General features: G+C 40.4%; 1 long non-coding RNA gene across 1 annotated transcript; it reads left to right on the top strand.

Moving 5' to 3' along the window:
* Nucleotides 1–7526: 7526 nt before the first annotated feature.
* LOC123369261 lies at nt 7527–21365 on the top strand. Its single transcript, XR_006578971.1, has 3 exons — nt 7527–7640; nt 8536–8614; nt 21261–21365. It is a non-coding gene; the product is annotated as an uncharacterized LOC123369261 (long non-coding RNA).
* The last annotated feature ends 50724 nt before the right edge of the window (nt 21366–72089 follow it).

Here is a 72089-nt window from a genome sequence, read left to right on the forward strand (position 1 = left end):
CTGCCACTGGTAGAGTTCACAAGTTTGTTCTTTTGCCTGACCAATATTGAGCTTATAATGGACAGCTAGTTACAACCTAAACTATGGAAAGGTTAAGTATCAGGGGGTAGCCACGTTAGTCTGTATCCACAAAAACAACAACGAGTCCAGTGGCACCTTAAAGACTAACAGATTTATTTGGGCATAAGCTTTTGTGGGTAAAAACATCTGAAGAAGTGAGGTTTTTTACCCACGAAAGCTTATGCCCAAATAAATCTGTTAGTCTTTAAGGCGCCACCGGACTCCTTGTTGTTTTTATGGAAGCAGTGCAAAGACATTGGATCGTACAGGAGAAACTGTCCCTAATAATGACAGGTTTCAGAGTAGCAGCTGTGTTAGTCTGTATCCGCAAAAAGAACAGGAGTACTTGTGGCACCTTAGAGACTAACAAATTTATTTGAGAATAAGCTTTTGTGGGCTACATACATCCGATGAAGTGGGCTGTAGCCCACGAAAGCTTATGCTTAAATAAATTTGTTAGTCTCTAAGGTGCCACAAGTACTCCTGTCCCTAATAGTAGTTTCACTATTTTCTGTACGATTATACATGCTCTTGCAGGCCTCACAGAGAGTGAATACCTGATCATGCCTCTGACCTCTTTAAAAAAGTTAGAGCATAGCTGCCTATGCTGAAGGGTTCCTGGTGGCTGATTCATCCCCATTATTCACATGCTAGCATGCTGTACAGTAAATCACAAGCCAACCTAGTTTTGCATATGAACAGTATTGAAGTAGTTTCATGAAAGTAATGACATGAAATACCAATGTCGTAACATGCCTTTCTTTGGTGGGTGAGTGGGTGGATGTGAAAATGTTTCCTAACTTCTGCTGTGTGTGTGTGTGTGTGTGTGTTTGTGTGTGTGTGTGTGTGTGTGTGTGTGTGTGTGATTCTAGCCTCTGCATAATGGCTGTCTATTTCAATGTTGCCAGCCTCCTCTATATACGTGTTTAGTTTTTCCCCATCCCTTCTTCCCTTAGTGGTGCAAAAGATGATAAAACTGTAGGAGGATTTGACCTGGATGATTAGCCAAAATTTAGGATCCTGTGGGTTGTTTCCACAAAGAGAAGAAATTTATGATAAAGGCAGGCATCTTCTTTTGTGCATTATTGTTTATTTATAAGCAACATACAAAAACCCTGTTCCCTTGAACACTGGAGGAATCAAACAAACAGGAGGCAGTTTCTTTGGTCACAGTTTCAAGTCTTTTTCAGCCACCATTCAATCCTGTAGCTTTTTGATTAATTTGGCTGCAAATTGCACAAGTTACTAACCACAGGTTCTTTGCTCAGGTGGCTATGTCAAATTTATTATAGAGAGTGAGATTGATGAATCACACAAATGGAGACATAAAGACTTATTATACCAACAAGCAGTGATTACAGTTGTAGAAAAATCAGTATGAGAATACGTACAGTAAAATTGTTTTCTGCTTTATGCATTACTTACAACCCTATGGAGACCATCGGAAACAAAGGTAGAAAAACAGTAGTGGAGGAAGCCCCATAAGTAGGCATAACGATCTGGTTGCCACCATCATGTATTTCTGATTTCCCCACAAGGGATTGGTCTGACCATGTTTAACACCTTTCTTTCTTTACATCCCCCCACACATCTGGGACCATATTTGATTTCAGTTTCAGCTCTTTGCTCATATTTCATTTCATGGGACCATAGAAAGGTTCTAGCTGCTAGCATAAGCTATTTGCTTCATGTATTTCTCAATGGTTTTGATTAGGGTTGTCGATTAATCGCAGTTAACTCACACGATTAACTCAAAAAATTAACAGTGATTAAAAAAATTAATCATGATTAATCGCCCTATTAAACAATAGAATACCAATTGAAATGTATTAAATGTATTAAATATTTGGACATTTTTCTACATTTTCAAATATATTGATTTCTGTTACAACACAGAATACAAAGTGTACAGTGCTCACTTTATATTATTTTTATTACAAATATTTGCACTGTAAAAATGATAAAAGAAATAGTATTTTTTCAATTTACCTCATACAAGTACTGTAGTGCAATCTCTATTGTGAAAGTGTGACTTACAAATGTAGATTTTTTTTGTTACATAACACCACTCAAAAACAAAACAATGTAAAATTTTAGAGCCTACAAGTCCACTCAGTCCTACTTCTTGTTCAGCCAATCGCTAAGACAAACAAGTTTGTTTACATTTGTGGCAGATACTGCTGCCTGCTTCTAATTTACATCACCTGAACAGGCATTCACATGGCACTTTTGTAGCTGGCGTTGCAAGGTATTTACATGCCAGATATGCTAAACATTCGTATGCCTCGTCATGCTTCAGCCACCATTCTGGAGGACATGTTTCCATGATGATAATGTTCGTTAAAAAAATAGTATGTTAATTAAATTTGTGACTGAACTTCTTGGGGAAGAATTGTATGTCCCCTGCTCTGTTTTACCTGCATTCTGCCATATATTTCATGTTATAGCAGTCTTGGATGATGACCCAGCATATGTTGTTTGATTTACTGACACTGTCACTGTAGATTTGACAAAATGCAAAGGTACCAATGTGAGATTTCTAAAACAGCTATAGCACTCGACCAAAGGTTTAAGAATCTGAATTGCCGTCCAAAATCTGAGAGGGACAAGGTGTGGAGCATGCTTTCAGAAGTCTTAAAAGAGCAACACTCCAATGCAGAAACTACAGAACCTGAACCACCAAAAAATAAAATCAACATTCTGTTGGTGGCATCTGACTCAGATGATGAAAAGGAACATGCATCAATCCATTCTGCTTTGGATCATTATCGATCAGGACCTGTCATCAGCATGGATACATATCCTCTGGAATGGTGGTTGAAGCATGAAGGGACATATGAATGTTTAGTGCATCTGACACATAAATATCTTGTGACACCGGTTACAACAGTGCCATGAGAAAACCTGTTCTCACTTTCAGGTGACATTGTAAACAAGAAGTGGGTACCATTATCGCCTGCAAATGTAAACAAACTTGTTTGTCTGAGTGACTGGCTGAAGTAGGACTGAGTGGACTTATAGGCGCTAAAGTTTTACATTGTTTTATTTTTGAATGCAGTTTTTTTGTGTGCCTAATTCAACATTTGTAAGTTCATCTTTCATGATAAAGAGATTGCATTACAGTACTTATATTAGGTGAATTGAAAATACTATTTCTTTTTGGTTTTTTTACAGTGCATATATTTGTAATAAAAAATAAATATAAAGTGAGCACTGTACACTTTGTATTCTGTGTTATAATTGAAATTAATGTATTTGAAAATGTAGAAAACATCCAAAAATATTTAAATAAATGGCATTCTATTATTAACAGTGTGATTAATCGCTTGACAGCCCTAGTTTTGATATGTAAATGTGGTTTTGCTCCATGGTTATACATAGATGCATATTGCTCAATTTTATAATCCCATCTCAAGCGCTCATACTAACTACTAGGCCCTATAGGCCTGAAGCTTATTGCAAAGCCTATTTCAAATCCTTTAATACTGTAGGTTTCCTTGCTTCCATTCAAGTTTTAGTTGTTTTGACTATCACTTTCTTAAGCATTTTTGTGTTCTCTAAACATGTAGATTACAGTTTGAGCTTAGATATGGACCTTCCAAGATCAGGTCTGGGGTCAACAACCCAAAAGTACTCAACTTTTTCTCAGGATCATGCTAGCAGGGCTTCTGTGGCTGTGGTGGTGCTTCATTGGTGTCTTCTGTCCTCGGTGGTGTTTATCCTGCTTTTCTCTCTCTCTCTCACCCCCTCCCCACCTCTATTAATACATTATCAACAAATCCCCTCTACCCACACAGTTCAAAAGTGGCTTCATATGTGCCTGTGTTTTGGTTGGAGCCCTTATTGTTTCATCTACCTGGTTCCGTAAAGAATTTTAATGGCTTCTTACAACTATCTTAAAATGAAGGACAGTGGTTACACCCTCACTGCTCCCCTTCCCCACCCCCACTGCCCGCCCCCAGTTTCAATGAATTTTAACCTTCCTATAACACAAATTTCCATCACTGATGAAAAAGTACAGCAGCAACTAATCACATCTCACAACTTACACATAACAAAATACTTTACATAAGAAGCAGGAGCTGGACATCAAGAAAATGACATGGTCTTTGTGATATTAAATACAAAACCTGAAAACTGTACTAAAAGAGCCAAACACAAAAGTCTATCTATTAAATATGAATGACAAGGAATAAAATGAGTACAAGAAGAGTCAGAAGACAATATTAAAGGAAGAGAAGCTGTGGTAACTTATCACTAATTTATACATAAGGGATTGTGTAGATTTATAGGCATAAAACGAAGATGGAATTGAGATTTTTATATTGGTACAACTTTGAAAACCAAAAACATTTGATTTGTCACAGCTGGAAGATTCTGAATCTTGGACAGCATTGATAGGGACTATTAAATGTCATTGTAAGGGAATGTCGAGGAAAAGCAGTTAAAGAAATAAATACTTTGTGGACACTGCAACGTAAAATATTTACCAAATAGAAACAAAGCAAACCTTTTCTTTCCCTGAATATCTTTAAAAAGAAACCGCAGGGTAAGGAATTGGTTTAACAATAAGGCACAGTAATTGAAATCTTCCCTATGATTCAACATGGAACATTAGCCAACAATTGCTGCACATATGTATTCTTTAAAAAAATCAATATTATGTATACTATTTTCCTCTTCTTTGTGACTCTAGCAGAGATAAAAAATAAAATAAAATCCCATTAGAAAAGAACAGCAGTGCATTGTGGATCTGAGTATAAAATAAAAAAGTATGTACATAAAAGCAAAGTACTCCGTTTGTGTCAATTCATTGATGACTTTATTGAAGATTATCGCTGTAAACATGTCATCAGGTGTCCAAGTACAGCCACATTTTTCAGCAATCCTTTATCTAGAACAGATTTCCCTATTCCTCCCCAGCTTAACTACCTATGGTCAAGACTGGAACTTACCATTTCACTCTGAGTAAAATGAGGCACAAAACTGTGCCATCTTAGGAGCAGCCCTGGGAAGAGTTTTGAATGTTAGAGTTCCTTCCCCGGTTCTCCCCTTGCTCTAAGAATAAGTACACATACCAGAGACAGACTGCTTCCCCCCCATGCTGGCTGGTACATTTGAGTGAGTCAAGGCTCTGTGCTTTAACTGCCTGTCTCCACCCACCTGGGTGGATGGGGAAATAGCAGATCTGTTGAGCCCTTGGTACAAGCCATTGATTCAGACAGACTGTGCAGAAGAGTAAAAGGGCACCCAACGCCTCTTTACTTCTCTATACAGCCATGTTCTCTCACAATCTTGTCCTGAGAAAGTAACTAACTATTTGTCAAGCAATGCAGGAATGGAGTTTCAACTTTTGCTTTAAATAAGTATATGAAAGTCTGTATCTGTGCCACAGGCTTGACTGGAAGATCTTCCTTTTGTAGGGCAACTGTAAGTTATATGTCTGCAAGCACAGGTATAAAACTATACTTAACCACAGTCTGGCAATTAAGAAATAAACCATACAACCATGGTACCTGAAAAGCCAACAAATATGGTCTTCTAACCAGTTCAAAGAACGTACTGCTTGATTTTCAGCACCTTCAGCTCTCCTTGACTCCATTTGGGGCTTTGGGTGCTTAGTCCTCCTGAAAATCAGGTCCCTTTTTGTTTACAGTGCCAAATAAATCAAGAACTATTGAAACGAAAGTGGATCAAAATTAACCTAAAACGAAACACTGCTAAGAGCCTAACAAGCCTCAGTGCAATGAGGTGCTCAGATTAGCTCAAACAAACTGAAGGTGTAAACAGACACTGGAGCACGATAATTCAATATTTCATCCTCAAATGGTAAACTGGAAAAGGGAGTGGTGTCTGAAAACATTTTCACTGGGTGAAATTCACCCCCTGCAGGTGGCCTTTGACCATTTAATCCCCACTTAATAGTGGTGTGAATTTTACACAAAAGGAAGAAAAGCATATTTTAGTCTGAGGAGGGAGCCATTTGGATGATAAGAGAAGCATTCATAATAAAAAAGCTGGATGTTTCAGAGTTCTGAACGAGCTAAAATTGTCCCAAATAGATCTAAAATACAATGGTAACCACAGTGAAAACAAAGATACAAAGCATATCTTATAAAATGTATTGCAAAAAAAAGTATTTATTCTCTTTTGCTGAACTAAATAAACTAGCTATGCAGAGATCCTACATTCACAATGAAAATGTCTCACTTAATTCCTCAGCTTTTACAGCATTCCTTACCAAGTAGCTGAAAAATATCTAGTGAATCCAAAGTGGATGTGAAATCTTCCGCATACATAACACCACTACAAAATCAGCATGAATATTAAAATAATCTTTGATTAACAGACTAGAAAACAGCTAAACAATTATAATAGTTGCTGAAACAAATTGAGTGACAAAATCCCTACAGTTCTTTGGTTTACAATAAAGAATTGCCAGAGATGTGGATAAAGAATAAATGAATGTATCAACATTAAAATGATAAATAATCTGTCATATTTTCTAGTAGTGGGAGAAAGACCAAAATAAAAAATACAAGAAAGTTTCTCTCCCCTCCTCTGACTGCTTTATAGGAATAATTCAGTGGGCTGGATGCTATAGAGATACAGCATTCTGTCGATAAGAAACAGAATAATAGATCCACATCGCTAATTAAAACAGCCCTTCCTAACTAGAGTTTTGGTATTAATTAATGTACATTTGATTTAGTGGAGGAGTCCCAGGACTCAGAAAATCCAGTCTTGGTACATCAACACTTTATGCAGCAAGTGGAAATTGGACAAAGTGACTCTGTATCCCATTGCACACTTGAAATTGTTTTGAAAGGTAATGAGGACTGCTAGACATATGACAGGGGCAGATAGTTTATATTCTGAAATCCACAATGGGATTGACGCACAACACTCAAGAAGTGACACATTCCTCTGATAGCTTTTCACTGGTGGTACCGTGCAATTCAGAAATAACTTTCAAGGTCTTGGCAAAATAAACAGTTTGTCAGGATAACAAAATTAGGTCCAATAGACTGATCAACCAATTCCTATTCTTTCAGTCAGACCACTGGTTCCTGGTTCCAGTTAATCCAAATGAAGTTAAATCCATACACTGACCTAACTGCCCAGCCATAGGTGGTAATAATAATGCCTTCAGCATCCCCACTATAAAAATTGTTTCAGCTCTACTGTACCCAGCAGGTCTCTGGAACATAGACCAGAATATACTGGTCTGTCAGTGTTTCCCCTCAGGAGCCCTGAACAGGCTCAAGCAGTGTGAGACCTCAGCCCTGCGGACGCTGTTTCAGATTGTGACAATGCTAGTTCCCAAGGTCCATCTCTTTTAGTGTCTAAGTCACTTTTGAAAATGGGACTCAGGCACTTAAGCCACTTTTGAAAATGTTACTGTGAAGGAGCAGAGAGACCGCAGCCGGGCACAGCAGGGGTTAAAGAACACCTGTGGGTTCAGATAGCCCGTCCCATTATATCTGCAGCCAATGCCAGGAGAGAGAAAAGAAGGGAGCCTGGCTCAGTCAAGGGCTGACTGGCGAAGAGGCAGGAGCTCTCTGTATGCCTGCCTGAAGGTACAGACCAGCAAGCTGCCTGCCAATGTAGCCATTGGAGGCAAGTAAATCTTCCCTCACCAAGGGGAACCTACAGATAAGCCCCAACTGTGGGGCAACTGGGCTAGCGGGGCCATGCCCCAAACTAAAAAGACTTTCATAGGGAGCAGGCCAAGAAAATAGGCCAGGAACCCCCCACATGGCTGGGGAAAAGATCCATTTCCCCTGTTTAGGGGTTGAGTGACACAGGACTCTGGGCCAGGATCTGACGGTGAAGGAGGGGTCAAGTCCCCTACAGCCTCCCTAACCAACGATCTAGCCACTAGGCTCCCCGGCCACAGAGACCCCTATCACAGTTGCCCATTATCTACCGCTCTGTTTTAGCAATCCAACGGCTGCAAGGTTTTAGCTTGGAAGCTCTTGTGGCCGGGACTGTCATTTATTATATGTTTTTACAGTGCCCCCGCACAGTGGGACCCAACCTGAATTTGCCCTTTCAGCACTACCATTATATAAGTGTCAAATACTAATTAAGGGTGGGATTTTCGAAAGCTGTGACTATTGACCTATTTCTGCTCCCACTGAAGCAATGGGAATTCTACCATTGGCTTCAATGAGCAGTTAGGCCAGTGCTGAGTACTGTTGAAAATTCCACTAACACCCCCCTCCCCCACCCCCCCAGGTGGATGTTTCATAGCAACAACTGCCCAATATCATAGTTCTTTAATGTATTGATCTATTTCTAGTTCTGATTTATAAAAAAAAAGTGCCTGTTGCAGCTTCTAAATGTGTGCACAAACCAAATTATAAAATTACTTACATATGCAATTAGCTCAATATCAATTAACAGTAGTAAAGACTACTCCAGGCCTACTGGGGGAAAATATAAATCTCGGACTTCTCTCTCTCAAATCAGCCTGAAGAACTGTTCTGAGAAAACAGATAAGCCTCGCAACACATCCTCATGGACAAAAACTTGGGCTCTGCTGGACAAAGTAAGGAAGCAAATTCTAGAGTCAAGGGCCATGCCCAGAACAAACATACCTAGAGACTGTCAGCTTAAATGTCCCAGTTGAATTGAACTGCTCAGTTACAGCATGACCTATAAAACTTAGAGGACCCAAACCTTAAAAGGCCATTCTATAACTGAAAACTAATTATTTCAATTGAATCTGGAAACTAACTGGAAGCTAGTGCAGTCTATGGATCATAGGGATAATATATTACAATTCTAAAATATTGCTAGGTTTTCAGGGAGCAAAATTCTACAGGAGCTAAAGTTTCTGAGTAGTTTTCAGATGCAGGCCCACACAGGGTGTAGTAATCAAAGCTTGTAAATAATTTGAAATGAATAATTTGTTCAGTGAACTGAATCTCTTTGTCTGTTTGCAAACTGTCAGATTTTCAGGAATTTTTAAATCATAATCATTTGCTGACTAATTTCCATGACTAATTCATGGTGCTTAGATTTGTGAGTCATTCTTTGCAAGTATTCGATATTCTAAATGTGAACACTGTTTAGTTTTGATAGCTATGGAGGTCATATGGTATACTTCTGTTCCTCGATAGGATGAGTAATGCTTAGCATCAGGTTTCCAGCATGATTCCATGTACTTATAAAGTCCGAATTTGTTTTCTATATACTTTCTCTAATGTTCATGTGATGTTGTCTGATTAAAATATAATCAGACAACATCAATACAATCATGTAAATCATTATTGCTACCACTGCTATATCCTTGCAGCAAATCTTATGCAAAATATAACTCATGGCCAGAAGGGGTTAAGCAGCTTGCAGTCTCAATGACCCAGAGCCCACCTATAAAGTCACATTAGAAAGGTATGCAAACAGGAATTAGGGTCATTCATGGTAGATAGGCTAGAACTTTGAAATACAAATCTATATTCGAAGTGATACTAATTGTGTGTATCTTAGAAGCTAGCCATGTAAACAGACACTGTCTGTCACTATAGCTAATGATTCAGAGATCAAAAGGGAATATTAACATTTTGATAAATCTTGGGTGAAATAATGTCATTATCTATATGTCTCTTTAAAGTTTGTGATAAACTGCCTAATGGATAAATTGCCCTATGTTAATTTGTGTAACTAATTACTGGTGGTGCTCAAGAAACAGAAATTTACATCAAAAGCCTATTGTTTACTCAGGACTATATGGTCAAGTGAAGGCTAGAAAACTGTATAAAAGACCATTGGGTCCAGATCCTTTTTATCTCAGATCTGCTTAAGCTTCACCTGGGGAAGTTTGAGTTGCCAGATTGAGATTCCAGTTATGCTGGTACTCCCTGAAGGTGATATTGGACTGTTACCTGTCGACTAAATTCTAAAAGAACTCTTTGCAACTACAAGGCTCACCATCTCTGCTATGAATCTGAACCTCAAGAATTGAACTCATGTCTGTATGTATATTGATCTTTTAACCATACTATCTCTTTTTTAAAAATAAATTTTAGTTTAGTTAATAAGAATTGGGTAAGATCTGGAATATTCATTAAACCTGTGAGGTAATGTGTCTGATCCTTTGGGATTGGTAGAACCTTTTATTTTATATGATGAAATAAGATTTTCAGTCATATTTGACTTGGGTAACTGGATGGAGCCCTGAGTCTGGGTTGCTTCAAAGGAACTGTGTTGTTGGCTTCTGGGCTACCAGTGAGGTAATAAAGAAGCTGTTTTATGCTGGCTTGGTAAATCTAAGTATTGAAAATATCCACCAGCTTTGGGGATTATCTGCCCTATTCTTTGCAGTTCACCCTAATTGCGTGACCTCAGCTGGCACCCACTGGGACCCTGGTCACAGTTCATTTACAGTTTGCTTGTAAAATTCATGTGTAAGAATATTCAGAAAAAGTCAACACACAGTGGGCATATAACAGGTGAAGCCAATTACTTTTAAAATGTGGATGAATATTTGTGAAGCTCTTTTGCTGGATTTGTCTGGCTCTATAAGTAGTAGTAGTACACTTTAGAGGTAATAAATGTATAAATAATTATGGAAAGGTCTACATCCAAAAGGAAAGATGGCGAGTACATTTTAAAAAGGCAGCCTTAGTCACCATTAACATCTGGTTATCCAGAAGTAGCCATGAATCCAGAAGCGCTTCTATATTCTGAACCTTATTATTGAATTATGCTTATTTTTCCTATTCTTGATACATCAGCAGTAGTGCTGGCTGTATCAGACCTACTGTATTGCTAGTGTATGTAAAGCAATCTTGTTTCAGGCCCCTAAAGGTAGAAAAACAGTCATATTTCATTAATAAAATTGCTGGGGACAATAGACACTAACACTGAGCAAACAGCTTGTCAGTGGAATACAAACCTAGTCATTATAGCTGGACTATTTCGTTGGCCAATAGATCACTCAGCTCTAACTAACCAGCCTACTCAGTGTAAAATAACAAATTAGCAATAAATAAAGCAAGTGGCACATTATCAGTGGCAGAACAGTAGACCTGTTTACCTCCTGTGAGTGAAAGGTTTTACAGCAAGCAGCAGACCTATTTCATTCTCTCATATGGGACTGCAGATATGTCTGCAAACTGTCCTTCTCCAAAGGAGTATCAACAGGGGAGCAAGCATTCCTGTTTCAGTTCCAGATATTCACACAATTTTTCAAAAGTAACGAGTGATTTTGGGTGTCTCCCTTTCCGGTTCCCAACCTGAGAAAGTTAGAAAAGCTTGAATTTCAAAGGATCGGTGCTCAAATTTAAATATCAAGGCACCTAAATCAGTAGTCACTTTTGAAAATGTAGGCCTAAGGTAAATATAGGTACATCAAATAGCAGTCCAACTTCACTTTCTCATTAAATAGTCCTTGAGGAAATAGTCACTGTTCACCAAAGAAAAAAGAGAGAGAGACACTGTTAATCACTCACCTGAAAACTCTTCAATTCTGGTAGGTAGTTTGAAGTTAGTTAAAACAAATGGCTGGAGATAACGTGCCATGTGCATTTCGTGAGTGCTACTGACAACACTACCTGGATTGCACCTATGTCCTAATTTTGAACTCAGACTTTGTTATTTTATATCAGGTTTACTTTGACTACCATCAGCCGAGTTAATAGTTCAAAAATTATTTGCAAATGCTTGTATTCAAAAGTGAATTTCCACAAAAAGGCAAGCACTTCAACCTTATTTCCACAAATGCTTGTGAAAAGGACATTTTAATTTTGATATTCACCAAAATCTTGCACTAAATCTTGACTTGCATAATTAACCAGCAACAATGGAAAATTATGAACTGAAATTCATGTTTCAGTTAAGCACATAAATCATTCAAGCAGCAGACAGAAGCAATATCATGTGAGTTGTGCAACTAATGCAGCACAATTTCAGATGACATATTTCAGATATTTGCAGTTAGCAAATAATATGTAGGCAAGGAATTATTCACCAAAGACACTTGTAAAGAATTTTGAATATTGAATGAATTCAAGCATTTTGGACTCTGTTTCTGGACACGTTGAGAAAAGAATAAGAGGAAAGATTTAGTGAATTAATTATGTATTGTGAATTATTTTCCCAGCTAAAATTACTAGGGTAGAGCCAGCTGTTACAATGTTTTCCCTATGTACTGTATGATACTCTGGCATTCTCCTTATACCTTTCACAAGCAATTTTGGAAAATGTATCTTTTTGAATGTAACAAATTTTCTAACAAAGAGGCAGTAGAAATGTTATCCACCATGTGGTATTTTTATTCCTCTCATCTGAGAAGCTGAGAAATCACCAAGGTGGATATTACTGCAAACTGGGAAATATTCCCACTGGTGTATTAGCTTTATTTATTTCTAGTCTATCCATAGTAGAATCTCTCAAGTATCAAACAGGCTACAGATTCTAAAGCCTGAACTCTCCTCTGTTTTGTTTACTATCACTGTGGTTTTGTGAAAGCTAAAGGAAGTCTCTAGTCTCCTTGTTCCCTCTGTGGATCTTCCCCATCACTTGAAAGACTTAAATGCCAATCTGAGAAGGATGTGACACAATGTGAATATCAATGTGAATGTTAATGTCTCAGAGCTGCCACAGCTGGGTCATTGAGAGAGGTAAGTATTCAGAATTTGAATCAGTGTAGGAGATCAAGATTTTCAGTGATTTGGGTGGAAAGCCTGACAAGCATGTTTTTCTACTTGCAAAGAAATAATTAATTTCTGTGGAAACGTTGAACTCCCGAGATAACAAAGAAAGTGAACTATTATGTGAGGAAAGGGAAATATAGGATTCCCAGGACTGTTAAAGTAAAAATAGATGAGTTCTGGGGGTGAAAATTGTGGAAGTAATTGAAAATAAAAAGACTAAAGTCCAAGTGGAAGCTTTCCTTCACTCAGCTAGGAGATCAAACTCTTCTCCAGGTTTCCTACTACTGATATAGCTACTGCCTTGAGTAACAAGTAAGTTCAGTAAATGATCTTATTTTCCTCTACCTTTATTATGTAATTAAAAACAGTCAGCTATTTAGTCAAAAAAATAAAGAAATATAAAATAAAGAATCTTCCCAAAGAGCACCTCTAGCTACTATTACAGTAATAGCTTCTCATTAAATCATTGGCTTGTATTTAGATTTTTTTTATAAGCATTGTTGGTTATAACCAAATAGCAACTTTTTACTACTACAACTGCAGACATGCCGAGATCCTCAGAAACAGTAGCTTTTCCTATTTTTCTTAGCAGCATGACTATTCTCCCACTATTCCAAATATGCATTACACTTATATATTACAAAGCCCAGAACACATTCTTATGCCTCTAAAAAAGAAAATATCCACCAAGGCTTGGCAAAATAGAGAAAATGGTTTTGAGCTGTTGGGAACTTGAAAAGAGACAAGAGTGGAACCCTGCTCTTTCACATGGAGCCCTGAGACCGTCTTCTGGTAAGCACCTCCTGTGGTTTATTTCAGTGTCCTAACCACTACCTTTACAGACTTGTGCAATCCCATATTTAGTCTAACACATAATTCTTAGTTCCCTTGGCTAAAAGGGTAGGGTAGGGAAGACAGAAGAGATCTTTGCTCTCAGAGATCCCTCTAGACACTGACTCTGAAAGGCTTCACTACCCCTTTGTACTTCCTTCCTGTCTTTTCTTCTTTCTGCCTACTTAGCCTCTTGACTCTCATCAGCCTATCTCAATCCATAATTAGGCACAGCTCTTCTTAATAAGGTCTAATCTAGAGCAATTAATTAGAGTTGCAGTGACCAGTGTGCTGGATCAGCTACTGTTGTCCAGAACTCTGTCACACTCTATCACTCAAAAGCAACAGGGACTCTTACAAGGAGATTGTGATGTTGCACTCTATATGATTTTATGAGTTTAAATACACCTCTACCCCGATATAACATGACCCGATAAAATACGAATTCGGATGTAATGCAGTAAAGCAGTGGGGAGCCCTGGACCCTTTAAAGTGCCGCCTGAGCCCTGCTGCCAGAGCTCCGGCGGTGATTTAAAGGGCCTGGGGCTCCACACAGTGGCTGGAGCACCGGGCCCTTTAAATCTCCAGCAGCTGGACTCAGGCGATGATTTAAAGGGCCAGAGGCTCCGGCTGCTGCAGGAAGCCCCGGGCCCTTTAAATCCCCATCTGAGCCCCACTGCCAGAGCTCCAGCAGTGATTTAAAGGGCCCGGGGCTCCCCACAGAAGCTGGAGCACTGGGCCCTTTAAATCACCGCCAGGGAAGCTGGTCCAGTCCAGCATGGCGTACTGGCTGATACCTGATATAAAGTGGCCTCACCTATAAAGTGGTGAGATTTTTTGGCTCCTGAGGGCCACGTTATATTGGGGTAGAGTTGTGTAATATAACTGGAATATGCTTCATGCAAAAGGTTTCTTGAAAGGTATTATTACAAAGCTTATAATCTACTGAGTGTGGTCATTCTATTTCTATAAATGTACCACTCTTGTATCTGAAACTAGAAATATGAAATATAACTCTGAGGGCCTACTGTAGTTATGCAAAGTGTGGGCCATTAATGGTGATTTGGAATCTTGATGACTCCAATTGACCAGGACAACTGTCTGCAGACAGCTCTGTTTTACCTGTAAGTCTTCCTGTATACATATGCGCTGGCAAGTGGGTAATGAAGTCTTACAGTGACATGTGATCATGTCACCTGAACTGGAATCCATCTTTAACTAGGTGCTTTTACATTGAGAAGCGGGGGGGAGGGAGAGGGGAACGACCCTGAGGGACAAAAGATTCCCGCCTTATGCAAAAGATATATAAATGGGTTGAACAGAGAAAAGTGGGGGAGCCATCATAAGGAATCCCCAGCTACCACCTGAGCTGGAACAAGGGCTGAAACAGGGGAAAGGATTGTGCCCAGGCTAGGAAGGCATCCAATCTGTGAAATAAACTTATTGAAACATCTCTCAGGGTGAGATTTTATTTGTACTCAGTTGTATTACCCTATTAGGCTTAGATTTGCATGTTTTATTTTATTTCACTTGGTAATTCACTTTGTTCAGTCTGCTATTACTTGGAACCACTTAAATCCTACTTTCTATATTTAATAAAATCACTTTTTACTTATTAATTAACTCAGAGTATGTATTAATACCTGGGGGGGGGGCAAACAGCTGTGCATACCTCTCTATCAGTGTTATAGAGGGCGAACAATTTATGAGTTTACCCTGTATAAGCTTTATACAGGGTAAAATGGATTTATTTGGGGTTTAGACTCCATTGGGAGTTGAGCATCTGAGTGTTAAAGACAGGAACACGTCTGTAAGGTGTTTTCAGTTAAGTCTGCAGCTTTGGAGCACGTGGTTCAGACCCTGGATCTGTCCTGGAGCAGCCTGGCGTGTCTGGCTCAACAAGACAGGGTGCTGGATTCCCAGGCTGGCAGGGAAAGCATGGGCAGAAGTAGTCTTGGCACATCAGTTGGCAGTTCCTAAAGGGGTTTCTGTGATCCAACCCATCACAGAGGGTTTAGATCCCTTAAGCAACGCTGACATCACTACATAAGGCTTAGGATGGGCCCTTCAAGGTGGGAGCAAAGTTAGTAAATCTGAACAAGAGGGCAGTAGGTCCCAGTGGTCATAGAGCACCTTGAGGCTGGCTTTATGCTTTGCTCTCCCAAGTGCAATTCTTTAGCAGGGCAGCACAGAAGAAAAGCTCCCTGGTGCATATAAACACAAACAGTTTCTTTTCTGGTTTGTACCATTGTGAAAGAACTATTAAACTAGAGCCAAGGAATCAAAGGGAGCAGACTGCATGAGCAGAGTTTTATGAGACTATTGTAAAAGGGTCTCCTGGACATGGAGCTTATTGAAATAAACTAGGAGAAGTTAGAACACCATGAAGTCAGCAATTAAATTAGCAATAAAGTGTCCGGTACACTCTTGACAAAAGTAGCAAAATTCTGCAAGTTAGCAGGAGACTGTCACAATTTGACACAATCTGTAAGCAGGTATTAGATTAGACAGGCTGGGAGATCTAGATTTATTTTGGACAGACTTATGATCATGGAAGCTATCCATCATTGTTAGTACACAACCGTACACAATGTAGCCTGAGAGACTTTTACTGCATATACTGAAAGTAGATTGATGAGCTGATTTATAAATAATGTAGACTCTTTCCAGCTTGCAGTTACCTGTTTACTACAGGAATGATAAACAATTGTCTACCCGACCTGCAGTTGATGGTTAAGCAAGTATGAACACTTTATTTATACAAATCAGAGAAGAGAAAGTGCTACAGAGTAAGTCCTTCAGGAAGTGTAGTGATGCCACACTTCCTGTATATGCTAGATGCAGTCCTTTGTTTCCCATGATGCACTTCCTGCTGGGGGCAGAAACAAAGAAGACCTGGACAGGCCAGTTGCAGGCTGCAGCTACACAGAGCACTAGAGAATCTGTTACCACATTGCTGGACATGGATCCTACTCATAACAAAGGATTTACCTTGACACCGGTCTGCTGATCAGAGAGATACTTCATTGGTGCTGGTTACATAGGGGACACAGTGTGCTGGCATAACTAGTGAGAGGTAACATTGAAATGGCTGCTACAGAACCCATTCAACTGCATATAACTCCCCCCACAGCCCTGGGATACAGTGGAAATGCTGACGGTGTCTGGAAATAGTTCAAACAGCAGTTTGAGATGTGTACGAAAGCCACAGGGGCAAATAAACAGGAATATGAGCAAAGGATTGCTCTGCTGTTAACAGTGTCAGGCATGGAGTGCTAGTGATAGTCAATGAATTACATGAAGATGGTGTGAGGGTGGAGGGAGAGCGAGAGAGAGAAGAAAGCTTTGCAGTAATAATGAGTATTTGAGGATCATTGTGTCCCAAGAAAAATATATTACTTTTGAGAGCCATGTATTCACGATGAGAACAAAGAATGAAGAGAAAATGATAGAGGAGTTTGTCACAGACTTAAAACTAAAATATCAGTCCTGCGATTATGGAATGTTAAAAGACTCTGTCATTAACGACCAGTTTGTTCTGGGATGTAACAATAAAAAGGTATGTGAATTTTTACTAAGGTGGATGGATCTGGCTCTAGAAAGAGCAATAGGTATATGCCAAGCACTGGAACAAATAAACATAAATAAAAAGCCTAGAAAAAGCCACTGAGTACATCACTCTGAGCACTATAGCTAAATCAGCAAGAGAAAAGTTCACAGAAATTAAATTGTCCAAGGACAGAAAAACAGAGAGCTGGAAACAATGTCAGTGATAGGCAACAGTATAAGCCCATTATGCTAACGTGGTCAGAGAAAGCACAAAACTGCAAATATTAAGTGAAAAAATGAATTCCTCAGATGAAGAAGAGGTGTTCTAAAGCACAGTAATGGAGGAGGCTGAAAACTCAAAAGACTGGCTAATTAAAACGTGCACAAATGGCATTAATGTGATATACAATATAGACACTGGGGCACAAGTAAATGCAATAACAGAAACTGAAATAGATGAGTCAAAAATATCCATGAAAGACAATAATGGAGGAACAATTCCAATTTTGGGAGAGTGCACACTGATATTTAAAAACAAAGGGAAAATGATAAAACAAGTGTGTGTGGTGGTACACAGAGGTGAGCAACCAGTATTGGGCCTACATTGGGTGCTTGGTCTCATTAAGAGGATGTAGATCAGAGAAAGACAAAAAGGCAACACAGAACCAAATATGAAAGTATTAATAGCATCATCTGAAGATGTATTAATAGGAAATGGGTGCTTCCCAGAAACCTAGAAGATATAGTTAAGAGAAGATGCAGAACCTGGTATATACTACATGAAAGTTTCACAAGCCTTAAGAAAGAGACTGGAAGAAGAGATGCAAAATATGACAGCAAATGGTATCACTGGAGAATAGAAGAACCAACAAATTGGATTCACTCCTTGGTAATTGTAAAGAAAAAAAGTGGTGGAATACAGCTGTGTATATATAAAAAGAGGACACATACACTTCCCCACAAGAAATGAATTGTTGTCTGAGAGTGCAGGAACCAAATTCTTCAGTGAATTAGTTGCCTTAGTAGGATATTGACAGATTCCCGTGAACACCAAGAGCTCCAAGGTCTGCACTTTCGACACATCCCCTGGCAGATGCTGCTTCCTAAAACTGCCTTTTGGAATATGTTCAGCTCCAGCAGTGTTTCACTGTACAATGATCCAATCACTAAAGGGTGTGGCAGGTGTGAAAATGTAGATTGATGACATAATAAGTTGGGACATTGAACATCAGGAATGACTGAGGAAAGTACTGGAAACTGAGAGCTAATAACCTGAAACTAAATAAGGCCAAATATCAGTTTCAAATGGAAATAAAATACTTGGGAGAGAGACTGACCTCAAAGGGAATCTTGCCCAATGAATCAAAGATTCAGGCAAAACTGAACAGACCAAGACCTAAAGATAAAAAGGGAGTTCAAAGGCATGCTGAATTATAACAGCAAGTTCATTGCTAACTATACAGTTTGCACATTCACCTAAGACATCTTTCCCATGAGGTTACCGAATGGACATAGATTCCAGAGCGTTCAGAGATTTAAAGCACATTCTGACATCAGCTTCAGTGCTACAATTTTGCAGCCTGTTGAAAGACATCAAACTCTGTACAGATGCCTTGAAAGGAGGGCTGGGAGAAACAGCATTATGGAGCTAATTGGTTGCCAGTCTCATATGCATCTAGGGTTATGACAGCCACAGAGATGATGGACAAATTGAAAAGGAGACACTAGGTCTGACATATGGATGCACAAGATTTTCACAAGTTGGAATTGTGGAGCTGCCACACTTCCTGTAAACTCTAGAGGCACTCTTTTGTTTCCCTGTGACACTTCCTGCTGAGGACAGAAACAAGCCCAGGATAAAGCAGCCACAGGCTACAGCTATAAGAGTAGTAGAAAGTTTGTTACCTCATTCTGTCTGTTCATAATAAAAGGATTATCTTGACACTTGTTTGCTTGTCATAAAGATACCAAAGGGAGAACTCAAAGAATCCATGATTTAGAACTCGTTAGTTTTTGGGTTTGGCAATTGAAAGCCTGTAAATCCTTAATGGATCACAATTCATTTTTGTACTGATCTGCTCTTGCTCTCTGCAGGTCCAGTAAGTAGGGGGGCAGTGGATTAGTGAGAACATGTAGCATCTGTCCTGATGGGAGTTGTTCAAAAACAAAACCAAAAAAGCTTAGATTCCCTTGTGGTTTTACACTTTCCATGGGGATCAATCTTTCCATGAGCTAGGTACAACTGCAAACCCACCTTAACTTGCAGGAGCAGCTGATGGCGTCATTTATTAAATTTTCCAAATGCGATGCTCAGTGTTTTCTTAGTAGAGGCAGAAAAATTAAAAGCAGTACTGAAAAAACAGAGATTTGTAAATTAGCCCAATGCCAACAAAGGACTCTGTTTAGCTATTAGCTCTAAAATCATTCACATGCCTCTCCAGAGAAATCAGGGGAAACAGATGCCCAGAGAGTCAATAAATCTGGACTCTGGCAAACCAAAAAGGAAAGAAAATTTCAGAATTAATGATCTCTCACCAATAATTCACAGGCAGCAACCCCTCTCATTTAAACCAGATAACTACTCACTAAAGCACCTCCACTAATTGCAACTGCCATAGTACTACATCAGGAGAAGTGGTATCTAAAGGGGCAATTGCATCTCCAAGGCCCATGTGCAGAAGGTACTCATTTCCATGGCGGACAAGGTGGGGCACATGTTGGGGACACTTAGATGGAGGTGGGGCCAAAATAAGGATGCTGCTTGTCTCCTCACTTGCACTGAGGGGCTTCCAAAGAAAGGATAATTCAGCCTATGGCTATTTATTTCTTCACAGTCCTCACTCCACATCAGGGATCCCCCTTTATGGAAGGGATAAGGCAACTGTGGCCAAGGAATGGTGGGGCCATTTGGGGAAAAAAAAAAAGCACATGGCCTGCAGCTGAACAAGGTCCTGTAGCTTATTCTAAAGGTCAAGGGGCAACTGACAGAAATACATGGGGAATCTATCCCCTAAAGGTAATCTCATAGAGATTTCTACCGCCTGAGTCTCCCCTTTCCTCCCATTAGCTTTACCATGGCAGGAAACAATCCAGCTCAGCAAAAGTAAGACACAAATTATTTAGTATTTATAAGTTATAAAACAACACCTTAATGTCTTCTGGAAAAGGGCTGATGTCTAAAGCTGATTATAAAGAACAGGCTGCTCAGAAGAAGTTCTGGCATTCACTTTCTGCACTAGCTATGGTTCTGAATGGGCTGAATGTTCAGTATCCATGTACAGCACCTCACAGTCTCAAGGTAACAAGGCCATGGAAGACTAATGAGAGTCATCAGAGGATAAAGACTGCAATCTTCTTGCCAAGCACAAATGATGAAAAGCATTCTTGGCAACTACTGCTACCTGGACATCCAACAGCAGCTGGGATATTAACATATACTTTCCATTGCAAGCCTGTGTTTTATAAAGAGAATCTTTCAAAAACAGGCCTCAAATTTTGGCCTCTTGCAATAATTGTTAACTGCCTCTTTTATCTGAGATTAGGGGACAGACAGTGGCCAAATTCTGGTCGGTTTACTCAAGTACTCCCATACAAGTTCCTGGGAATACTGTTATTAAACTGCAGAATTCAGATACTGTTGGGGGTCAGTATTTGCTGAGCAGTGAGCATCAGGAAGTGTGCCCTTGGTTTCCCCGTCTCTCCTCTCTAGTTCTGGGACCATCAGAACAAAATTGTGATGCTAATTTCTATCCATGGTTAAGCCTATTAAATGTTTGCCATCCATCCTTAGTTAATTTGTACCTGTAGCAAGAGGAAGTGTCAGCACTAAGATTAACTAATCAAAGACTTCCTAATGTTATAGATGTTTGATTTTGTTAATTCTACAAGAACAAATAAAATCAAATTTTACTATTCATTTTAAAAAATTTTTAGTTATATTTCAGATAGTGATTATTCTAATAGTTGTCTCAAAATGTTTTATTCATCTATTGATGAGAAATGTCATCTTCTTGGAAAATTCTACCATGTTTTTCTGTTAAACACCTGTATTTTGAAGCATACATGTGACAAATAGAAAAGTATTTATGTGTGTGAAGAGGGTGTGAGTTTTCAACCCTAAACACGTTTCACCTGATCCTTTCCTTAATTCTTTTCCAGCTGAATCTAGAGGATGTAGTTATTCATGTTTAGAACACGTTTGATCAGGGACATCAACAAGCTTCATATACCTTTACATTTCACAATGTGCACAGCAAGAACAACAGTTATGAAGTGGTGAGCGTAAACAAAACCTCTTAGAGTCCTTGAGATGCTACATCCTGCTGCTATTGTGGTGACAATAAAACTGGAATGACCTTCAGGACAGATTTCTCTGTTAAACTTCAAAACAAGTTAACTTCAGAGCCAGTTGAAATAGCTGCTTTTAAAAACTTTTCAAGGATTGCAAGTGTATTCCAAGGTCACTATTCTTCATTCTGCATTGATTTTAGGACCATGCTTTGTGATACAGCTGTAATAAATCTATTCATATTATATGTTAACATTTGTCAGTGTGTGTATAGAAACGCTGCACATAGTAGAATCGAACATTATTTCTAAAAGGCTGCTGACAATATGCACTGACAGACAGAGTTAACTTTCATATTTTCAAAAGAATGGTCTGTAGCTATTAGGATCCAGAAATATTTTTAATATACAGGACATCAGCCAGCTTTCTTTAAAATTGCCCATTGTAACTACAGCATCTGAGGCAATCAGGCACTAATCCATTTGTGCTACTTAGGAACTGCCATATGGATCAGGCCAATGACGCATCAAGTCCAGTATCCTGTTTCTGACAGTTCCAGCTCTTCAGAGGAAAGTATAAGAAACTCTTAAGTAGGCAGTTATGGGATAACCTTCCCCTAGTGCAGAGTATGCTGCGTAGGCAGAAAAACACTCTGCAGTGATCATTGATGGGATATAAAGAGAGAGTCATATAGTCCTAATTAGCCTAGGAAACTTTCTGTGATATAGGGCATTGAGGGTGAAGAAAGTGCTCCTTTGAAACCCATGGAAGGTGGAGTGTGTTGCCTCTTCTGACAATAGGAGAGAATAATAGAGACATAACAAACATTATTTTTGATGTATATTCACAGAGGGAAATTAGACTAATAACTTTTTTTATCTGCTACAAAGCTTGCTCTTGGCTTATTTCATTATGGGCAGCACAGGTAAAAGTTAAGGTTGCCTGATACTTCCCATTCTAGGACCCTGTTTTCAGTTGCTTATAGCTTTGCAAACTTTAACCACTTGGGCTGAAATTTTCCATGCTGGGTATGTGTGGTTGTTGTTGTTGTTGTTTGTTGTTTTTAAGATTCAGTTAATAGTCCAGCCATTTCCTAGAACATGTAGGAAAAACTATGTTGTTTTGCCCATGTTAAAAATCTTCATATAAGTGGTCGCGAAACAGTAGTACATCCATGCTTTGGAGAAAGGTCTTGAAATTAGGCAGGAGAGTCCCCCTAATGTCAGATATGTGCCTTTTACCATCCTCATGAAAATTCATGCGAAAATGGAAAAATTATAAGACTGAAACTCATACTTGGCACAGGCTAAGTAGAGGCTTGGTAGAATTTGGCACCTAAGTTCTACAAAGATTCCATCTGTACTGACCATGCTCTAGCCCCTCACAGCTTCCTATGTGCAACCAGTAGGGTTGCCACTCTGAGTTACAAAAAACTGACAACCGAGCTGATCCTGAGCCCATAAAACTGGACAGCTGGCAGTGTGTACTGAGTACTCTCACAGATGTTCCAGGACAGCTGCCTCGAAAAAGGGCTGATCCTGAGGAAACTTGGACAGGTGGCAACCCTTACAACCGGGCTGCCCATGTACCACCCTCACAGAGTGACTGAGCATGCTCCATCTTGGGTCTGCAGGGGCTGAACAGGACTTTCCCTGCAATTGCTCCTCCTCTCTATGGCTGGTTGCTGTGGCACCAGGCATAGGAAATGAGAGAAGGGAGACTATTTCTCTTGTGCTCTTAATGCTCTGTCTGCAGGCAACATTGAGGAGGAGTGTCTGACTTGAAAGCAGTGGGGAGTGAGGGACAGGTAAAGAGATACAGGGCTTCAGAGAGCAGGGATAGGAGTCTGGGAGGAGAGTTAGGTATATGAGCTAGGATGGGGTTCACAGACTCAGGAGCAGAGGGAAGGAAGCAAAAGACAAATGGTCAGGAGAATAGGAGCACAGAAGTGAGCAGAGAGAGAAGCAGAGTGGGGAGGGTAAGAGTTTTGGAGGGAGAAGCCTGTCGCAATCCGTTGCACAGTTATGGCTGTGTATGGCCACTTGTCGGTCCATGGCCATCTTGAACCTGTTAAAAGGACAAGGCAGCCTCCATCTTGGACCAAGTTCTTGTTGTATAGGAGAGGGCAGAGACTCAATCCTGCCCAGCAACACTGGCTGTGTATGCTCTCCTGGGTTTTTGTTTTTTTTCCTCTCTCCTGCTGGGCCATCTAAAGGTCAGGCTAGTTCTGTGTGTGAAGGCCTGATTCTGCCCAGCAACCTGTTTTTTTTGGGTCGGTCGTCTGGAGGTCAGGTTAATTCTGCCCAGCGACTCACTTTCCTGCTCTTTTTGGACCCAGTCATCTAAGGGTCAAGTTTGTTTACTTGTCAACTCCAGTGTGCCATGTGCAAATCCTTCCGACGTGGGGTGGCAACAACTCGAAGCCTGAAGGGAGGAGGGACCAGGGAGCCAATCAGATGCTGACACGAGGGAGTGAGACCTTTCTATAAAACTAGGTTTCCCCCCAAAATTTGTGTGGAGCATCCGCGTGTTAGCTGAAGGACCTGATCACTCTTTCGGCCAGGGTCTCCTCCCGGTAAAGCGCGCTCGTGTCGTATCGTTTGGATTCGTTGTCGTTTGGACCCGATCCCTGTCAGCTCGTCATGCTTCTGGTGTCTGTTCTGCTGGTCAGCTGCGCCTGGAGTGCGGTATTTGCTTTTTGATATCTGACAGTTAGCTTATTTAGCCTCTTATTTTTTCCCCTCCCTAACTTGGTACCAAATATCTACTCAGGATATCAGGATTGTATTAGTGAGCTCAGAATTGCACAATTGTTTAGCTAGCTTGTATAATTGTTCTATTTGTTATTGAATTGTTAATTGCAAACTGTTTTATGTGTTTGAATCACTGCTCTGTCTTTGTCCGGAGTGAATGAATCTGGGAGCTGCCTCTACTTAGAGAGTAGCTGACCAAGGGGGTCCAGTCCCCATGGTCTGAGTGAGTGGAATCTGCCCAGCTGCAGCCGCACCACACTCTGGATTTATCCTCTGTGTGAACGCAAGGGTGGCTGAAGCAGTGGCCCGTGGGTCTCTTTTCTGTGTTGCACCGGGCATCGCCCTGACGAACCCGATTCCTACCTTGAGAGATTGGTGTGCCTGTCTATTTGGTGGTGTGGTGAGCAGTATACAGTACACTGTTATTGGTTTGAATTTGCTTGCATTGTTTATCTGAGTCCCAGTTGGAAATTGCCTCCTCCCCCAGCCCAAGGTGTAAAGAAATCCCTAAATAAACGCAGCCACTTGGCTTTTCAGTGTTACCCTGGTCCTGCCTGCTTTTTCCTCACTCAATACCAAGCTTGAACGAACCCCCAGCTAATTCAGACAAAGCCTAGGTGGAGGGGAGAGCACATGCAAAGGTGAGGGACAGGAGCAGATGAAGGGGAGCAGGGTTGAAGTTAGGAGCTGAGGGGGTGGGGAAGAGAGGAGCCGAGGAGCCTGGAGAGAGCCCTGTGTTTTTTGCAAATGTGAAATAATGCAAAATAAAGTGAAAAACAATGCTTAAAATGACATAAAATAAAAAAATCACCCACAGCGACAGCTCCTGTCCTGCAGGGCTGAGCCCAGCTCCTCGCTCTGGGCATTGCGACCTGGCACTGCTTAGATTTGGCCTGGCTCTCCTGCTGTCCGGCCCTGCGGGACAGGAGCTGTCACTGCAGAGTGAGTGCAGGGAAGGCTCGCTCTGCACCCCCATGGCCTCCTGGGGGTAGGACCCAACCCCCCCGCAAGTCTCCCATGTCCCTAGGGGCATGACCCGTACCCCCTCCAGTGCCTCCCAAACCCTGGGGGCAAGACCTGACCCCTAAAGGGAATGTATAAAATACAATGTAAAAGAATACAGTACTTTTTTGTTCATTTAAAGTTAAGATTTTTCTGTACATTTTTTAAATTTACATTTTTTATACATTTTGTAAACTTTTGTATAAGTTTATAAAACTGAAAGTATATAATAAGAAATAACAAAATAACAAGAAATTCCCCCAAATAAATTGAAAATTGATATATATATTTTTAAAGTCAAACTCTAGAGATGGAAGGGGATAGGAGCAGGGCAATACCAGGAGCTTAATATTTGTAACCTGCCATCAGTGGTCTAATTTACTCACAAATTCCACAGCTTATGTCACACTCACATTTTAAAATATTTTCTTTACAGATGTCAGAGCCATGTTTTTTCCAGCAATACTTCGATGACATCAACACAATGGACAACGTAGAGATTATTTTCTTTATTTGTTAATCACTGTTGTTCTAAGAAAAATACAGAGCCCTGAACTCAGGCTCTGGCAGGAAACAAGCTTTCAGACTCACATTTAATGCAGATATTATATATGTGTGTGGATATGTTTTCATGTATATGTAGGTTTTCCACAAGTTTAATTAAGAAAAAAAGCAACCTGCAAAAACTATTTGGGTATGAATTCCCTGCCATAAATAGCTATAGATAATCAGTAATCTAATTACATGCAACCATCATTTCATTATTCCCTCAGATAAAAGAAGGTAAAAGCCATTTGGATCTGGCAGATTTCTATTTCAGAGTGCAATTCAGTGCTACATTCTTTATACATTATTTAAGTTGTTCAGAGACTGTTTTCAATCTCTGAATGCATTTGCCTGAAAATGTTCCATTCTAGATTGATTTTGATTATTCAGCAGCTTGGATGAGACTCTCCATTTTGAATTATGTTTGTTGTGTATATAATGCAGTGTATGGTGCTTATGCTGGTAGGTGATTTTTTTTTGTGCTTTGGCCTAGTGCAATGGGTATAAATGATCTAACCACTTCTCTGTGCAATGTAATGAGTTTCTTGTTCTCAGTCAGAAATATACAATAAACCGGAGAAGGGAGAGAGATCCACATCATTTCGTTGTCTGCTTACTGAGTCAATTTTTAATCCTGAAATAGGGGAACATAATGAAAGTTTTGATTTGTCACTACCTAATCATGAGTTGCTCATGCTCTAGCCCTGGCTCTCGTTCTGTTCAGCTGTGACTGAAAGTACCCCTATATTCACACCCTGCACGCTATTGTAATAATCTTTGTACAAAATATGTCTTGCAAGGTATCATTTAGAAACTAATAACTCACTGGTCATTAATATTCTTGTGTAATGTATGTACAAAATGCATATTAAGAGTTATGAATTTAAACTGAAATTATGACTACCATGCGTTTACAAGACAAGTGTGGGGAGTGGGCAAACCGGTTTCTCAAAGACAAAGGACAAGCTGACACCTCAAGCCAGGTGTCACCAAAGTTGATTGCCAATCACCTGGCAAGTGGCCATTCTTTGGTAACAAAGTGGGTGGAAACAAAGTGATCCGCATTTGAGCAAACAACAACATGGAATCTCTTTCACCATGAAACTCCATGTCTCCTTCCTACCAGATGGAATGAACTTTATCTAGAGGTAACCCCCAGGAAAATGCATTTCACAGTGTGAGTGGACTATAAAAACGAGGGGCAAAACTACCCCAGACTCACACATTCATATTCTCTGTCTCTCTCTTCTACCTGAGAAGACAAAGGAACCAGCCCTTTGACTCTAGGGGAGATCCTGGTCTGAGAATTTGGTCAGCCATGTTGCTGGGAACATGTGGTAAGGATTTTACATTGAACCATGTTTAGCTTGTTAAGTTTTAGCTACTAGAAAGTGTTTTATCTTTATTTCTCTTGCAACAATTTGTGACTTAAATACCTTGTTCTTGTATTCAAAATAGTTAAATAAACTTGTTTTATTTTTAAACTAAACTAATCAGTATTGTGTTTAAACTGAACTGTTTGGTAACTCCAGTTAAAGGAGCAAACTGTTGAATACTGAGCCTTTCCAGGAGCAACAGACCTTTAATAGCTGAAATATCCAGGAAGGGACAGGACAGTGCAGAACACGCGTTTTGGGAAAATTCAGGACTGAGAGTGTGTTGGGGAAACCCTGGAAGTAGTATCCGAGGCTGGCTGAAGCCAGAATGTGACTGGTGTATTGCTGACAGGCTGCTGGGTTAATTGTTGCTGGACCAAGACAGAAACTCAGGGTGTTACCTGCATCCCATTTGGCTGTTTGTGAGTGGCCCAGGCTGGGAGCCACAACAGAAAAGCTTTGTGAGGAACCCAAGCTTTCAGGGCAAGTGGTGACAACCCCTCACTGGTCTGGATTGGACGACAAGCGCGTACTGCCATTTACCTAAATGCAATGAGAGCTAAATAGGGTTTTTAATAAATCAGAAGAAACGGATGGATACATGAAGCTCTTTGCAAAGTAAGAAGAATTGTATGGGTTGTAAATTAAATGTTTATTATCAGCACTAGCTGCCAAGATTCTGTACAATTCACTTATATACATTAACTGTGGCTGTTTAAAGTGGCTGCATTAACGCTCAAGGACTTTCCTAAAAATTCAAGGTTGTATGAACCTAACCTAAAGAATAATTGCTTGTCCAGACACGATAACAGACACTACCAGAACGAAAATGACAGTTTGATTCACAGACAAATAAGTTGGTCTTAGATGTCTGGCTTCCACTTTTCTGAGGTGAGATAGCTGTCTTTAAAAAGCTTCAGTGGTGAATATCCTGTCAGTTTAAAAGGTCAGACACTGCAAGGTATCAGCAGAAACGATTCTATACAGATCATCGGAAGAAAGTAGATTGATTTCATTACCTTCAGTCATCTGTTACATATTTACTCTGCTTTCTGTCATTAGTAATTAGGATACTTGTGGAAAAGAATAAATGATGCAGCGAACGTTTGAACAGAAATTCAGATACAGTACATCAGGTCATAGGAGAAGTGTGTGGGTTGCATGAATGTAGGGTTGAGAAACAAGCTACCCACGGAGCACCCAATAAGGCAGCTTTCCCCAGGAACCTCCTGCGGAGGCTTTTAGATTACCTCCAGGAGAGCTTCGTGGAGATCTCCCAGGAGGATTTCTGTTCTATCCCCATATATAGAGAGACCTCCTTTTCACATACTTCAGATTCCTGTTATATTAAGAATAAAAGTTTACATGGTTAAAGGACTTACCGACTGCTCCTTCCCCTGATTCAGGATCCGGGTTAATGGCCGGGGACGGTTGGTAGGGGATCTCCGTGACGGTGATGAAGAGATCCTGGCTGTCTGGGAAACCAGCGTTGTAAGCACTGTCGCCTGCCTCGTCGTCCACAATCCCTTCCTCATCTTCCCCGTCTGCGAACATCGCCGAGGAACTGGCCGTTGACACTGTCCCATCGTCAGAGTCCATGGTCACTGGTGGGGCAGTGGTGGCAGTCTCCGTAGCGTCCGTTTGCTGCTTTGATTTTTTGGTAGCCTTGTCTGGGGTCCTTGATTTTCACGCGGCGCTGCGTTGCATCCTGGCTGTATCCTCTGTCTCTCATGGCTTTGGAGACCTTCCCGTAGGTCTTTGCATTCCGTTTTTTGGAGCGCAGCTCCGAAAGCACAGACTCCTCGCCCCACGCACCGATCAGATCCAAGAGTTCCCGGTCAGTCTATGCTGGGTCCCTCTTTCTATTCAGAGATTACATGAACTCCTCTGCTGGAGAGCTCTGCATCGCTGCCGGTGCTGCTGAGCTCGCCCCGATGTCCAACCACGAAATGAGATTCTAACTGTCTAGTCAGGAAAAGGAATTCAAATTTTCCCGGGACTTTTCCTGTGTGGCTGGTCAGAGCATCCAAGCTCGGACTGCTGTCCAGAGTGTCAACAGAGTGGTGCAGTGTGGGATAGCTCCCGGAGCTACTAAGTTCGATTTGCATCCACACCTAGCCTAATTCGACATAGCCATGTCGAATTTAGCGCTACTCCCCTCGTCGGGGTGGAGTACCGAATTCGAACTAAAGAGCCCTCTAGGTCGAATTAAATGGCTTCCTGGTGTGGACGGGTGCACTGTTAATTCGAATTAACGCTGCTAAATTCGAATTAAAGTCCTAGTGTGGACCAGGCCTTACTGTATGGAAATTATCTTGTAATGCACTGTGCTGTGCTGTGAAGAGTGGTCTTGTGACTAAGGCACTGGACTGTAACTCAAAGGAGGTGGGTTCAATTCCTGGCACTGTAATTGACTTCCTGTGCAACCTTAATAAATCAGTTTAACGCTGTCTCAGTTCTACAGCTATAGAATGGGATAATAGGTGTGTTGTAAGGATAAATTCATTATGGTGCTACAAGCGAAGTAAGGGCCTATGTAGGTAGTTGTATTCACTACACAAATAGTGTTTGCAGGTTTGAAACCTATTGCAGAAAAGACAGTGATGCTTCTCGAGGACCTGAAGAAGAGCGTTGTGAAACTCAAAAGCTCGTCTCTCTCACCAACAGAAGTTGGTCCAAGAAAAGATATTACCTCACACACCTTGTTTCTCATATCCTGGGACCAACATGGCTACAACACTGAAGACAACATGGCTACAACAACACAGCTACAGACATTTTTTAAGTCTTTAACCTAGGAGGGGAGAACATATTAGCATCACAGCTATATTATCTTATATGTAGTAAAGAAATATTTATGTTTGAAGGGTTGGGAATAAAATTAGTAAAATAATGGCAAGCCTACATAAAACAGTGAAAATCAGTTTACTTCATAGAGCTTCAACTCAGAGTATTTAGGAAAACCAGAAAACATTTAATTTTCAGCCACTAAGAGCTGATCCACTTTCTCATACTAAATTCCATTATTTATGACACTGTAACAAACCAAAGCAATTGGATATTATCAAACGTGCAATTATTTGCAGTATTATTATTGTCCTAGTAGAAATATCAGAGGCATTCAGACTTTGTTTGGATTTCTTTCAAGTTGTGAGATCAACTGGAATAGAACTGTAGTTTACTTACTTGGGCTTTTAACTCTTTCTCCTCATAGGAAAAATGATATCTTCTGCAATAAGGAAAAAACAGAAATAGGATAGTGCCTTCATATGTGTGAAGCGTGTTGCCTTGTATTTAGTAACAAACAGCAAACTTCAAAGTAAAGGTATCTGTGGGGTTGATTATTAGTGAAGAGACTTAAAAGATGATGGAACTGCAGTATTTATAACTCATTCTTTTGAGTTTTTCCTTTTTCTTTCATCTTAAGTGATCGATGAGAGGCATGGAAAGCTTATTGAGACGGCTGAAGTTCTTGAATGTTCAGAGGAAAAATAACATAAGTCACAGGGACAAAGGCTCAGCTATTTAAAAAAAAATGAAAAATTGATCCTCAACCAACTCTAAAAGAGTGTTGGATGCTTAACTAACCTAAACCATTATTATACTGTATCTTATGTGAGATGCCTGAGGGAATGAGCTGAGGTTTGACGGAGATGGGAGATGTCCATGTTAACATGATAGCAAGCAAATTTATGTAGTCACTTGAGAGAATGTGCATTTAGGACTAACTCTGGGATTTTCTCTTCCTCTTTCTCCTTCAGCTGATGATGGTGGTCAGAAGGTTTTTAGTGGTGAGAATTCATTTGTTAGAAAAAGGAAATATTCAGCCATTCCTCTCCTCTCCTCTCCGGTGCTCTACTTTGTAATGCTGAATTTATAGCATCCCTGAAGGTAGCAGAGCATTCACTAATCAGAAATAGGCACAATAAAATATACATTATCCTTTAGGAACTAAGCACAGTGTGATTTATGATGAGTTGATGTTCGAGTGGAGATTATTAGAGTTGGGTTTGATGTGTTTGGTAGCAGAAAGCGACTTTATTAGATGTGTGTGTGACAGGTGTACTTAGGTATTATGTTTTTATTTAGTCTGTAGTACACCTTTCTGTTCTGATCTTGGTAGAGAAAGGCAACCATTTTATATGCAGTTGGCAGTGCACTGTACTACTGCTTTTTCACAGCTTTGTTGTTTTCCCATAGACTATGCCTTTATTAATTAAAACAATCAGATAAAAGTTTTGTATCCTTTAAAAGATGAAGGTAGCCACCCAACAACAGTAGTCAAATGTGCAGATACTATGGCAATGAGTATAGGACAAGAATAGAACAGAGCAGAAAAACAAGCATAGGTGCAAGGTTCCAAATTGCACAAGTAATATCCGTCTCTCTACGTAGGAAAAAAAATATGATTTCCACAATGTGTCATTCCATAATATTTCTGTGAATGGCACCTTTTCCACTGGGAAAAACTGTATCCTGAGGTGCTAGCTGTCATTTTAGTTAACTATAACTGTTGTGCATCTTTACATTTTGTCCTGAAAACCACTATTCTGACATTTAGTCATGCCACTTCTTTACTGAGTGACACATCTAAGTAACTAAATGTCACCACTTCTTGCAAAATTAAAAATTATACCACTCTCCAAACTGTAACTCTTCCAGTCATGTCAAACAGTAACCTGTGCAACTAAAAAAAGCAATCCAAAGAATATATGTGGCGTAGACACCTCTAATGTACTGTAATGTCATCTGAGTTTTAGAACTCATCATTTTGGCATTATGTCTGACTGGAATGTTCAATTTGAGCTCTGTAAATGGGTATATTGACCCTTAAGGCAAGGAGGGGAAGTCTTGAGTGCTAGGCTAGGCTATTCCAGGAGTTCTGCAGCAGACAGAGATCCAGAGAATGGCAAAGAGGTGCTGGGGAAGTAATAGGTGTCTGGAAAACAAAAACAGGAAAATGGTCTTTTTTAAGTCCAGTACTAGAAGCCTGGACGCCTAGGGTACAAAAGGGCTCCCCTTTCTCTCAGCCAACCAGGACAAGTTCTATGAAGAATGGCAGAATATAATCTGCCTTTTTGCTCATAACGGATGAGACACTGGTAGGGAGAATGTACTTACCTCTCTTGGGGCCAAGAAGAATGAAACCAAACTCAACTGTTTGGACTCTTGCTCTACATGGCAGAGAAGCATTGGAAATACTCCATCCCAGTTGGGTCACCTGAGGAGAAAAGGACATTTAGAGTGTGAAAATTTAATTTGATCTCATAATTTTGTTTATTTGAAAGGGTCTCTTGCCAGTCCAGGCTGAAATTATGTGGAGAAAATCTAAGGGACTCATTGGGAGAGTCTGCTTAGGGTCACAGCCTACAGGTTCTAAGGGTAAAAGTGAAAATATTTTTTTATTTATGTACATTTCTCAGGTTTGTCCATCTCACTGGCCACACCAGTATCAGGGTTGTCTTAGAATGATTTTGGCTGAATGATCTTTTGATCTTCCCTCAGAATAATCTTTTACAGCCTCTCTCTTCTATAGGTAGGTGACCATTGCCTACCTTTCTTTTGGGACCATTGCCACAGCCTCACTGAATGATGTAAATACTAATTAAAAATAATGGCTACTCTATACATATAACATATTTTTAAAAAAGAAGTAATTTGGGAATATCACTTGGCCAAAAAAAAAGGCAATGACAAAACACTTGTTGAATTAACTAAAGGCTCATGGGTAACTTTGGCTCATGGGTAAATTCATTGCTTAAAATGAGATCAGTTTAGTGTCTGTGTGATGGCTGGTGCTTGTTGTAAACATTGCCTCGTGGTTAGAGGGTCAGTACTTTCTTGGTGCAGAGGAATTGGTAGGGGAGCCAGGGCCCTGCCACTCCACCAGGCTCTAGCCCAGGTTGTCGTAGGGTTGGCACTCAGGAGGACCCTAAGGCTTCCTCCCTGGATTGCTTCCTACCACCCTCTCTGTTGTCCAAGTTTCACAGTCTGTAGCAAAAGGTACTAACTCCACCTTCAGTTTGTCTGGACCCAGCAGGAAGGCTTCTCTTTTCAAAGAGAGGATTCTGCGGCGTCCCTTCTCAGTGTCTGTTACAGCTCCATTTTGTTTCTTAAAGCTGCCCCCTTACTCCATTTTGTTCTTGTTCTCCTCTGTGGCCGCCCCTCCCTGGCTGTTAAGTTGTTTACCAGGGCCTCTGCCCTTCTCAAAGGGAGGGCCCCTTAAGTTGTTTAACAAAAGCCATTGCCCTTCTCAAAGGGATGGCCACTTGTGCTAAGTGGGACCACTGCCCTGTTCAAAGGGTTAGTCCTGTTATCACCTTGTTAAAACCTGGGCTTGGTGTAGGGTAGGCTCTATCCAGAGCTGCAAGACTATTGTGTTTTTAAGATCCTGGGCATGAGTCATACCTCTGGGCTCAGGACTAGTCCAAACATGTCTTGGTGGCTGCCTGCAGTTTTTTTTTCTCTGCCTTCTCTCCTACCTGTAAGAGGGGGAGCCAATCAGAGTTACTGGCGGGAAGCTGCCAGGGTTTGCCTTTATAAACAGACATTTTTTGAACAGACTTCAGAAAGGTTCTTTCATTGCTGCCTGGTCTGATCAACCAGGGGTTCTGGGGGTCCTTTCTCCGCTCTCGTTTTATTTTTGAGCGTACCCCCGTTTTTGAAACCCCCCCCCGAACAACGAATTTTGCCTGGAGATCTCCTGATTATTGTGAACGAATTGAGCCCTCTCTGCATCCTCTGATGCTGCTGTGCCTGCTTCTGCCCCTGCTGCTGCTGCCTTGTGGGATGGTAAGAATCCCTCTGTGAAACTTTCTATACTTTTATTTTATTATTTTAGCTGCTGGCTCTGTCTCCCCAGCACACAGACTCAAGCTAAACCTTGGTCTGTGTTTTAAAACCCCCCTTGAAACCCCTGTTCACCAAAAAGAAACCCCTCCCCAATTGTCTACCTTAACAACCCCATACCCCTCACTATTGAATTTTCCCTGTTTTTTGCATTTGCTTAATAAAGTTTATTTTGCACCCCACCCATGTGGTAATTGCTCCCCAAGATCCCATATACCTGCTGTCAGGGACACTCAGGAGCTCCCAGGGCAGCTCCTTCCTCTTGCCTTGTCAGTCACCTTCGGAGCTGTCTGGCTTCTCTTTTAAGCTCCATCTGCAACTATAGCATGCTCTGCAGGTACAGCTGGACAGCGAATTGCTCTTTTTTCCCTTCAGTTTTAGTGCAGGGTTTATACACAACATTACAGTCTGTTATTCCTCAGAGCAGAAATACAGGTACATGAGAAGAATAGGAAATGAGTAAGAATAAAAAGTTAAGGTGATCTAAAATTAGTAATAAAACAAACTGGAGGGAAAAGTCATTACAATTCTACCATTTCATTCATCTAATTGTTATATTAGTACAGATAGGCTTTTTCCCTTAAAAAAAACCCCTCAAGCAAAGAGTAATAGGTCACGATAGCTATTAGGAAAATTTACATAATGCAGACCAAATATTTTGGTGAAAATAAATGTGCAAAAAAGATAAGCTTTTGTATTAAGAATTTTATTTAATTGATGAAAAATGCTAAATTTTGACATATAAATTGACTCGTATTATTCAACTAGTACTATTTTCAGATTTCTGTCCACATAATTTTATTATTTGCAGTCAAAAGATTATCTCAGTATGAGATGAGTTGTCTGAGTGGAGAAAAAAGTATAACTAGTTATGAATTAATGACTTTGTTTCTGTAAAACTGCTTCTTTGTGGACAAAGCCCAAATCTTTTATGCCTAAGGCAAAGAATTTAGCCCTTTTTCCTGGTCATGAATTGTCCATAAAACAATTTGTTTAAACATTAGGTTTTCACTTACAGCTCCTATTGTGCAATGTGATCCAAGAAGGTGGACCTTAATATCTATTCTGAATCAGATTCAAGCCATAATAGTAAAATCAGGATCTTACATTGCTCCACAAATAGTTTGTGCAAACAAATTTCAGCCTGTGTAATGCTTGTGCACTATTCACTGTGATTATGCCTATGTGTGTTTGATATTCATGATTTGATATGCAAGCTGTGTGATGGAATACTTAAATCACATGATATTTTTTCTTTACCCTGATTGCCTGAAGTAATCTCTATACACTACTGCTTCTATCTGATCCTATTTAGTTTCATCATGGGAAAAAATTGCATATGTTTAAACCAACTGAAATTTTACTTAGGTGAACTCCAAGGATGACATCTCATTTGATATATTTCATATATGAAATTTAACTGGAACAGTGTGAAAAACAGTATGTAAATTTGTAATCTAAACCAAAACAGCAAAGCAGTATAGAAGTGCAAGCTGATAAACTAGAATTTGTACTACTATTAAGAAATAAAAATAGATGTAGCTCGCTCAATTAGTACATTGAGACACAGGCTTAACTAGGAGCCTAAGTAATGCATAGATGGAATAGTCTGAGGCTGAGATACCACCATTTTTATTATACTATATCATTCTCTTTTCAGAGGAGAGTCCATACTTTTGTTTCTTAAATGCAGGATGTCTCCTGTGAACTGAAGAATCATCCGTTTCCTGAAGCTTACTGATAACTGAACCTGGTAAAAGCTATCACTGTCCATAATGCCTGAATTGTTTAATAGTAAATTGACATTGTTAATAAAATTACTGTTTATATCAGTCAGATGAGTATTTCATTACAGTGAGTTAGATATAGATTTTCCTAAGCTTATTGACTGACATCTTTACTAATTTGTGATCTGCATGGAAATAATCTGTTGAATAACGAATTGAGTGAAAAATAATTGCCTCACAGGAGAAATGCAAAATAGCTGTACAGTATGAGGGCCTTATTCTGATCTCATTGAGGCCTGTATTACTGATGTAAATCCATTGACTTCAGGGTCAGTGATTGATAAAATTCAGGTCATGTGTTTGTAAAAGATGCAAGTGTCACTTAGTTGTTAACATAGGAAGCTGAAACTCAGTCTGTTGGTTTTCAGTCTTCACAGTTTAAAGGAATTCCAGTAAAGTTTCTAAACTCAGTATTAAGGATAATTAACTCTGTTCAGGGATCTTTCAGAGAAGATTATATTAGCTGAAGGTTTTTTCCTTGTCTCAGAAGTCTTTGCAAAGAGACATCTTTCTTCCTGAACAAGTGTCAGCTACGTTAATTAAGAAAAACTTGTCAAGCAGAAATAAAACTACAATATAATATTAAGTTGAAACTGGTTCAGTAAGTACTTAAAATACCTCATCCGAGCAACCTTTCTTCCCCTCTGGAAAAGTTCTGATCTCAGAATTCTAAAAGTAAAAAATGTTGTACTTGTAATAAAAATATGGGGCTAAATTATAACTGGCCTGATACTGATGCATGTGGATGTGGATGCAAAGAAGTATAGCACATAAGAAATCTAGGAGGATTTTTTCCAGAGAACAAATTGCAGTTAGGCCATAGGGGCTAGATTCTCAAAGGGAACTCTCTCTTCTGGCCTCTTCTGGGCCTGTGAGGAAAGTGGGGAGGAGGAGGTCTTGATGGGCCACCCTCTCTTCCACTGTCCTTCCCTGTTATGACCCAGACCTGGGGGACTGCTATCCCCATCAGTCCATCACCTGTGCTGCAGACCCTGCTCCTTTCTCCTGAGGAAGGCTGGTGCTCAAGATGGGGCCCTTTCTCTCAATCCTGAGCACAGCTACATAGTTGATCCTGCCAGTAGCATATACTTGTCTCAAAGATTTAGTCATGCAAGGCTAAGTACACATGGGTAATACAGCAAAGATTCCTGTGGCACCTTATAGACTAACAGACGTTTTGAAGCATGAGCTTTCGTGGGTGAATACCCACTTCGTCAGATGCATGTGGATACGAAGTGGGTATTCACCCACGAAAGCTCATGGTCCAAAACGTCTGTTAGTCTATAAGGTGCCACAGGACTCTTTGCTGCTTTTACAGATCCAGACTAACACGGCTACCCCTCTGATGGGTAATACAGTGCAACTTGTAATGGCTCATTAAATCATTTATGGTTCCTTTGGTCACTCCAACCATTACTTGGATAATTGTTGTAATTCTAGAGCTAATACACATTGATGATATGTGCATTTATCAGACCAAAACCAACTCTGGTTCGCCTGGCCACCTTGCGTGTTGGTAGGAGAACCCAGGCTTGCCCACTCCACTGAGCTCCAGCTCAGAGCCCAGGAGCTAGATAAGCAGGATCAGGGGTTTTCAACTCTGATAATGCCCTATGTTTCTTCCTACTTTCCCCTGAATCTCTGCAGGTCCTCCAGCCTATTAGTCAGTTAGTCCCCTCCTGGGTTGTTGTTTCTGGGAAGATCTTTAGTAGCTTGCTGTCAGAAGCTCATTTCTTCAGCTTGCTCACTCCTCTGGTAGGCACGCTGCGTCTCTGCTTCCCAGCTCTTTTATCCTCCAAGCTGCTGTGAGGCTCTCAATCAACAGTGGCTGTCAGTACCTATATTAACCTTTTGGTCGCTAGGCCAGCGTGGGGTACATACACCCCATGACAAGCAATAAGAAGTCTGTGATGCCCTTAGATGTCCAAGGCTGCACATGGTCTACACTGACTCGCGCAGTGTGTGTCTACCCTACTCCAACAGGTGCAGATACCCTACTGAACCTCATTTGTGAAGTGGATTGGGATTGCAATTATTCCCCATGAATGAGGAATTCCCAGTAAGTGCAGATCATAAGCTCACATTAATTAAGTCCCCGCTCTTTGTACACACCGCCTGTCACTACTACTGATTGGATGGTTTAGTGCAGTCCTTGGGTGGCCCTGCCAAGGTTGGCCATGAGCATGGTGAGGACAGTCGAACTTGGCTATGTAGAAGATGTAAAAGTCATAACATGGTTTCCATAGCCAAAACTGTGGAAGGATCATTAATGGGGTTGGGTGTGCTGGCTTGGACCCCAAAAGACAGCGCACCTATGGTGGAGCCATACCAACAACCTTGGATGTGTGCAAAATGGGACCTGGCAGTGAGGTCTTGGGCACAGAAAGGGGCCAGGTGGCCCCCTCCACTAGCATTTGTCTATCGCTGGGCTACCTTTGTGCCTTCCTTTGTATGTTCACCCGAGCCACCATCCCAGCCTTCTGTCCATCCCTGCTACTTTGAAGGGAGAGTAGGGTATGAAACAGTTAAGAGGTTAAACAGGTGGGGGTCTGCACAGTCTGCCTGGAGAATTCCACCCTGCAGGTTAGGTCAGCTGGCACAGGAGGATGGATCCCCCGCACCCTCTCTGGGAGGTTTAGGGAAATACCTCACAGATATTCCCAGCCTATTGGGTGTATTTACACTGAGGCGATGCATCATGACTGGTGCTGAGTCAGCTGGGAAGGCCTGGTGGGCAAGTGACTCACTGCTTTGTGGTAGTGAATGTTAAAGCCCCCAGGCAGTAGCTCTTCCAGCATCCCAGGCCTGAAAGAGATGACCACCACTGCACTTTCCCCCATGAGCCCTTGCGGCCTTTTACAAGGGTGGTGTTAGGTCTAAAGGGGGACAAGTTCTCTTTTCTTTGTGAAGGTCAGGGCACCCTGGAATGGATTTGAACTGAGAGAGGGGTTCAAGCCTTGGAAAGTGTCATGGTTTCATTGGCATCTGATGAGCTCTGACTAGTCCTTGAAAATCCGGGGTAGATGGTATAAATCTTATGATGGGCTGTATCCATATCATCAACAGGTCTCCAAGGTGAACAGCCTCTGGCATGCTAGAACAGTGTAGGTAAGGGAAGTAGGCAAGCCAGATACATAACTTTGGGATAAGGATTTGTTCTAAGGGCTGGGCATGAACTGCAGCTGGATGAGGGACCACCCTCTCCTGGGGGGTGGCAGCAACTCTTGACAAAAGCCGGGCCCTTCCTATGGATTGTCCCAGCTGTGGTGGATGTTGCTTACCTCTCCCCCTCAATGGGGCTAAGGGGCACTGTCATTCCTCCTCAGCTGGTGCCTAGAAACTGACTTATAACTGGTGCAGACCAGGGGATCTGGCTGTTTAATGAAAACAAACCATCATGAAGGACTGCAGTGGGTGTTGACGCAAAGTGATTTCTGCCCAGTGCTCTGAACATCAAAGTGAAGAAATTCAATGAAGCGCAGGTAAATGGCAGGAGTAAGGATGACTGTCTTAACCACCCCCTGTAGTTTGGAGAAGGTCTGAGGAAGGCAGCCCATTTAAATCTGTCCCCTGGCAAGAGTAGCCTCCTCCAGGCTGGTAAGGGATAGAGTCCTCCTGTGATGGGTTATATCTTTTAAATTTATGGAGAATTTAAATAATACTGTTGTTTATACTGGACTGGCGCTGGACTGGGTTAACAATGTCCCACTGCTGACTTTGATGCCCTGACCAGCCATGTTAAATATGTTGGGGGCTGTAGCAGGGTGCTAGTGCAAAGGCACCTAATTAGCCCCCTGCTCAGCCAGCCCCAATCAGGAGAAATAGATTGGGGCTGGGGAGAAGTCTGGTGCCTGGCCTTTAGAACTGGCTGCACCTGCAGGCCTGAGGGTTCAAGGGCTATAAAGGCTGGCTGGCAGCCGGAAGGAGGGAGATGGGCAGGGAAAGGTCAGTCTCTGGGCTGAGGGTAGACTCTGGGTAGAAGAGGAGATTGTAAGGCCTGCAAGCTGTATATAGGATATCACTGGTGGTGGGAGAACATGTGTAAATAAAGCCACGGGTGCTGCAGAACTACAGGCCTTTCTGTGCTTTATTGGGGAGGCAGAGGAACTTGTTACAGGGGCCTGACAGAGAGTGTTGGACCTGTTCATGCATAGAAGATCCATGATGAGGAAGAATATGATGTCCTGTACAGAGAAGCAGATCTAGTTTGTATTGCATCTTATATTGCAAGATGAGAGTCCCATCCTTTTTACCATTGTTTTTTACTAATCATCTTTTTAATGAGTTGAAATGGGATGTTTCTAAGCCTATTTTTATTACAACTATTTAGATACATTAGAGGACCCATATTTGCTTGAGACTGGTTGTACTAATAATTTCACACATGCTTCTTTTAACCCTGAGGACAATAGACACAATAGCAGCTTGCATAAGGATGACGTTTTCTGTTCTATTTAGAATACTGTAATATATAGAATAGAATAGAATGCTGTAATTGTCCCTCTTGTCCTCAGATTTTAGCAACTTTTGCCGAATGGGCAAAGCACATTAATACTACACACAGAAGTACAGCCATAAGAGTCGTATGGGGTAAGCAAATGTTGTAAACATCCCTGTTGCTACAATATTGCATGCCATTTCCCCAAGTGCCTTCCTAAGGAGTTATCCAGCCCAGAGAAAGGCTTTTCCTATTCCCTCCATATGGTTCTGCATTCCACACCAGATCTGGATTGAGTCAACATGCCTGGCATAAACACCCACCAGCTAGGAATGAAGAGAGGAAAGAAGTCAGGATGAAAGTTAACAACTCTCACTCTCAAATGTGGACAACAGAGAAAACTGAACTTCTAATTCAATTAGAGGTTAAATATGCTGAAACTAGGAATATTAATGAGAATGAACTGAAGACAAAAAAAATTGTAGACAAGAAGAGAGACTTGGCTTTAAAAACAGGCTAAAAAGAATTAACGAAAGTGGCTCAAGGTTCAGACAATCAACTTGGTGGAATCATACTGGAAGTTCCAACACCAGGTGAGAGGATTAAATTTATTAAAGGAACATTTTAAGATCAATAGCCTCTCTAAGGAATTTAGGAATGATAAGAATGTAGAACAGATTTTAAAAATTTTGGACGAGATAAAAGGTAGCTTGGGTAGAATACAGACTACTCCAGTTGGTTGGGATATGATGGAGGAGTTGTATAAATCCCTGGTGCAAGGAACTAGAACTGTTCACTCACCACCATTAGCCACCAGGACCAAAAATAATAGGAGTGGAAATAAAAATACTCAGGAAGGAAAGAGGATATTACTTTAAGTAGGGAGATGCTACCAAAAAAGGCCATTTTAAATGTATCAAACTTTATTTGAAAAGGATAAAAAGAGATTGGCATGTATTATTATGGGGAACCAGATAGGGCTAAATGTTGTATTTCCACTGATAAAATTGAGAATTATTATTTAGAAATTTTGGATAAGGTTGGACATGGTAGTACTGTAATATGGCCCTTGAAAGGAGAGCGGGCCGATAATAATCTTTTGATGAGGCTAAAACAGCCAATGAAGTTCGAGAAGCATTAGAAGCTGTGAATAAAACTAGTGCCCTTGGTTCTGATCGAGATACAGTTAATGAACTTTGGGGTATTTTTAATTTAAATTCTAATATAATTAGTGATATTTTTAATATTTGTTTTTTAAATTTACAATTTCCAGTATATGTGAAGGAGAACAGGACAATTTTAATCCTAAAAATTCAAGAGCCTGAAGAGCTTGCTCATCTCTCCTTGTGGAAACCTATTACCATCAGATCATCTTGGCTTAGAATATTTTAGTGACCTGATTAACATTAAAATATGCCATAGACAAAAAGGATTTATTTCAGTTACTGGATGTGAGGAAAATATATCTATTTTAAATAAGTTAATTAAGTGAGCTAAAAGCTGGGGAGATGAAATTGCTATTGTCTTTCTAGCTCTGGCCAAGGCATTCGGCTCAATAGGTCATTGCCATATTGTACATCGTTTCAAAAGATTTAGTATTAGTGAAAGGTTTATTGAAGTTATTAAAAGTCGGCATAATAATTGTTCTACAAAAAATTATGTGGGTGAAACATGGAAATCCCCTATCTCCAATACTGTTTAATATTGCTATGGATCAAAGATGGAGCCTGAGGGATGTGGGTTTGTGTTTAGGTGGGAAAAGATCATGATTTTGGTACATGCTGACAGTGTGGTCATTCTGAGTAGATCCTTCAGGGAGAACCTGGAAATTTTAAATCAGTTTTGTACTTCACTAGTCTTAAAGTTAATATTAAGAAGACAAAAGTGGTAGCCAAACACAAACTTTACATTTTTAACAACAACTGGAGATTAGGCAGCAAAATAATAGACTATGTGCAACCCAGACATTTTGAAAAATATTTGGGTGCTAATCAACCCATGGACTGGGATTGTAAATGCATCCTTAGCTATTAAATTGGTTGACTGGAGTAACAGTTTTTATAGAGATCCCTTTAGACCAGCCCCAATACTGACTATTTTAAAAGTTCATATTTTACCCAGATTGCTTTATAATTTATTATTGAATGAGCCTCCCTTTCACATTTTAAATAATTTAGATGTGTTTGTTAGGAAAACTAATAAGAATATATTTCATCTCCACAATGTACTGCAGATAGGCTATTTTATTCAAGATTCAAAGATGGTTGCTTAGAGTAACTATAATTTTTGGTACAAATGGGGAAAGCATATGGCTTCTAACAACAGTTGGGTAGGCTTGTCATTAACATACACCTGAATCAATTTTAACTTTTAGTGCTACCACCCTAAGCCCCAAAACAGGGAATGAAGAGGAACTCAATAAATGGAGCAGGTTAAAGCATCAAGGAGTGTGTATCAATAATTTTAAAAACAATCTTATAAGTAATGCTTTTCTGAAGTTTACTTTTTTAGCCAAATTCTCTGCTCTGATAACTGCATTGAAATTAAGAGCTAGTGTGTTTCCTACCAGGCAAGCACTGGTTAATGCGATGTGTAAAGGGTATGGTTTGGCCAACGAGGCACTCCCACATATTTACAGGCAGCATTTTAAGACAAAGGATGACTGGATTAGAAGATATAAGAGGCTATTTCATGCCCTGATCAATGAAACAAATTGGACTGGAAACCATTGGTAGAACCACATATTAGGATTGGGAAGATAATACTGGGAGTGTGGAGGTAGCCCATAGGGAGAAGGTGGAGTACTACTCTGAGGTGGAGGAGGAAATCAAAAAGATCAGATGTATCATCTCCTTATATGGCTTTGTACTTGGGGCTTGTTTTACCCTAATGATGATGTGTTGTGCAATAGTAATCCTGCTCAGTACAAGAGGAACTGCAGGTTCAAATAGTTGGTGTGTATGCTTGGTCAAGAAGCCAATGGGGCCAAGCCACTATCTGTGAGATTATGACTGAATGCCTCTAAATCAGAATCCCTCCTAAATGTAATGATATGGCAGGGCCATGGGGCCTTGTTTGGCCCTAGGTAGCCACGCCCCCCTCTGGGGGGAGTAAGGCTCAGTGTGAAGAGCCATTTATGTCAGGACTGGAGTACGGACAGAAGGGAGCCCCTCTTACCTAAAGCACACCATATGCTAAGGGGGGCCCTCTAAGCAGGATGGGAAAAGTACCCTCATCCTTCCTCCTCCTCAGGCTCCAGCCACCTCCTTGTATCCCTTTTCTAGGGTCCTGGGTAGACCCAATGACCAACAGGGACTTGGGGTGCAGGACCGGTGGGAAGGGTGTTTCTTGCAGGAGGATGGTCCAATCACATCTTTTCCACCCCTCTCTGGGATTCGGGGTTGACCTGGTGGCTGACAGGGACTTGAGGCACAGGACTGGAGTGGAAGGAAGTGGGCAGGGCAACCCTTGCAGAAGGAGGGTCCAGCCACCTTCTTTTCACCTCTCTTTGGGGCCAGGGGTTGACCTGATGGCCAAATGGGGCCAAGGGCTGGAGGGTATGAGCAGGATGAGCCTTGGCAGCTGCCTCTCCAACTAGTGGAGCCACAAGATCACCCCAATATACCCAGTGGGTTGACTTGGCAGATGGAATGACCCTGGAAATGTACCCCAGGGCATCATTCTCCTCAGCAGAAGCCACAGAGGAAGGCTTGCTAGTCAAACTACAGCAGATAGTGGGGAAGCTTAATAGTTGGCACCCAAAGGAAGGGGAAAAGCTTAATAACCTCTGGAGAGGGAGGCTGGGCAGTCCCTGGACCCCAAGGTAGGCAGCCCTCCCCAAGCCAAGAATGGAACATCCAGGTTGGCCAGGAAGAAGCAACAGGAGATGGGGGTCCCTGGACCCAATCCACCCACATGTTAGAGGCAGCCCTGCAAGAATGGAACACCCAGTTTAATCAGAAAGGAGCACTCTTCAATGGGGCCACAGGCACTTTAAATCAGCTTCATTTTCTTTTTGTCCCTCATTCTTGTGGGGTCAAAGTATTCTTCTCCAGGACATGAGCATGCAGACGCAAGACTCTACCTACTGGTAGCCAACTGCATATTTATGACTTTGCTTTAACCTTATTTAGCTGCATTGATATGTGTAACCCTCTGAACTGAACTCTTAGGCCTGGTGTACACTATGAGTTTAGGTCGAATTTAGCAGTGTTAACTCGAATTAACCCTGCACCCGTCCACACAACGAAGCCATTTTTGTTGATATAAAGGGCTCTTAAAATCGATTTCTGTACTCCTCCCCCATGAGGGGAGTAGCTCTGAAATTGACATTGCCGGTTCGAATTAGGATTAGTGTGGACGCAATTCGATGGTATTGGCCTTCTGGAGCTATCCCACAGTTCACCATTGTGACCACTCTGGACAGCAATCTGAACCCAGATGCACTGGCCAGGTAGACAGGAAAAGCCCCGCAAACTTTTGAATTTCATTTCCTGTTTGCCCAGTGTGGAGAGCTGATCATTACAGGTGACCATGCTGAGCTCATCAGCACAGGTGACCATGCAGTCCCAGAATCGAAAAAGAGCTCCAGCATGGACTGTATGGGAGGTACTGGATCTGATCGCTGTATGGGGAGACGAATCTGTGCTCTCAGAACTCAGTTCCAAAAGACAGAATGCCAAAACATTTGAAAAAATCTCCAAGGCCATGATGGACAGAGGCCACAACAGGGACTCAAAACAGTGCTGCATGAAAATTAAGGAGCTGAGACAAGCATACCAGAAAGACAAAGAATCAAACGGACACTCCGGGGCAGAGCCGCAGACATGCCGCTTCTACGCTGAGCTGCAGGCAGTTCGGGGAGGGCCACCACCACTACTCCACCTCTTTCCGTGGGCTCCGATGATGGGGTACTCTCAGTCGCCATGCCTGAGGATTTTGCGGATGGGGAAGATGAGGAGGAGGAGGAGGAAGAGGACAAGGTTGAGGAGAGCACACAGCACACCTTTCTCCCCGACAACCAGGATCTTTTTCTCACCCTGACTGAAATACCCTCCCAATCCTCCAAAGGCAGTACCCCAGACCATGAAGCCATAGAAGGGACCTCTGGTGAGGTCAGGTGCGGTGGAGGGAGGGTTAAAGCAGTCATCCCAGAGAAAAGGATGGGGGGGGGTTAGTTTGGTTTCTGCTGCTGCACGTTAACATGAAAACCATAGCCCTAAATGGACAACTCAATGGGCTTTGCTTGATATGGGAAAGGAGGGCGATGCTGTTATGAAGGTTGCAGAAGCCGAAAGACTATGACTTACCATGGCCGCCTGGAAGCCAAATTCCGTTGCCCGGCGTGTTTGATCTCTAACACTAAAGCTGCAGGAACTCAATATAAGATGCAAAAAATGACCTCGTACCATGCTATGTAATGTGAATACTGTTGTTCACCATGAAAGAGTATACCCATTGTTGTGTAAAATGTATCTTTTTAAATACTTCTCTCCCTTTTTTTCCTCCCACAGCTGCAAATATTTCAAGCCTCCCTCCTCCGTTCCAAAGGCTATCTCAGATAAGGCAACGAAAAAAACGCACGTGTGATTAAATGTTCTCTGAGCTCATGCAGGTGACCCGCAATGTCATCTGCACGGGTAACCCAGGAAAAAAGGCAAGAAACAATTTTTTCCCATTGCTTTCATGGAGGAAGGAGGCGGGGCGGAAGACATGTACCCAGAACCACCCGCAACAGTGTTTTTGCCCCATCAGGCATTGGGAGCGTAACCCAGAATTCCAATGGGGGGAGGAGACTGCGGGAACTGTGGGATAGCTACCACAGTGCAACGCTCCGAAAGTCGATGCTAGCCTTGGTACTGTGGACGCACACCACCAACTTAATGCGCTTAGTGGGGGACACACACAAACAACGGTATCAAATCGATTTCTAAAAAATTGACTTCTATTAAATCCAACTAATTTTGTAGTGTAGACATACCCTTATTTGAATCTTTTGGTCTTCTTTACATCAGAAAAGCTTGATGTCAATGGTTTGGAAATAAAAAAAAATACTAATTATAATGGTAAATGAATTAAAACATTGCCAGATTTATTTAATCAAGGAGGAAAAATCTATATTGCAAGATTTTCATTTGCTAGGATTTGCTGTTTCATTTCTTTTTCCCTGCTAAACTTACCTTATAAAGGTTGGCAAAAATTGTTCCTTATTACTATGATGAAAATGGAATAGGAGAATACTCAAATTAAGAAAAAATTATGGGAAAATGAATATGTTGATGAAAAGTTGAGTGATTTGGATAAGGATTAGTTACTTGATTTGATATCACCAGAAATTGAATGAAATTGTTTTTATTTGTTTGCTTTTTGAATTTAAAACTCTAATATTTAGACAGTAATATACAGTGTTTGTATTTACTAACCAATATCTCAATATATACTTCATTTTGTAGAATGTCTTGTTGAATAATCTGGTGTAATTTAATTGGAATTTGATTGATATAGAAATCAATTTTCAACCTATCTTCTGTATTAAAATTTTGTTATCTGGAAAGTAATGTGTTTGTGTTTACTTATTATCATATCAATAGGGGCTTAATTTTGTTGGCTTTTCTACAGAATAATCTGGGAAATATAAAAAGCAGTTTTTATTTAGTTCTTTATTGATTTTTTTATATTAAAACTCTATGATCTGCAGAGTAATATGTTTGTATCCACTTACAATCTTATTAATTTAATCAATTTAAGCCTTGCAGTTTTTTATATTGGACTGATTTTAACTAGAGTCTGTTTTTTAAAAATATATATAATTTTGTTTTTATTATATCTTTAATTCTTATATGGCCAAATACAATTCTTTAGTATTATTAGTCTGTTTTATAGCAATACCTGAGGACATGGGAATAAGTTTGTATTTATATTATATATTACTATCTTGAAATAGGGAATGTGACTTTTTTAAGCATATACATGTAATAGATCTAAAACCTTTAAAATATAAATAAGATATTTTTAAACAAATGATCCAACCTGACCTCCATTCAAAAAATTACTCATATGAAGCTGTCATTACCATGACTGTAAGAAAATCTGTCACAAACAGATGGACCATTCTCATCTCTCCAGTGTGTGAGAATAACTCTCTTAGCAAGTGTAGGCCTGGGAATCCCAACAGCAATCCCTAGACATAGAGATCTGTTTTAGTTGCTCCCATTTCTTTATATTTTAACCCTCTCACTGCAAGGAAATCTGCAAGGAAATTTAAAGGAGTGCACCTCTTGTGCTCTTGAACATACTGGGATGAATGTGCTGATTTGTTACAAGTCAGCCAGGATGGGGAAGGTTCCATGGCAGTTGAGGGGTCAGCTGGTCAAAAGTTGGTTAGTGCAGCAGGGTGTCTGGGAAAACTGAGATCAATGCCGTGTTTGAGGGCAGCTCTATGACATAATTACATACAAATGGGGACAGAGTGATGGTTTGCTTGTTGTCCACAGTTGTGACAGCTGGCTGGTGAGAGCTGTGCAGAAGTTATTGCTTTGGCATAGATCCCCCAGCTGGAGTTCTTCTACAGTATACCTAATTAGTTCTAGTGGAGACAGACTAGAAGGGCCCCCCCAGGTCCTAGGTCTGAAAGGCCTAATGTTTCTGATGCCACCCATGGTTCAAGCTAGGGACTGCTATATTATTGACTTCCAGCTAGTGAGCCTAGGTATTTGCAACCTTTTCTGCCAGCCATGGTAAACTACCCTTTCCTTTGATCTATGTGTCAGAATCCGTACTGGGAACCACCAGGTTCCAAAGCTTACATAGCCTAGCTGTTGAATCACCTTTAACAATTGTCTCTAAGTCATGATGCTCCTGGCATGCTACCAAGTACAGTATCTCAAAAGGGTTTATGTACCACAGAAGTTCATAGATCCCAGTGAGTGAGGATGATTCAATTATCATAAATTATACTAATAAATGGCCAGTTATATACCATAGCAGTTACCCTAGGGGACCATTGGCGAAAGGGTTAATAATGGCTACACTTTACAAAGAAGATGGATAAATGTGAAATGTAAAATGTACTAGTAGACATTCCATGTAAATTTACAGCTATTCGATTTTTTTGAATTATTGTATAGTATAGTTCATTAGAAATGCAACTAAACATTTCTTATAACTCATGCTTGAGAGACCCTTCAATCATCTCTGTTTTACGACCACAATATTCTTATCCAAGCTCAGATGTTCTGGCATCGGGTGGGGGGGCTGAAAGGAGCTCCAGCCCATGCAGGGATCAGTTTCTGCTAGTGTTTGTAGTTTAATTAAATGCCATTTGGTGTATCCCTGGCTTGTGCTAAAGTACTAGGATTTGATCTCATGGTCTAAACATTTCACTCCTTTATAATCACACACATGAAGTAAACATCCTATCTTTATTCATTTAAGCCCATATGAAAAGTGATAGATACAAAATCAACTTTTCTTCCTTACTCATTTTCTTAATTGTGTAAATATTAACTGAGATGCAACCAAACATTCTTAGAGGTGGTAGGAGAAGAAAAAAGAAAAAGTATAGGAGCTCCTTTAAGTGGCCTGGTCATATTCTAGCGCTTGCTGTCAGCTTCGGGCTGGAGTCACAACTCTTCCCTCAGGAAGACATAGTCCCTGGTCCATATAAGGTGGATGGGTTAAGATCAAGTCCAACTGGTCATCTAGGATAGATTGTTAAACCTAAGAAACATTGTGGCCTGAGGTTCAATGGGGTTTATATTCATTACACCCATGGCTTGGAGAGCAAAGAAATGGACAGACGCAGAGCAAACAAAACAAAGCTGACCAACATAAAATTGAAGCTATGCTACTCTCCATCCCTAACTACCAAGAGCAAATCTCAGACAGTCTAGGACCATTCTGCTAACCAAAACAAAATCCGCAGCCTTCCTTAACCATCTTTTTCCATCAGTTCCACTCTCCAAACATTCCCCAGGGGGGTGGAAAAGCAAGCCTTTTCCCTGTGGAGCAGAAATTTTGTATATGGCAAACTCTTAAATCTGAGGAGGGAAGTCACACTGAAGGTAAATATACTGTGGACAGTCAAGAATTTAGCCATTTATATATTTTTACATTTTACAGCTATTTTTTACAGTTAAGACACTAGCTTGAAATGTAATTACAGTACTGCTACTGAATTTAAATATAACATAAAACGTTACTGCTACAGTAGCTAGATGAACTACAGAAAAGTCCGTGGACTATATACCTACCAAGAAGAATGTATGTGTACTGATTATTTTTATAAGATCTGCCATGAGAACAAATTAAAAAACAAAAACATATTTTCTGTCTGGCGGTTTCCTTACTAGAAGCTAAATTAGCTTCATGTTTGTATGTTTTTCTTTGGGAAAAGCTATGAGGAAAGACAAGTAAGATATTCTGTTTCATTATAGTATGGTGTGGGGGGCACATTAATCTTTCTAAAGGCTCAACTACAAATTTGAGAAATACTGGACTTTAATCCCTCAGCCTGCTGGAGAGTTCTTGGTTTACCCACCTCACTGCCAGAGGCATTGTAGGAAGGAAGCACCTCAACTGAAATTCTTAATTATTGGGAATACAAGCATAGAGTCACAAAGAGGAGAAAAGTGTGCCTTATAGGGCTACCATGCACAGAAAGACGCCAAACTCAGCAGAAATGGATCCTTATATGCAGAAGGGAGCAGAACCATTTCCACAGCATACTCTTTCTTCCTCTGATTATGTGGAAGCATCTCTATGGGTGCACTGTGTGGTCAGGAATGTTAGATGTCTATGCACTATGGCATAATTCCCATACAGTACAAAGCTGTGGGGATCTTTCTATATAAGATATTGCTGACCCTATCCACATTATCTTGTATGCTGTCCTCCACCTGCATGCAGGGGCAGCTCCAGGCCCCAGCACACCAAGCACCTGCTTGGGGCGGCATGTCGGGGGGCACTCTGCTGGTTGCCGGGAGGGCGGCAGGCGGCTCCGGTGGACCTCCCGCAGGCACACCGACTGGCAGAGCGCCCACCGCGGCATGCCACCGTGCTTGGGGCGGCAAAATGTCTAGAGCCGCCCCTGCCTGCATGCAAGTGGTGGTTTAGGGTGACGCTATCAGACTGAAACTACATAGGAGCATTGCTCTGAGGGAGCCATGCTGCCATAGGGAAAGTAGTGCTGAGGGCATCAGGTCCTTTTTGAAGATGCTCAGAATCATGTAGCAGCCCCAGATTTAGAGGGCTAAGCCCCCAAGCCTGCTTTGTTAGGCATAGTACCCCAAAATGGTATATTTTCCAACATAACTTTCCCCCTTCCACACAGCATATTTCTCCCCAGGGAAAAGGACAATATAGCTCTGTTTTTGCTCTCTTAATTTTTACAATTAACAGTGAATCTGATTCATTGTGCATTCAAAGAAACAAAACAACATAGTCATAGAAGAAAAGGAAAACACAGAGCTCGATTGATTACATCATTTACTCTCATCTATCAAAATTCCACTTAGTCATTCAGCTAAAAGGAGTATTTAAACAAAGTCAGCAGCCTCCAATTGTCCTTGAGTCACTCTGCTTGTGGAAGTGGGCAGAACAACATTTTTAACATTCAGCCAATGAGTGCCTGAGAAAGAACAGGTGGAAAACAAATAAAAAGTTGCTAATAAGTTGGAATTAAATTAACTTTGCAAATCTAAAATTTATTTTTCTACTTAATTAAGAAGAATTGTGTTAAAATTGTGTTAAGACATTCCCCAAAACTGCAGGAAATTTACAATTACTGTGTATTTTAAGGCCAAATTCTGCTTTTAGTTATACCTGTGAAACCTTCGGTTTAAATTTTCCACTTTAATAATTTAGGCTAGACCATCCTCTTGAGAGGAGACCGGGGAGAGAGGAAATCTCCACAAATTATTTTCACAGAATAATCCCTAGATGATTCCACCGGTGTATTGAACACAGACTGTCCCAAGATTTAACATGAGTCAAGCTGTGCCTTGTCCCCACACCAGCTCTCTGGAAGTGCCATTCTAGTGGAATCACATTACTGGGCTTCTATACCCAAAGAACAAACTTTCTGGACCCCATTACTTTCAAATAAAGAAAAACAACAATGAACAAATATTACAAACCTATGAGAGAGCACACAATGTGCTTCTCGTCATGTAACAGCTGTCTTAAAGTGACTGACAGGCATAGTGGTCTTCTTTCTTTTGAAGCAACACTCATTGAAATGGATGCGGGACTACTCCCTGGGTTAGGTGAGAACAGTGTAAGGTCTTCAGGATATGGCCAAATGATAAACATTTGGAAAAGAGAAAGTATTTCATGTGGATAAAGTTGGGTTTTGCTTGAAGAGGATTTTGGAAACCAATTTTTCTTATAAAAAGTACATGGTTTCTCGTAGTGAAATGTGAGTAATTCCACAGCATTGCCAGCCAGTTCAAGCATTTTTGCATCCAACTACAACACACAATAGATTAATTGCATCTCATTAGAATAAAATTATTGTATTTTTGAGAAATATATCTTTTGACAACATCATTAGTTTTATACATGGATATTGCAAGGGTTTAATCAAGAGAAGTCTTACTGGTGTGACTAATAGAGTTTTAGTTTAAATATCTAGAAACCATTAATATTTCAAATCATTAATGTCCAAATCCATCTCCTTCCAAAATCTAGAGGAATTTTGCCATAGATTTCAATGTTCTTAATAAAATAACCTCACTGTAACTTTACCCTGTTGCAAATTATCACCTGAATGCTGTGATACCTAACCTTTTTCGATATTTTATAGAATTGTATGTGTACCAGGAGCTTAGAGGCAAATAGTGTAGGTGATCCAATCCTTGGATTCTGCATTCTCTAGCCTTTATGGGGTTCCCAATATATATTTTAGGACATTATGCTAGAGCTTGCAGGAAAAGCTCTTAGGATATGTCTACACTACCCATGGCTGGTCATGTAGTTGATTCAGCTGATTCAGGCTCATGGGGCTGCAGGGCTACAAACTTGCAGTGCAGAAGTTTGGGCTTGGGCTCAGGCTGGAGCCTGGACTAGGGTCCCAGAGCCCAGGCTCCAGCCCAAGCCCAAATGTCTACACTGCCCAAATGTCTACAATACAATTTTACAGCCCTGCAGCCTGAGCCCCATGAGCCTGAATCAGCTGACACAGACCAGCCACAGGTGTTTTATTAGAGTACAGGCATACCCTTAGAGCAGAGGTCCCAAATTGTGGGGTGCGCCCCCCTAGGGGGGCATGGAGGAACAGCCAGCGGGGTGCAATGCGTTTGGGCCAGCCCCCATGGGGGGTGAGGTGGGAGCACCACCCAGCCCCTCCCCGCTGCCAGCTGTGCTCCAGTCCTGGCAGCCTGGCAACTGGACCCATGGAAAAGAAGCGCTTGAGGAATTCCACCATGATTTTAACAATTTCCATCCCACCATCAACCTTAGCCTAGACACACAAGCGGTCCATTTCCTAGACACTACAGTGCTAATAAGCGATGATCACATAAACACCACCCTATACCGGAAACCCACTGACCACTATACTTACCTACATGCCTCCAGCTTCCATTCAGGACACACCACATGATCCATTGTCTACAGCCAAGCTAAATACAACTGCATTTGCTCCAATCCCTCAGACAGAGATAAACACCTACAAGATCTCTATCAAGCATTCTTAAAACTACAATACCCACCTGCTGAAGTGAAAAAAACAGATTGACAGAGCCAGAAAAGTACCCCGAAGCCATCTACTACAGGACAGGCCCAACAAAGAAAATAACAGAACACCACTAGCCATCACCTTCAGCCCCCAACTAAAACCTCTCCAGCGCATCCTCAAAGATCTACAACCTATCCTGAAAGATGATCCCTCACTCTCACAGATCTTGAGAGACAGGCCAGTCCTCGCTTACAGACAGCCTCCCAACCTGAAGCAAATACTCACCAGCAACCGCACACCATACAACAGAAACACTAACCCAGGAACCTAACCTTGCAACAAAGCCCGATGCCAACTCTGTCCACTTATTTATTCAAGTGACACCATCATAGGACCTAATCACATCAGCCATGCCATCAGGGCTCTTTCACCTGCACATCTACCAATATGATATATGCCATCATGTGCCAGCAATGCCCCTCTGCCATGTACATTGGCCAAACCGGACAGTCTCTACGCAAAAGAATAAATGGACACAAATCTGACATCAGGAATCATAACATTCAAAAACCAGTGGGAGAACACTTCAACCTCTCTAACCACTCAGTGACAGACTTGAAGGTGGCAATTTTGCAACAAAAAAATTTAAAAAACAGACTCCAAAGAGAGACTGCTGAACTCGAATTAATATGCAAATTAGATACAATTAACTTGGGTTTAAACAGAAACTGGGAATGGTTGGGTCATTACACTAATTGAATCTATTTCTCTATGTTAAGTTCTCCTCACACCTTCTATGGGTCATCTCAATTATCACTTCAAAGGTTTTTTTTCTCCTGCTGATGATAGCTCATCTCAGTTGATTGGCCTCTTACAGTTGGCATGGCTACTTCCACCTCTTCATGTTCTCTGTATGTATAAATATCTTCTCTCTGTATGTTCCATTCTATGCATCCGAAGAAGTGAGCTGTAGCCCACAAAAGCTTATGCTCAAATAAATTTGTTAGTCTCTAAGGTGCCACAAGTACTCCTGTTCTTTTTGCAGATACAGACTAACACGACTGCTACTCTGAAGCCTGGGAGTATAACTCCTAAATGTCTCATTTCAAAGGACATAGTCCTATATGTCACACAAATTTGGTGTCCTTTCGCTTTTATGTTTTATACATGATAGTTTATCAGGAACAAAGAGTCATGGAACTGAGGTAAACAAGTTATTTAAACTTAGGGAGGAACTCCAACAGCATTTTATGTTTCCTGGATGAATATATTAACTGTGTCCCCCATTCTGAGTCTCATTTTGTAGTTCTGCATTTGGCCTTGGCTCATTGAGAGATATGCTTGGGAGCTGGCTGTAGAGGAAAGGCCAGGTATCAAGTAGCTACCTGAGATTTAGTATCTCCATTTTTGGGTGCCCAGATTGGTAGACCTGGAAATGATTCTCTGGAACTGCTGAGCAGGTCTCATTGGTTTCAGCTGGAGCTGTGAGTGCTCAACACTTACGAACATCAGGCCCCTAGGGTGTCTCAAATTTGACTCCCCAAAATTAGGATACCTCAAATTCATTCCTGTGATAGAGGTATGGACCTCTATCCCTAATTTGTCACAACAGGAAATGAGTAGCTTTCATACTGAAGAAAGCGCCAATCTGCCTATCTGAAGGGCACACAAAGAAACTGGCCTGTGAAATGGAGTTTCTGGAATTGGTTGTTAAGCCTTTGAAAGCTGGCTATTTATTCTCATTAGAATCATTGTATACTCAGTGAACCATTCCAGTAAGCCCAAGCCCTTTTTGTATTTGAGGTAACTGGAGAAAGTACTTTGGAAAATGAGAGTGCCTGCCCGAGATCAAGGGAGCTGTGTCCAGACCTCTAACTGCTCTAGCTGAAGGGATTTAATAAGTGACATCTCTGGATACAAAAGGGATTTGTATCTAGTCAGCAAAGGAAGCTAAAGGCAGTCCAAAAAAGTCAGAAGAGGCCATAGCTTTCAAGAGATGTAAGCTATTCACTTTTCTTTTTTTCTCTGTAACTATGCTAAAAATGCTTTATTTAGTTTAGCTTAAAAGAAGTAAGATAAAAGAAGAAACTATTGTAAGTAAACTATTTCTTTTGAAGTTCCATTTTCTCTGTTTTTAATAAGTCTTACTTTTGTTAAGATTATTATTAAAGGGATAATTTCACACAGGCATTTCCACAGAAAAGAGAACCCTGTAACCTCTAAGGAGTGGAGCTGAAGTCCACAGAGGTTCTGGAACTTGCACTCCCCTCTTAGTCTTAGTAGAAGAGGCTAGGTCAAGGTGTCCTATTTCTGTGAGTTTTGTTTTTGAGGTTTAGCGTATGTCTACACTGTAGTTAGACATCCATGGCTGGTTTGTTCCAGCTGACTCGGGCTCGCATGGCTTGGGCTAAGAGGCTGTTTAGTTGCAGTATAGATGCTGCAGATTGAGCTCTGGGATTTTCCCACCTCAGACATGGTAACTTAATAATAATACTAGTAATAATACTACTACTAATGATAATAATAATAATAATAATGGTAATGGGTATCTTCATTTGGAAGCAGAAGCACTGGTATGCCACAAAAGAGACTAAAGATACACTGTACAGTCACCAAATGTACAATTGTTGCAGAAGGGCGGGCTGAATACTCCATTTCCAGCTGAGAGTTCATCACTGTCTGCGTGAAGCTTCAAAATTCAAGGAAACAACTTTCCAAACACTGATTAAAAATGGTTTTGTTCCTAAAAAGTGAACCATAAACTTCCTTAACATATATAACTCAGAAAATAAACAGATACTCTTAAGAGAAATCAAGCAATAGGTGTTTCCCTTCACCTGAAACATCAGGGTCATGGCTGGAGGAAAGACCTTGGACTTGTATAGTCTAGTACTCTGATATAGTTTGTGAGGAGGCTGGATGCTGGACTAATTGGACCTATGGCATAATATTTTGTACTTTTACTCTAATATTAAAATTAGAATTACATAAAAGGGGAAGAAGAAAGGTAAGAAAATGGTATTTTAATACTCCCAAAGGTTTCAAACAAGAGGCCAGACTGCTTAAGCATCAATCCTGAAATACTGCATGTACTTGGGTAAGTAACAAGTCAAAGATAATTGTAATTGAGGACCAGCAGTTTAGCAGATTGTTTCTGACCATTCTGTGCCGATAGATACATCCAAGGTGCTGATTAGACATCATGAAAGACTGTCACTCTCCTTGAATCATTTTAATATAATTATGCTTCTTCAACTATCATTTTCACTGTATTCGGCCTAGTCAAAGACAATTTAAGTACATTTCTCCAAAATGTGCAATTTCCATAGGTATTGGACATGCACTTAGACATTTAATGTTTAACATCATTGTGATCAGACAATTTTTGCATGGATTTAAAATTCTGAGCATGTTGTGGAGCTTTTCCTAGAATATTTAAAAATCCACTCTGTTATTCTCATATTGTTTGTTACTATAGAGCTAGATATATTGTATGTGCACAGAGAGAGCCAGAGGAAGTGAATGTAACAGTTGCATTAGCCTCTCCTGGCATTATTGTCTTTTTTTAAAACTGTTTTTTTTTTTCAAAACACCCCCTCAAAAAGTACTGATTTTCACTTGTGTTTTCTTTACTGATCAGTACAGGGAGAGTGTGTGTTGAACATTTTCAAAATAATTAAAATTGGATACTTTAAAATGTTTTGAATAGTAGTGGGGAAAACAATTCCAAATAATACTAATCCACTACAAATTGGCAAGGGCAAACACACATCTAGGGAACATTTGAGAGTGAAACAATATACATCTCTTTGATTTTGTAATATAAGCCACAATTTCTTTTTTTCCAGGGGCAGTGATCATGAGCCAGAGAAAGCAGAGACTTCCATTTCAGGGCATTCTTTATGTACTCACGACCTGTTAATCTAAATACTGTTTCTTATGACTGGTGCAACCACTGACCAGGTCAGACACAGAATCAGTGCTTTTCTGCTCTGTATAAGGCAAGCACAGACCAATGCTTTGAAGAATGCATGAGGAAACAAAGGGCCTGATTCTGAAAACACAGATAACTAGTCCTCATGTGAGTACAACTCTGAAGTCAATTGGACTACTTACATCACTCTCGGCTTGCAGTAGCCATCCTATTCAGAACAGAAATAAATGTGATTGCCACTGAGAAGAAAAACTACAAAATTTATACTTATTAACTTTTACATCTATATTATACATAGATGAAAAAGCTGACAGGAGGGCTACCCTCAGCATTCAGGAGTGAATATGGCAAAAACATCATTCCAGTATAACACTGTGTGCATACATATATGCCTGTAGAGACTGAGCCAGACCTCACTGAAGACAAAGGAAAGACTTCCATTGACTTCACTGGGCTTTGAATTAGGCCCATATACCTGAAATATTTTGGCTGTGTAGAAGGTCATTCTTGTCCCACTGTTGCTGCATACACTTTTTGTACTGTCTCTTTGCACCTGAAACAGATGGTCCATGCAAAATATTAGAAACATTCACCCTTTAATGGATGGTCCATCCTCATGCTGAGTAGGCATGCTGTCTTATATAACATATCGTATCCAGCTTAGCTCACAATGAACTGCCTTATACCATACTGGAAAGAAGCATATCCTTAATAACTACCAGTTAGACTGAACTGATTTGCCTCAATTTCTACATATGCCTCAGAAGAAGTGTGTGTGTAAATATATAATACACACACACAATCCTCAGTGAGGAGGACTGGGGACCATCATTCTTAACCCAGTATAAAAGTTAGGCCTATCATTAGAGTGCGTGGGGGTCATTCTCCTTGCTGGGCAATCACCAACTGGTCTCTTTAAATGTTAGGCATGTTCTGGGACATATTTTTATATTTTGATTCCAGCCCCAATAATTAAAACAAAAATCAACCAACCAAACAAAAAATCTGTTTGTTTGTCCTCTTGGTCCAGTTTATCTTAAGACATCACTTTTAATTACTTTTTTCAGATTATTCCCTTTCCCTTGTTTAGCCCTTACATCTTGGTGCAAAGCCAATCAAAAACTTGGATACATACCCCATTTTATTACTCAGCATCTCAATGCTCTTGGCTCTGCTCAAAAACTAAGCCAAAATTATATAATGACACCACTACAGCAGTTTGATTATTGCATTGTATATTTCATGCCTGATATAAAGACATTCCTCTTCGTACAAATGCAGGTACATAGGAATTGCTATACTGGAACAGACCTGAGATCTATCCAATTCAGTATTCTGTCTCTGACAGTGACCAGCATTAGGTGCTTCTGAGGAAGCTGCAAGAAACCCCACAGTAGGGAGATGTGGGATAATCTGCTCCCCTTTAAGAGTTTCAGTCTAATCCCTAATAGTTAGATATTTGGTTGAGCCCTGAACTCTGAGGTTTTGTAACCATTAGAAATATTTATTTGCGTTAATTATTATAACTGGATATTTTTATTATCGATATAAATGTTCAATTCCTCTTTGAATCTTTCTAAATTCTTACTCTCAAGGCCATCCTGTGGCAATGGGTTCCACAGTCTAAATGCACACCGTGCAAAAAAAATTTCCTTTATGAATTTTGAATTTGCCACTTTTCAGTTTCATTGAATGTTCCCTTCTGTTATGAGACACAGAAAGCAGAAGCTCCTGATCTATATTTTCTATACCATTTATTAATTTGTTTTTTACAAACCTGACAGAGATTATAATGTATTCATTGGGGAGGAAGGATCATCTTGAGACTAAGGCACTGGACTGGGAGGCTTTGTTCCTGAGTATCAAAGACTTTCTATGCTAACCCTAATCCTAACCCTAACCCTAGCCCTTTTGTATGTTACCTAAGAGTGGAATTTTTCATACAGACCTATTTGAATTAGACACACAAGTCCCATTGATTTTCAGTCCATTTAATGTCAGTGGAACTTGTGCTCTTATCTCAGGCATGTCTGACAATTCCACTCTGAAATTTTTCTGTGCTTCAGTCCACAACTATAAAATGAGAATGATAATACTTCCTGACCTCACAGAGGTTTTGGAGGATAAATTCATTGAAAAGCTTCATAGAAAAGCCTGTAAATAAATAAATAAATGAAAGTTTTACTGTTGCTTAGATGGGGCACAGAAAGAGCTCATTTTGTAAAAGCAAGAGACAATATTTGGGATCCTTGTCAAGAACACACACTATTTCCCTTTTATTCTCCACCCAGAAATTTTTAGTTCTTAGTACATTGAAATAATTAAGTTAGAAGAATAGCTTAGTGGGCTGCATAACTGGGAATTGGGCACCTAATTTAGAGAAAGCCAATTATGGAAATCACAATGCACAAAGTCATTTTTAATGTGGCTGTATTTTCATAACTGAGAGTTACAATACTCTCGCATGCATTTATATGGACTATAAAGTCCAGCAGGAAATTATGTAAAAATGTCAAAGTGGCTGATGTCAGCCCTTCTATTTTTTTCCAATAGATATTTTGATTTACACCTTCTCTAGCTTCATTCTATGTCCACAGATTAGACTACATTTACATTTTCATAGCATCCAGCTGTTCTACATTCATGATTTACAGTCATCCAACGTAATTAAAGTATATGTTGTGGGTTTATAAGATTTTTTAGTGGTCTATATATCTAGATTGTCTCTCTCATTTTCCAAATGTATTTTATTCATAAAGCTATGTCTTTAAAAAATAACAGAAATAATTACCTCTGAAGTAGAATACAACATGAATAAAGCACACAGCTGATTTGAATTTCCTTCTCTTGTATTATCAATTTAGCATTGAAAATAAATGTCTCTCTCTCCAGAAATTAGAATCTAATTAAATACAATAAACAATTTTAAATAATGTCAAGGGTCTAGCTTACACCAACAGAAGCCAGAAAACAAAAACTTAATGCTGCAACTCTCTCCTGAACATCTGTCCCTTTGTGCCTTGGTATTTCAGGACTGTTTTAACAATGGGGTTTTATACAGTTGCATTATATAGGATTCGCCCTAGAGCATTATATGGGGGTAATAAATGGTACTAGAGCCCGGAGTTTGACTTGAGGTTTTTTTCCCCCCTTTTTCAATTTCTATTAACCCTGCTTAATTGAGAGTTGGGGAGAAAAATGACCCCGCTCCTTCCTGCTATTCCACATGCTCCCAACAAAACTCAAAGTAACTATTGTTGTAGCTGCTTTCAAGAGTTACAGTGGTTGTGAGGAGGAAGAAGAGACCAAAATGTGCAGATAACATACTTATCAATCCCATAATTTGTCCCATAATTTGGATATTCTAAACCTTTTATCTTGCTTAATTAGCGACCATTAATTACCACACCATGAGATCACTCTGTTACACTGAAAAAGGGTGATACAGAGGTAGCACACAAGTGTGTGAATGTCTTATTTTCATTGACCAATATGCAGACTAGCACAGAAGGGGATGACGAATAGAGGTACATACATGTGATCTCTGTTAGGTACACTTTTGAGAATAATTCTGTTGGGAAGCTACAAAGGAAATGCTTTGAAAGGGCATTAAATAATTGAGCCTAGAGAATGAGGCATTGGCTTAGTGTACAAATATAGATAATGGTTACAATTTTCAAAAGCACCTCAGTAATTTAGGAACCTGAGTCTCACTGAAGGTCAGTGGGAGTTAGGCTCCAAAGAGCATACATCTCTTTTAGAAACAGGAGTTGGGATCCTAAATCACCTAGGCATTTCTGACATTTTTACCCAATGTAACTCATTCTCCCACCAGTCTATATCAAGTAAGGTATCATTTGAAAAGAAGACTTCCAATGAGAAATGAAGCAGGACAGGACAAATGAATAGCAGTGGATTGATATGTGAACTCTTATTTATACTGGATGATAGTTTATGGGTGCCTTGTGTTTCTAAGTAAGATTAAAGGTTAAACTATAAAAGAATAGAAAGGCCTTTGCTTTTTTATCCTATTAATTCTACATAACTGCGAGTTTTAAAGAATGTCTTTAGCTAAAAGCTCTTGGCATGTAATTCCATGGTAAAACTGGAAAATATAAATAAATAAACAATTTTTCACATTCAGGGCATGTAAACATGCATTTAAATGAGAGAGAGTCTAATCTCTTTCATAATATCTGTTGTAGCTACATACAAATATTACAAGTCGCTTAGACCTTCTGGCTTAAGTTTAGCTTTTAAAGAGTAAAACACATTCCACAATGTTTCAAGTCACTCTTTAGTTTTCATGTCAATGCAAAGATTTTTTTCAGATTTAGTCTAAAATGTAAATTGGAAAAAAAATATTATGATCCAAAGTCTAATATTAGACTCATTATTTTCATTGACTCTTGCAATTAATTCTTATTGTCATCATTGCAAATAGTCAGTGGCATTAGGAAGCTAAAATCTGACATCCCAGAGAAACTGACTACCATACACAAAATGAATATAGCACCTTCAGCCAATATAATACATTATAGTTAATTTTAACTAGACTGAAGACCTAGCCTACATTTGAAAGTAACATATAGAAACAGAATAAAATGTTATTTAACAGAGTAAGGTCCTGTGTATAGAAATAGACAATAAAGGGGAAAGTGGCATCATATTAACCTTTGCTTGACAAATTAAAATGTATACACCTCATATTATACATTATATTCTCATATTGCTAGTCAAAACATATGCAATAAACTTTTTTCCCCACTTACACTTGCCATTTTTTGAGTTCATGAAACTTTTACAGAATTGGATCAGTTGTGTGAAATTTGCTATTTTCCAAACTATTCCCCCAAAAGTTCACTCAGAAATGTTTTTGCCATTAAGATCATTGCAAATATTTAGTGACAAATTTGCACTCTACACATTTTGGAAAACCTGTGTAGTGGTTGTAGGTCATAGGTTATTTGGTTGAAATCATTTTTTTAGGAGTGGCTGAATTTTGTGTGCTCAGTCAGAAGAAACATCTTTTAAGGCGTGATCCAAAATCCAGTGATATCAAAGGGGTCTGACCAATGATGTAAGTTCTTTGGATCAGGTCCTGGGGTCCAGGTCCCACAGTATTCTTGCCAGCAAATTAAAGACGTATGGATTGGATGGATGGACTATATGGTGGATAGAAAGCTGGCATTGATAGATCATTGGGCTCAACGGGTAGTGATCAATGGCTCGATGTCTAGATCACTGGACCAGGGGTAGGTTCTGGGGCCAGTTTTGTTCAACATATTCATTAATGATCTGGATGATGGGATGGATTGCACCCTCAGCAAATTTGTGGATGACACTAAGCTGTGTGGGGAGAGGTAGATACGCTGACAGGTAGGGATAGGGTCCAGAGTGACCTATACAAAGTGGAGGATTGGGCCAAAAGAAATCTGATGAGGTTCAAAAAGAACAAGTACAGAGTCTTGCACTTAGGATGGAAGAATCTCATGCACTGCTACAGGCTGGGGACCGACTTTGCTAAGCGGCAGTTCTGTAGAAAAGGACCTGGGGATTACAGTGGATGAGAAGCTGGATATGAGTCAACAGTGTGCCCCTTGTTACCAAGAAGGCTCAGGGCCAATCAGAAGGGGGGCCAGCAGGGCCATTTGGCCTGGGCCTCAAGCTCCAAGGGGGCCTCAAATTGTTAATTTTCTGGCATTTGATAAGTTTCGCAACTTGTTTTTATATGCATCCCTCTTGGACCAAAATGTGACACACTCTCTCAGCTTAGAGCTGCAAATTTAAGCAAATAAGAGATGTGATTTGGTAAAAGACATAATTTTTTTGTTATATTTTGTCATGTTAAAGAGTTAAAAATGTTCATAAATATGAATAAAAATATATCGGTTCTGATGGCACAAGATTAGACCGTGATGAACGTGTCCTGTCAGATCAGCTGATTATATAAAGAAACCACTACTAGTGGCTGCTGCTGGATCAAGTGCATGTTGAAAGGTAGAGAATTGTTACATTTTAGTGTCTTTATAATTTTATGTCTAGTTGACTAAGGAATTATTTATGTGTGAGAATTCCTTATTATTATCTTCATATGTAAAAGCAGCAAAGAGTCCTGTGGCACCTTATAAACTAACAGACGTTTTGGAGCATGAGCTTTCGTGGGTGAATACCCACTTCGTCGGATGCACCAGGACTCTTTGCTGCTTTTACACATCCAGACTAACAAGGCAACCTCTCTGATATCGTCATATGGTAGCTAAAAGATGTGACTGGTTGGCTGGTTGAGCCCTAGCTTGGTAGCTTGGCCATCATCATAGGCTTTCGTAGTCTATAGGCCCAGATTCAAGGTGAAAATTTGTGAGGACAATCTCGTACAGTGAGTTTCGTGAGGACGCACGTTTGAAATTTTTGGACATTATCCCTCTCTCTGTATCTGTGTCTGTGTTCACTATATATGGCATCCTTCTGTCTTCAGCTCAAGCTGTTATATTATACCTTGTGTGCTTGAGTTTTGATTCAGTGATAAACAAAATAACCTGTCTGACTGTTTCATTTCGTGTTCTTAATTAGTATTCCTTCATTTTAAGTCTTTTCAGCATTTGTGTACCATTCAGCATTTGTGTGAATCTCACTGCACAGGCTCCAACTGAACTTCAGTCTATTCAGAAGCATATGTCCAAATTTCAATGCATTCTGATGTCATCTTTGTGGATGAAGCTACTTAGAATGATCCACCAAAATAATCTGATAATTGAAGCATGAAATGCTACACTTGTTGTCAAGAGGGATAACTTTGAAAGTCTTATCAATGACATTCAACAAATTCATGAACAATGGGATGCGATCCTGACTGAGTCCAAATTAGTAGCACAGAATATTTGCATTTCATCTGAGTTCTTCACCAATTGCAACTTACCTACTGAATCCGATGCTGAGCAGCATTATAGGGTCAATGTCTTCCTTGTCATCATTGATGCTATTCAATCAGCTCTTACACATCAATTTGAGTCACTGTGACTAATTTGTACCCTTTTGGGGTTTCTTGGACAGTTCAACAGACTGAGTAATAAAGATCTACTTTCTGCAGCTGAACAATTTCAGCAACAGTACAACAGAGAAATTTCAAAAGATCTCAGTGACGTGATCATCTTCCTCAAATGAATATATTCCATGAACTTTAAATTGGATTGCAAACCAAAGGAATTGCTTCAAGAAATACTCAAACTTGGACTCTCTGGGGTGTTTCCTAATATTACAATAGCATTGCGTATTTTTGTCATTTTGCTTGCATTAGTGGCTTCAGGTGAACGCACCTTTAACGTATTGAAGCAGGTAAAGAACTATTACCATTCCACTATGGGACAAGAGCATTTGAATGGGCTTGCCATGCTTAATATCAGCTGTGACATTGCACGAAAGCTAGATTTTTCCTCAATAATTAGTGCATTTGCACAGAAAAAGGCTAGAAAAGCATTTGTTAAATAAAAAAATACTCAAATTATGTCTCATTTGGTGCCTTATTTTGTTTTCATGTGTCATCATTTTTTATTTTTATTATGGCTAGGAGCCTCAAAAGCTGGAAGTGGCCCAGGCCTCTTTGGATCTCTGAGAGGGCCTGAGAAGGCTAATGGCATATTGGGCTGCAATGGTAGGAGCGTTGCCAGCAGATCGAGGGAAGTGATTATTCCCCTCTATTTGGCACTGGCAAGGCCACATCTGGAGTATTGTGTCCGGTTTTGGGCCCCCGGCTATAGAAAGGATGTGGACAAATTGGATATAGTCCAGCAGAGGGTAATGCAAATGATTAGGGGGCTGGGGCACAAGACTTATGAGGAGAGGCTGAGGGAACTGGGTTTATTTAATGGGCAGAAGAGAAGAGGGAGCGGGGATTTGATAGCAGCCTTCAACTACCTGAAGAGGGATTCCAAAGAGGATGGAGCTAGGCTGTTCTCAGTGGTGGCAGATGACAGAACAAGGAGCAATGGTCTCAAGTTGCAGTTGGGGGTGGGGGCGGGAGGTCTAGGTTGTATATTAGGAAATACTATTTCACTAGAATGGTGGTGAAGCACTGGAATGGGTTACCTAGGGAGGCAGTGGAATCTCCATCCTAAGAGTTTTTAAGACCCGCCTTAACAAATCACTGGCTGGGATGATTTAGTTGGGGTCGGTCCTGGTTTGAGAAGGGGGTTGGACTAGATGAACTCCTGAGGTCTCTTCCAACCCTAATCTTCTATAATTCTATGAGGGAAAGCAGGGAGTGATTGGCAGTGAGTCTCTTATTACAACTTCTAAAATCAGACAGGATTTCATGTGATAATGTCCCTGTGATGATCCCCAAAAGAATCCAGAGGCAAGAAAAAGTCCATCCACCAGACAGCAGAGATGTGTAGCAGGCAACAAGTCCTTCTGGGCAAGAAGACAATACATGATAGGAATCTATGAATCTACAATAGAAGTTTGGGGAATATCAGAGAAGCATCAATAACAGAGCCTATTGGATGTGGGAACAAAGGTGATACTCTGCAAGTGTGGGTAGTTCAGATAATCATAATCTAAACTCTGAACCTTTTTAGGTTCCCCCATCACTAGGTCTTGATGTACTTTGCTATGGTTTACAGCAGGCTATTACACAAAGTTTTCCCATTGTGGCAAATTGCCGGCACTATTATGATGGGTCTTGCGCTTTCTCTTCTTTGGGGGGTGGGTTCAGGGCACCATTTCTTGCCCCTAAATTGGAATATTAATTGCCCCACTAGTGTCCTAGAGGAGGGGAGTGGAGAGGGAGGGACCTGGGCCCACCCTCTACTCCAGGTCCCAGCTCAGGGGCCCTGAGGATCAGGGGGCGGCTCTAGTAATTTCACCGCCCCAAGCAGGGCGGCACGCCGCGGGGGGTGCTCTGGCGGTCGCCGGTCCCGCGGCTCCAGTGGACCTTCTGCAGACGTGCCTGCGGAGGGTCCGCTGGTCCCGCGGCTTCGGTGGAGCAGCCGCAGGCATGCCTGCGGGAGGTCTACCGGAGCCGCGGACCAGCGGACCCTCCGCAGGCATGCCTGCGGGAGATCCACCAGAGCTGCCTGCCGCCCTCCCGGCGGCATGCCGTCCCAAGCGCGTGCTTGGCGTGCTGGGGTCTGGAGCCGGCCCTGCTGAGGATAGTGGTGAACCACCTGAACTGACGGTTCCTTCCCCTGGGCTACTTCCCTCTCCTGCCCTTCAGCTTGTGGGGGGCTTCCTGCCCTCCCTCTGCACAAGCCAGGTGCCCCTTACTTAGGGTCTAGGACTTCTTAGCCCACCGCAGCACTTCTCCAAACTGTCCTCTGCTTCAACACCAATTCTTTCTGCTCCAACTCCTCCAAACTGTTCTCTGCTCCAACACCAATCCTTTCTGCTCCTACTCCCACACTGTCTGATTGAAGCATGGGTTTTTATCATGTGACTGACTGCAGGTGCTCTAATTGACTTCAGGTGCCAAGGGAATAAGGCTCCCTTCTAACCCTCTCCTGCTGCCCTCTGGCCATGCTGTATCACACCATGTTAATGCTGGGGTTTACTGAGGTGCTTTTGATACTAATGGCCCCATAACACTGGCAAAAAACTATCTTTCTCATCCCAGACTAATTAAAACACCTTAACACAACATTTATTTTGAAGGTAAATTATGTAGTTTTATTTACCACACAATTAAATAAGAATATAATTAAGAGAGTAAGAAAAACCTTATCACTGATGATAAATTATTCTTAATTGACTTTACTAGTGAGAATTACTATAACAACTGGTAGGCAATCTTTTTTTAAAATACTATGCACCTTTTCATTGGCTTCTAGAATAAAATCAATTTGGACCATCACTGTCACTGGCCTATTCTCCAACATGTTGGTTTTGGCTGATAATTGTTTTATTATAGACAAAACTGCTTGACTACTGACTTAGAAAGCAAGGAGAGAATAACCATTTTATCATGATTCTTTCCCCAGATTCTTCCTTTTTTATAAATATTAGACTACAATACAGACTTGTAAATGGAGTAGAGAGTTTTCTTATAAAATTTTTAGATAACACCCAGCTGGGAGGGTTGCAAGCACTTTGGGGGAAAGGTTGAAAATTCAAAATGACCTTGACAAATTGGAGCATTAGTCTGAATTCAACAAGACAAAATTCTATAAAGACAAGTCCAAATTACTTCTCTTAGGAAGGAAAAATTAAATGCACAGCTACAATGTAGGGAATAAATGGCTAGCTGGTTGTACTACTGAAAAGGATCTGGAGATTATAATGGGCCACAAACTGAATGTATTGTCAATGTGATGCAGCTGCAAAAAAAGTATGATTCTGGGGTGTATTAACAAGTGTTGTATGTAAGTCATAGGAGGTAACTGTCCCACTCTACTCGGCTCTGATGAAACCCCTGCTGGAGTACTGTGTCCAATACTTGGCACCATAATTTAGGAAGGATGTAGACAAACTGGATAGAGTTGAGAGAAGAGCAACAAAAATGATAAAAGGTTTAGAAAACCTGACCTATAAGGAAAGATTGAAAAAACTGGGCCTGTTTAGTTTTGCGAAAATAAGACTGAGCTGGGGCCCTCACAACAGTCCTAAAATATGTTAAGGGCTGTTATAAAGAGCACAGGGATCAAATATTCTCCCTGTCCATTGAAGGTAGGACAAGAAGGAATGGGCTTCATCTGCAGCAAGGGAAATTTAGGTTTGATATTAAGAAAACCTTTCTAACTGTAAGGGTAGTTAAGCACTGGCATAGGCTTCAAGGGAGGTTGTGGAGTTCCCATCACTGGAAGCTTTTAAAAACAAATACCTGCCATGTGTGGTCTAGGTGTACTTGGTCCTGCCACAAAACAGGGGACTGGACTTGATGACTTCTTGAGGTCCTTTCCATCTCTATGTTCTATGATTCTATGACATGCAGAGCCTGAGGACCACAGATATAAGAAATGTGCAGACCATCCACCTGTACTGTCTCTGGTACCACTCTCCATGCATGAATTCATAGAATCAGAGAGTTTAACGATCTGCATTAATTTTACAGGTCACAAGATGTTTTTGGTTCCCATCCTTAGGCCACATATCAGCAAAAATCTGAGACAGGGAGAGATTCAGAACATTTTTTGACTCCTGTCCACCTCTCTTAATAAACTTGCTTCCCCTCCATTTTGAGAATTATTACTATTTTTTAAATTGTGGTAGCACCTAGGAGATCCAGTTGGACCTGGTTGGACAGGGACCCCATTGTGCTAGGCACAGTAGTGCCCACTACACTTTCATACCTCATTCAGTTATCTTCTAGCACCATTAAGTATGTTAAATATTTTTATCAACTGCTTAAAGACAAAGGAGGAAAAGAACAGAGCCCAATGTGTCCTAAGGTAAATTTGGACTTTTCTTTCCAAACCTGATTTCTTATGCCAGTTTTACTTGTCACCTGTCTTATCACAATTGACCCTTATTATAATTCATTTTGTAGTTTCCCCCCTTATTTAAATTCATTGTGTTTTTACAAGCACAGAGCTATTTAGCTGCTTATTTTGCATGAGTACTTTTTGCTGTAAGTCCATCCCCATGCCTGTGAATCTTCTTCAGTCTCAAGCCGGTCAGTCTGTTGCAGTAAATTTTTATTTTTCATTTCCTACTCTTTAAGGATTCTTTTGAGTTTTGCTGCTTGCCAAAATCCTGCTTCCTGTTCTTCTTCTGTTTTTATTCCTTGATCTTCTTTAGTGCCTTCTCTTCTCATTCCAATTATACAGAGGAGCTTTTGTCCTTCTTTCATAGCTCTAACAACATAAACTCTGTCCTTGATTGCTGAAGAGGGGCTTAAAGGGAAAGCCCCATCTATAACATGTCTCTTTGTCAGAGCTCTTCAGTTACTTCTCTCATCTCCCTGCATCGCTCCAGAGTTAACGCAGCGAGATCTTGCAATATTTGTATTTTCTGATTTTGAACAAGTTCCTTTTGATCACCTGCCTTCCTTAGCAGCACCTCTTTTTGCTGGAAGTAATGTAGCTTAGCTATTATGGCAACTTTGGATGATTGCCTGCATTTGAACGGTGGAAAGAGCTCTATGGGCTCTATTCACCAGTATCATTTCTGCTGTATGAATCCAAGTCAAAATTTCCCTGGAGTAAATTTTGTACAGTGAGGCCAATGTTCCATTCTCCTACATTTCCTGGCACTCTCTTATTTCCGTTCCTTGTTCCTTATGTAATTATTCCCCTTCCCCCATGTTTTTATCTGTCTCCTCTTTCCAGATGCTTTACTCTCACTTGGAATTAGGCAACCTGATCTGAGTTTTCATCAATCTGTTTGAAATGTTCCATTTCATTTTCTTTTTTCAAATTGTATTCAGTTTTGCTTGGGTATCAGCCATAAAGCCTTGAACTCCTGTAGCAGTTACTATGGTAATCAGCACAGTATACAAACCTATATAGAATAGTTCTTGGATATGACCTTTAGTTTAAGGTAAACTCCAGACCTCTTCCCTGCTTTGTTCTACCAGGGTGTCATCTTATCTTCTTCCCCTAAACATGTAGAGTCATCCTGCAACCAAGCATTTCAGTTCTTCTTGCAGACAAAAGTACTTATGTTGGAGGGCTTTGCAGAGTTAGGCATGAGCATTCAGCAGATGCCCTACTTGTGGAAAATGTTGATCTGGAGATGAATGTAATAGGTGTCTCCATGGTGCTAAAGCCTAAAAAGGCCAAAGCTAGGTTTCTGTAGAAAGAATAGTTTCTCTGCCAGGACCAGAACTCCAAAATAACTATATACAAATAAAAAAGTGTACATACATGTAAAGTCAATTAATATATTATTCAACTAAAATTGGTTATTTTTTATCATGCGTCTCAGTTTCTATCACAGATCTTAACACCTTGAAATATGGTGACTTTTTACATGACTACAGATGACATTAAACTTCATTGCCTATATCAAGTGTTATAGGCCAGCTATGCAGAGAAGATTTCAGTGGGTGCACACCACATCTTCCTTTAAGGAGTAGCTCTAATAAACACAAGGTTGGAAACAATATAATCTGGAAGTGAAATTCTGAGATCAATATCATGTCCGAGTACCACCAGGGAATATGTAGGACACTAGTTTGCTATGAGCTTTCAACAATCAGGGTGACTGTTAATGTCCACCATGCAACAGTGTATAGGCATCATGCAACTGAACAGCTACAGTACTGTTTAAAGAACAACTGAACAATTTATGGTTGCACTTCAGCAGACAACTGGAGAGTTTACTGTCCTTCAGTCACCAAGAAAATTGATACAACTTGCATTGCAGTACAATATGCAACAGTCAACAAAAGACAACCAATCTCTCAGTTTATCAGTTATCATAGAATCATAGGTTATTTAATATTTAGTAATGATCTAAGATGAGTGATTGCACTGCAGTCCCAACTGATATTGGAATATGACAGCATAAATTATACACAAAAACTACCTTAAAAGAATGCCTGTGTAACCTTAATTTGCCCCCCTCGTGTATATACATTATGAGACAGTCTTTAATTATATAATCACATACTATTTTTTCCACAGGATCCCTGTCTCATTCATTTGTTCAAAGGAAAAAAAGTAGAAATAGAACATAATGAACAGATATTTTCATTCTTGCAGTCCTTGGTTAATATGGAACATAATGAAACAATAGAATCACATTTCAAGCTATCACTCTGAAAGCTGGCCACTCCTTTTTCAGTAACAGTGCTTTCATGGAAATATGGATACCTCATGCACTTTCTATTAAGTACTTTTTAAAACAGTGTGATTCTCTGAAGTTTAATATGTTCACTGAATTCAGCGTAGATTTATTATCTTTCCTGTGTCCTGTTAGCCTGTTACTAATAATCTGACTTTTAGGACATTTTTTTAACTGATTCTTAAACCCTGTAATATATCTTAAGATTTTTAGCTTCTGTACTTGCATCTTTCAGACACAGTTTTGGAAGTGTGCAATGCCTCCACTGCCTCCCTTTTCAAGTGTGATTTCAGGACTGGAACTGTTTTCTTAAGATTCCTGTTTGATTATTCTAATCTGGGACTGGACAGCTGATTTATTAGATCAGAACTGTTTTCCCAACTTAAATTTTTGTAGTTCTCACTTGTTATATACTTCTCCGGGGTGAAATCCTGACCCCACCGAAGTGGAGAGGAGTTTTGCCATTGGCTTTAATGAAGCTAGGATTTCACACATATGGCATGATTGGGATGTGGGCAATCTGGCCTAGAGGTCAGAGCAGCAGTCAGGAGACAGGCTGGGACTGGGTACCAGGAGACCAGACTCTGAGACAGGCCAGAGGGCAAGATATTACTTTGTATGAGTAAAAGTGACAGAGTCTGGCCCAATGAGTATTGTGGGTAAAAAACAGATGCATCTGAAGAAGTGGGATTTTTACCCATGAAAATGTATGCCCAAATAAATCTGTTAGTCTTTAAGGTGCCACCGGACTCCTTATTGTTTTTGTGGATACAGACTAACATGGCTACCCTCTGATACCTTATAACCCTATTATCCTCTAGGTGCTTAAATTGATTGTTTAATAATTTGCTCCAGTATCTTTCCAGGTATTTAAGTTAGGCTGACTGGTCTATAATTCCCAGGTCCTCCTTGTTCCCCTTTTTAAAGATAGTTACTATGTTTGCCCTTCTCCAGTCCTCCACAAGTTCTCAAAGATAATTTCTAATGGCTCCGAGATTGCTTCAACTAATTCCTTATGTAGCCTAAGATGAATTTGATCAGCCCCTGCTGACTTGAACACAGCTAACTTATCTAAATATTCTTTAACCTTTTCTTTCCCTATGTTGGCTTGCATGCCTTTCCCTTGTTTGTCAATATTAGTTGTGTTTAGTACCTTTTCAGTGAAGACTGAAGCAAAATAGTTATTAAACACCTCCGCTTTCTTGATGTCATCAGTTATTAGCTTTCCTTCCCTACTAAGTAGAGAACCTACGCTTTCCTTCATCTTTCTTTTGCTCCTAATGTATTTAAAGAACCTCTTATTGCCTTTTATGTCCCTTGCCAGGTGTAACTCATTTTGTGTCTTACCCTTTCTGATTTTGTCCCTACTTACTTGTGCTGCACTTTTGTACTCCTTATCAATTTGTCCATGTTTTCACTTTTTGTAGGATTGCTTTTTGATTTTCAGGTCATTAAAGAGCTCCTGATGCCCACGGCCCTTAAAGGCTAGCAAAGTCAGGGCTGGTGAGTTCTTTGAGTCCCTACATCTGGAGGGCTCACCAAGGGTATGGAGGGCAGTGTTGAACCTGACTTTAAATCCTGCTTAAAGACTTCTCCTTACATGGAATGATGGAAGATCC

This window comes from Mauremys mutica, chromosome 4 (genome assembly GCF_020497125.1).
Source record: "Mauremys mutica isolate MM-2020 ecotype Southern chromosome 4, ASM2049712v1, whole genome shotgun sequence".
Classification (NCBI taxonomy): domain Eukaryota; kingdom Metazoa; phylum Chordata; order Testudines; family Geoemydidae; genus Mauremys; species Mauremys mutica.